This window comes from Microtus pennsylvanicus, chromosome 21 (genome assembly GCF_037038515.1).
Source record: "Microtus pennsylvanicus isolate mMicPen1 chromosome 21, mMicPen1.hap1, whole genome shotgun sequence".
In the NCBI taxonomy this organism is placed as follows: domain Eukaryota; kingdom Metazoa; phylum Chordata; class Mammalia; order Rodentia; family Cricetidae; genus Microtus; species Microtus pennsylvanicus.
In genome coordinates, this window is record NC_134599.1 from 9,192,744 (window position 1) to 9,264,832 (window position 72,089).

A 72,089-nucleotide genomic window follows, 5' to 3' on the forward strand; every position below is an offset into this window, starting at 1 on the left:
GGCAAAGTCATGGCCGAGGCTTTCAGAACCTGTGAGTGGCGAAGAGGAAAGTACAGCTTCGAACGGAATAGCGAAGTAAGAGACTCGCTAAACTTGGGTCACATGAACCCCACAGCCTGGTGGAGCTATTTTGGTTATTTTGTGGGTTTATTTTGGCCCAAGAATATTAAGGTTTTAAATTTGCTGATTACAGACATTTAATTATAACTATAAAAGGGAAATATCAAGTAAAGACGAACATAGACACAGTATATACACAGATTCAGTACATAGGTAGCTACAGTACACAAAGATACAGTACCGATAGATTTTTTTAAAAAATATTTATTTATTTATTAGGTATAGAATATCCTGTCTGTGTGTATGCCTGCAATCCAGAAGAGGGCACCAAACCCCATTACAGATGGTTGTGAACCACCATGTGGTTGGTGGGAGTTGAACTCAGGACCTTTGGAAGAGCAGGCAATGCTCTTAACCTCAGAGCCATCTCTCCAGCCCAGTACCAATAGATTTTAAGAGTAATGTCGATTGGTCAGTTTAATATACTAAAGCTTTAACAGACTTCACCTTTTCAAATAGGTCCTCACAAATAGGACAGAATCCTCCCAAAGTACGCGAAAACAATTTTTTTTCCTAGAAAGGGGAGTGGTAAGATATGACTAAGAGTTGTCTGTGCATAAATACTAGGAAGACATTAACTTCTTGGATTGGTAATCGCACGGCAGCTATGTAAATGGATTTAGGAAGTAAACAGAGAAGGTAGCACATCTACAACTTATTCTCAAACCACTCAGAAAAGAAAACACACACACACAGTGGCACAGATGATACATAGTGCCACATGCGCACATACAGAGTGATAAAGCAAATATCTAACATGTTGCTCTCTGAGGAACTTTGTAAAGGGTCCGCTACAATTTTTGCTACTCTTTCTGAAAATTTTATGTAAACCTGAAATTATCTCAAAACAAAACAATTGTTATTTTAAGACATCCAAAGTTATCCTTGCTTGCTTGCTTATTTATTTATTTAGTTTTATTTGTCTTTTTATTTATTTTGTGTTGCTCAGGATTTGACACAGAGCCTTGCAAATACAAGGCAAGTGTTCTATCACTGGGCTATACTCCCTGTCCTCGTCTTACTTTTTATTTTGAGACAGGGTCTCATTAAGGCCTAGGCAAGCCTTCAACTCGTGATCCCCCCACCCCCCTCAGCCTCTGAAGTAGCTGGGGTTACATTGTTGCTTATTCAGAATGAAACCCTAGCAGACTGTACTTGTAAGTTCCTTGCTTTGCTTGCCGACATTGATCTAAATACAAACTTAAAGGCGTAGGCTCCATTTAAGAGATCACTGAGTAAAATCTTTAGATACACGTGTTTTAACTGGAGTAACCACAGAAGACAGGAAACTAGTAAGGCGTGGGGCTGAGGGGCTGTCTAAGGGAAGGGACAGAGAACGCTGGCGGTCTACAGCGAGCGGGAAAAGAGACCGGCTCAGATAAAAGAGCCAGGGCCAAGTATAGGTTATAGACCCGGTATAGGTCATAGACCAAGTATAGGTTATAGACCAGGTATAGGCTATAGACCAGGTATAGGTTATTTACCTTTCTTGAGGTAATCAATGGCCTTGCCCAGCTGTAAACCCTGCAAATGACAACAAAAACTGTTCTGGAAAGCTATGCCAGGACATAGTGTACAAATATTACGGTTTTAAGCAACCACCTTCTGATTGGAAGACAGAACCCATGCCTGGTTCCACTGGCTGGGTTAAAATCCCATAGCTGGCTAGGTCAGGAGCCCAAGGACCTATTAACATTATTATGCAAAGAGAACTAGTAATAAGCTGTCCCCAAGTTCTTATCTTTCTAAAAAAGGTGTTTTTCAGTTTATTTATTTTATGTGTATGAGTATTTTACCTGTGCGAGGGCCCACAGTTTTGGTTCCAGCCCATCTTGACTAAAGGTCAAAGAGTTCAGACCTATTCTTGCCCCTCAAGGATGAACAACAGGACGTTTGACCGAAGGTGTGGCTACCGGATGCTTTGCTCCTCAAAGGCCAGAGAACTGGATGTTTGACTTAGGGCGTGGATACCAGGGGTTTTGAGTGGTAAGGAGGTAATTACGCTTGCTTGTTCTTTGTATGACAAAAGTCTTGTGCCCTCCCTTTTGATTGGCGTATATAAGAACTGTGAGTAATTAACTCCGGGCTTTTTTGTTACAATGTTCACTGGAGGTCCTCCTGACTCTCTCTTCTGTCTCCTGTCTATTTTTTTCCTCAATCCACACTCCCCATCTCAGAACATATGGACCAGTCGGGCCGGACCCAACAACCTGAATGCATACACATGTACACCATATATGTACCCGGAGCCTGTAGAGGTCAGAAGAGGGCATTAGATCCCCTAGAACTATAGTTATAGATATTTGTGAGCCACTCTCTTGACGATGGCATCTGAGCCAGGGTGCTCTATGAGAACAAGTGTTCCTGATCATTGAGTTATCTCTCTAGCCCTGTTCTTATCAGTATACCCATAGATTAGTGGTTCTCTCAACCCTCACCAAAGAAGCTCGTCTTTCCAGGACGTGATGACACAAAGAACCACAGCTGGTCAGTGTACAGAGAGTAAGAGACTGTGGGGTGATGGACACTAAGTGGGACATCTATCTCACATCCTCTCCATGGAAGGCTCAGGAATCTTCACCGAAGAAGGGGTGGACACTGTAAAAGCCACAGGTAGCCGACATCCACAGCAAAGGGGTACATGCCGGACAGGGGCTATTGCACACATAAACTCATGGTGGTTGTGACTCCAGGCAGAAGACAAGATCAAGGCAGCCGAAATCCCAGCCTGGAGAGGGACTCACGAAGCCACACCCCTGATTAGCGATTGGCAAATGATGGCCATTAGTGCAGGGAGAGTTTTCATCATAGATGTGGTCACCAGGAGGCTTTCTGCGTTCCAAGGATGGTCCTAAAATCCATGCACCGACAAGCAACACAAAGTCGATTCATTAGACTTTAAAAAAAACAAACATGGAGCTGTGAAGATGTAGCGGATGAATTGCAGCGAAGGAACGAGGGAGATTTGATCCAAATGCTTTATATGCATGTGAAAATGCATTATATGCATGTATGGACTCCTCAGACAATGAGACACAACATCTCAATGAGAACCTTCACTGTTGGGATGGGGGGAAGAGAAGAAGAGGAAAGGAACTGACCCTGGGAGTAGTTGTGAAAACCTTTGGAAAAGGCCCTTGGAGGGACCGTCTTTACCCCTTCAGTCAAGCCCTTCCCTTAACGGAAACATCCCAAACACGCCTTCCTGTGAACCACGTCGGTCTCATTTAGACTGAAAGCCCGCTGACATTCATTACCCTAAAACCGCATTTCAAGAGATTTCTACTCACCTGGAGCTAAACACGTGGGGCCCAGCCCTGCCCAAATACACACTATGCTTTCTTCTTTCTCTTTCGACCAGAAGAAACATCATTCTGCTGCTGGAAACCGACGTGTCTGTGTTCAAAGCGCCTGTTCCCTGAGACCTTCGAAGGAAATGGGGCCGGTTTGGGGACTTTCGTTCACGCGTGCAGACACACATGTGTAAGTGCATACAAACACACAGGCGCACAGTCCGTAAAGCTAAACACACCACGGACCAGCCAAAACCCACCACTCAGTAGACACTGTCTCCTTTCTGGAACTTCTGGGGCTGTGGACAATGTCCTGTCACTGAGCGTGTGTGTAGCTTGAACTGGCAATAAATTGAGGCACTAATCCTGAGGCTCGACAGCACATGCAGAATCAGGGAAGGATAGCTCCACAGACGACACGTGTGTAAATCACATTTATTTTCATAGCACATTTAAATAACGTTTCAGCCCTGGGGATTTTCGGTCAAGTAATGAAGCCTCAGCCAATGAGAGTGCGCGACGTCGCTGCGAGGGTCACAGCCCCTCCCAGCTCAGGAAGAAAGCCTGTGATTTATATGGATGTCATCCGCGGTATCAGGGCTCCCTTGCCTTTGCCCAAAACGTTGCTGTGCACTGAATTAGAGGTGAGATTTATCTGCAAAATAAACAAAGAAAAGCCCGCGTTTTCTCGCTTAATCACACCCATCCAGACATCATGCACCCACACGCATGCCCCGGCTCGTACACACTCCTCTCTAAATGCACACACACGGCACAGACCTGTTTGCTTGAGTCAGGATGGAGAACCAGCCCCGTAAAAGACTACCACGTGCGACCTGGTGAAGATCTGCCTTAAACAGTTCCCCCACCCCAGGTGGCAACCCCCTGGGGTGCCCAGGCCTTGGAGGTGTGGACATCAGCATGGGACCAGCCTCGGGTGCCTGAGGCCTGCCATACACATGGAGGAGACAAAGCAAATCCCTTCCACACCTGTCAAGATAGAGGTGTGATTCCGACCCATTTTCTGTCTTGCTTCAAGGGAAAATCTGAGTTCACCCTTCCCAGTATCCTTGGAACGGTGGCACAGTGGTCACACTCCTTGTTCAGGGGAACTGAAAAGCAAAGCCCTCTGCTGACAGCTTTATCTCTCTCTCAAGCCTATTTCTCTCTGCACCCTCTTTGGCTCCTTTTGCTCACCCCCTCCCTTGCCATTCTTCCTTTCTTCTTTCCTTCTTCTCTTCCTTCTTCCCTCCCTGTTTCCTTCCCTTGTTTCTCTCCCCTCCCTCCTGCTTCCTTTCCCTTCCTCCTCTCTCTTTTCTTTCCCACTTTCTTCCCTTCCTCTCCTGCTAGCTATTTACTCTCTCAAGTCTCTGTATATGTTTTGACTTGAAGCCACTTTGTTCCTATACACACGTGAAGGTTGCTATTGGCATCAGATACGCAAAAGCTACACCTTAGTGGGGCGACCCCAGCTAACATGTGACGGACTGTGCAAACATCTGGATAGGCAGCAAGTCAATCTATAACGGCCAGACCATTCAATGCATCCCATAAACACTGAGGCTCACACCTCTATGGGGTTCTACAGTTAGCAAAACTCATTGAGGTCCTGTGTGCGGTCACAGCTGGACTTCACACAGACCTATGTGACTGGAGACTACAGCAGTCCTTCTGTTGGGACAGTGGTTCCTGCATTGAGACCCTTACCACGTGCCTCAAGATCCCTGGAGCCATCAACATCAGGAAGCCTCATGGTTTGCTGCTGACAACCATGGCTTGGCTAGGCACCGCTGGATAATGGATAGCTGACGGCAAGGCTGCTCACTGATCAGTTCCCATGGAATCGGCCTGGAGTCCAGGTCAGGATTCCCCGACACTACCTGGTATTTCTAAATGAGGTCATTTTTCAGAAATGCATAGTCCATTCTGATGTCAAAGGACTGGCTTTTAATTTTATTTTTACTTTAGAAAAAGTCAAGGATGAGGCTGGCCACAAATGTATTCCCTAGGCAAAAACGACCTTGAACTTTTGGTCTTCCTCTCTCCATTCCCTGTGCTGGGATTGCAGGTGTGTGCCCCTGTGCCTGGTGTATACGGTGCTGGAGATCTGATCCGGGACCTCACGCATGTTAAGGAAGCCCTCTACCAACTGCATTTGGTCCCAGCCCCAAAGGTGGACCTTCCGTGACTTTGATGGAGTGGAAAGATGGTCTAGAGTCAACCACCAAATGTTTCCTGCGACTTATAGGGGAGTTGAGACCTTTTCCCATTTAGGTTCGGATCACAGATTTGGCTTGAAGAATTGTCAGCCCAGATTCTCCACTGACCTCTGGTCGGCACACCAAAGGACGCCGCTGACAATCTATGTCTGGCTATAAATATCCCTGTTTCTCACCAGTTTAATCTCTCAAGTGTGTCCTGAAGTTGCACAATATAGCCAGGTTTGTCACAAGGAGAAACTTTAAATTTACAAAAACAAAATGATTGCCCCAAATTAATAGTTTAAAAGTAAAAGGGGCATTTAAAGAAATTAAGAAAGCGGCATTGCTTGGCAGGACTGCAGGAGAGGGTCAGCTTGCCCCTAAAAATAGGGTTACCAGCTGTGGGGTTTGCAGCAGCCTGCTGGCGTATGCTACTGTCCTGACCTAATTATTAATAGCCCGCCTTTGCCCTCACGACTGTCCCAGTTTGGATGTTAAATTATGTAGTCACCCTACCTAGGAGCTATTAAAAAAAAAAGTCCAGTAGAAATGGGTTTTATTATTTTAAAGGATTCGGAAACAACCTAAAAATGGAGGAAAGAGGAAGAGGAGAACCGGAACCGTGCAGTCTGCTCGGTTGCTCGGACACAGAAGACTCGACGGGAAGATCGTATCAATTTTGCTCGTGTAGTTCTCATTATGAGCCAATAATGTGGATGAGAACTAATTTTATTATCACCACCAGTCTGCAATAAAGCTAATGCACGATGTAATTCGTTGAGCTGTAAGGCTTAGGTGCGGATTAGCTCCAGTGCCCTCTTGGCTGGAGAGGAAGGCCCATCACCGGCCATTTTGACTCCAGAGAGGTTGGTGGGGTGGGGGGGGGGTGCGGATCTAGGTAGAAGAGAATGCCACCCCAGATTCCCAATAGTGTGAGGGTCAAATCCACAGTGACAGGCAGCTGGAGACACATCGTCCTACATGGCGTGTGTGTCACACAGAGGACCAGATTGCTGCGCTCCCCCCCCCAGTGCTGGCCTTGGAGGGAAAATGATGTGTTTTCTCAGGGCTCAGTCTTACTCCGTGCATATCCACTACCCTCTTGAGGGCACAGGATTTTAACCGCCTTCATTGTAGCTATCTAAGTCACGCAGGCAGGGCCTACATTCCCAGCACAAAAGCAAAGAACCCAGAACCTGCCACCTGGGCTTTGACAGCTCCGCTGTGTCCCCGAAAACTTGACTCAGGTCCCAAACCCCACTGGGGCCTTCTCTGTCTCCTCCCTTGACCACAGAGGCACACAGGGTCAATTCCTCCCACCCAGCTGACCTCCATCCCTGCCACCCAGCTGACCTCCATCCCTGCCCCATGCTCAGTGTCCTCAATGACAACTGCAAACCCTAGCCCTCCTCCTACACGAGCTCCCAGGGCCAGCAGTGATGCCTTCCCTGTAAACCCTGGTCCCAGCACAGTGTGTCATACCCAGCACTCCTGAAAAACAAAATAAGGATGATAATAGATATTGCGTATTTATTAAACACTTAGTACATACACATGGATATGCATAAACATACATGCATATTGCAATATTTTATTTTAAATTATAATGAAAACACGTCATAAATTTATATTAAATTTTATGTGACATACATTCACTTTGTTGTGCAAATTGCTCTCTAGATGATTTTCATCTTGCACACCCTACAGCGAGGTATGCTTATACGCTAAGGAAGCATTTATCTCATCCCAATCTCATACTGTTGGTGGTAGAGACAATTATTCTCATCTAGAGACAAGATAATAGGTATCCATTTCAAGGTCACCTAGGAAACCGTCGGTAGCCATCTTTGAGACTCTTACATCCTTGCAATCTTCCAATAAGTAAAAGCGCATCAGCTTGCAGGTTTATAGAAATTACAGGTCCTTGTTTCACCTCCTGTCTGGCTTCCTTCTTTTAAAGGTGCTCGCGGAAGCTGGAGAGATGGTGCCTTGTGTGAAGTGCTTGTCACAGAAGCAGCATGAAAGCCATCCGTGAGGGCATGTGCCTGTAACCCCGTAGACAGGAGGATCCTGGGACTCGCTAAGCGTGGGGTTTTAGCAAAGAAAGGCACACCGTCTCAGGGGAGCGAGTCTTGCTGTTTTGTAGATGAGGAAAGTAAGGACAGGAGGAAGTTAGATCTGGGAGAGCAGGGCTTGCCTGACCGTGCCCCTGAAGCCCAACAGTCGTCTCTTTCCTTCCTGGTTCACTTGTGTGCCAACAACACTTCACATAAAGTTGGGTCGGTCCACTGGTGTCTCTGCTCTGTGGTTCTCGCGCCCGCAGGGCCCCATTCTATTCCAGCCCCCAGGGCCAAGCTTTCCTTTCCTTGACTCTCCTAGACACATACCCCCCAACATTCTACAAGGCTCTCTTGGTCTCTACCAAATGAAGCCCGGGGATAGTCGGCACCGACTCGGAACTTCAACTTTGGGAACAGAATCGCTGTGATGTAAAAAAAAAAAAAAAAAAAAAAAAAAAAAATGAAAATTTTGATTACCATGATGCCAGACTGCATTGAACTGGACCCCGGCGCGTGGCATCAGCGGGGACAGCCTCCATCTCGTGGAAGGGGACCCTCATCCTGACTCTGAACACCGTGAAGTACAACTTTCTTTTGCTTTCTCTCAGAGAAAATTTCAAAGTGACAACGGAAGCGAATGGAAACTGTTGGCCTTTCCTGATCAATTACAAAACGGCGCAGGCTCTTTACTCCTGGGTGGTGGTCCGCTGGGACAGTTGGCAGTCGAGCGGAAAGCAGGAGGCTCATCTGGAGGATTCCACAACGCTGGCCTCCGTGCACGGAGCATTTCCATTGCCCAGTCTGTTTCTCTGCCAGATTTTTAAACATATGCCATAGAGTTGATACCTGCACCCTCTAAGAGCCTCGCTCAGATCGCGGCTCCTTCAGAACACGGACTTCTCAGAGCTGCTGCACTGAGGAGGCCACCGCCTGCGTTGTGAGCCCTCAGCCCTGTCCGCCGAAGCAAGTGCATGGCTGAAGTCATTGTGAAAGAACTTAACTGTAGGGGACACCCCGTGTATTACTCAGTAGTCTGTCACTGTCACAAAATACGGAGGCAGCTGACTTATAAAGAGGAAAAGAAATTAATTACATTGCTCATAGCTTTGAAGTCTCCAGTCTTTGACTGGGTGGCCCCATTGTTTAATTAGTGTCTCATGACAGGGACATGTAGCGGCAAAGGGCTCACCTCAGGAGGGGGTGGTGGGGAGGAACACTGATCATTGGGCTCTCGTTTCCATACTTGTAGAAAGGTAAATCTTCATTCTGCATGTAAAGAGAATTCCATTCTCGTTTTATGAAAACACACGTACATCATAGACGCACATAGGAAGTACTGACTCATTACAGCGACTTGCAGCTTCTGTGCACTGAAAAACATTATGTGAATTTAATGAGGCGTTATGGGTTATTGGGAACTTGGGGTTTTGTTTTTAATCTTTAGAAAAAGATTTTATTTTATGGGTGTGTGTTGCCTGCATGCAAATCCATCAAGTGCATGCAATGCTCATGGAGGCCACAAGAGGGCATCAGATCCCATGGCGGCCAGAGGAGGGCATAGGATCCCCTGGAACTGGGATGAGAGACAGTTGGGAACCCCCTTGTGTGCGCTGGGAATCAAACCCAGGTCCTGTAGAAGAGCAGCCAATGTCCCTAACCACTGAGCCATCCTTGCTTTTGTATTTTGAGACAGTGTCTTGTGTAGCTCAGGCTGACCTCAAATTCCCCATGTGACCAAGGACGACCTTGAATTTCTGATGCCTCCAACCTCCTGAGCACTGGGATCCCAGGGGTGCGCTACCATGCCCAGTTTATTTAACGCTGGAGCTCAAGCTCGGGGATTTGTGTGTTGAGTCAGTCCGAGGGTTACACAAGACAGATGTTCCACGGTGCTTACCCCTGCCCAGGGTAGTTGCTATTATTGATTAATTGCATTTAAGATTTGAAAAGATTTAGAAGTGAAGAAGTGACTCACCGAGAAAGCACTGCACCACTCCCCGTCTTCCAGTCGGTGAAACTGGAGCTCCAATGCAGGGCTTTCCAACCCCGCGGCCTTTTCTGTCAACCACTTCTTTGTCTAACCTGCCTGACACCCCAATTCAAATGTGCTTTCCTGAGCGGTGATCACCCCTAAACAGGGGCCATAGAAAGGCCCCTCCTGCAGCTTTTGGCGACCGTCACTGAAGTGAGATTCAACGATGTAGCAGACATGCGCCCTTCACTTCACTATGGCTACTGCCCTGCGCCCAAAGTGATGGGGAACGGTGGCGACAAGGTGGGTGCCCTGCCCTTCAAGGCGCTTCCAGATAGGCAGCAGTTGTTGGGGCTATGATCACAGAAGAAAGCAGCCAAACAAGAGGGTGCTTTTGGAAGGAAATCCCATGCAAGGACCCGTTTTATGAAAACCAACTGCTATTCTCAGGGCGGCTGCCACCCAGCTCCTTTGCCACGCGCACCCACCATGCCTTCTCCAATCCCATACAGGAGAGATTATCGTGCCCACCTTACAGGAAGGAAGACTGAGGCCGAGAGAGGTCAAGAAGCCTGCCCAAGGTTAGCATCACCCAACCAGCGCATGACAGACTCCAAAGCTCTTTTCCACCCTGTGCCTTCCCCTGGATATCCAAGCTCTCCATCGGCCTCGATACCTGTTCTTGGAAAGCGAGGAGGGAATGTGAGACTCTCCTTCCCTTGATAACTCGTGTCAGCTACAGCTGGCACCCTGTGGGGTCAGGCACCACTGCCGGGCTGCCCATGCCTCTCTCCTGCCTAAGTCCTTGGAACCTTCCTGACTTTGCATTAACCTCCCAGGCTAAGTACAGCGCCCAGGGCCCCTTGAGAGGCTCACCCTTTCCGCTCCTGTGCTGCGCTGGCTCCTTGTTCTCTGTCGCTCTGTTTGTGTGATGTCCTGCTCCCCTTTCCCTCCTCTGTCGCTGCAGCCTCTGGGGACGTCTCCCCTCCTTCCTTGTGGTCAGGGTGCTTCCTCTTTACAGACACTGCTCCATACAGTGAGTACTGCCCATGCGCACCCCTCCTGGGCCTGGCGTTCCCCCGCCAATTGAACTAAATTGACTGTCATCATCATAGGAGGGTGTGGAAGAAGGAAATGCCCTCTTTTTTAAAGTAAGATTTTGCAATTAAATATTAAATTAGCAGCATTTAGAAATCAATCAGAGTACTCCTTTTTGATATTGTGGATTTATCTGATCAATTCATTCTCCATATCTTTATCCCCCCCCCCCCCCCCCCCCCCCCCCGGAGAGAGGATTTCTTTGTGTATCACTGGCTGTCCTTGAACTGGCTTTGTAGATTAAGCTGGCTTTGAACTCACGGAAATCCTCCTACCTCTGCTTCCCGAGTGCTGGGATTAAAGGTGTGAGCCGCCACCACCCAGCAGGATCGGTAATTATTTAAATGAACGGATCTCAGGGGAAAAAATAAAGAATGGCTTAATTATTACATGTGATAATAAATCTTTGAAATTAAAACAGCCCTCTGTCCAACCGATTTACAGAGAATATTTTTATGGACAAAAGAAACTGCTTAATAATGTGCCACCTGAAAAATAATTTTTCAAAGCCGTTCATTTTCTTGAAGGTGAAAGGACTTCTCTCCAATGTAATACTTGCTTTCAGTTTTTAAATCTTATGCTAGCGTTGATGTACTTTCACACTGCGGTAGCTCGCCGTTTGAAAAGGGGCCTGAGAGAAAGCAGTCAATGCAGGAAGCAAGGACTCTCCTCTCTCCTCCCTATGAACCTAGCGCCAGGTTCATAAATAAATCAAGATTATGCTAATGACTAGGGCGGAACACGAGTCTAACTTTGACGATTCCACGGAATGGACACCAGGGGGCACTACAGGACCACGTTTTGCAATTTCAGGCGCCATTTCTTCTCCCACCTCAAATTGGACAATCATTCCTTGAAAAAAAGAAAAACCATTAACCTTCTGAGCGCCAGACGTTATTTTGTTCGCTATAATCGTTATCCTACCACCACAAAGCTTAACTAGGAAGGCTTACCAAGTTATTTTAAAGAACAATGTGCTTTTAAAGAGACCATTTGGTTTCCTCTTCTTGCTGCTTTGTGTAGGACATCAAGGGATGTGTGTGTGTGTGTACGCGCGCACGTGTGCGTGCGTGTGTGTGTGTGTGTGTGTGTGTGTGTGTGTGTGTGTGTGTGTGTTATTTACAAGGGAAGAAACCATTTAGGGAATGTAGCATTTAAACTGCTGCGCTTACTCCGCATAGCCTCAGTGTTTAAGGCATTATCTTAGTTTGTACCCTGGTAACACAGCTTTCGTGCATCCCCTAATCCAATCAGTACATATCTGTGGAAACCCTTCATGCTGGGCCCCTATGCTAGGCTCTGGATGCACCATACTCCCGAGCCGCATTCCTTGCCGGGGCTCTCACCCAAACCAAGGAGCCAATTCTCTTTACCTAAGCACAAAATTCCGTAAGTAAAAAATGATTTAATTTTTTTTCTTTCTACTGTCCCTAGAAATACATGCTTAAAATGAAACAGGAAAATCGCAGTTTTCTGCACGTTACTGTCTCAGACTAAACAAAGCAGGGCAGCTGAGCTGCATGCCAAGTGACTGGATTTCTATTGATCACAGAAAATGGATGCTCGTGGATAGGAGGATTGTGCTTTTCTTTTCCAAATCCCACGTCCATCAAAATGAATGACTGAAATTTAGCAAGAGGCTGAGGAACTAATGTCATCTCACAGATGTTCTCTGGACCCAGCTGGCCAATGCTGGCACCCAGGGCTGAGAAAAAAAAAAACGGGACAAAGGAAGAGCTTCCCCTCCCCCTCATCCAGTCCCAGTGGTTTCCACAAATAAGCATGTATAGTCACGTGGAGACCCTAGTATATTCTTTCATTGCATGGTCACAGTGACCCCACGAGATATTCCCATTTCCCACAGGACAGCCTGAGGCTTGAGTCCTTGCCCATAGTCTCACAACAGTTCCCAAAACCAAGTCTTCTTGCCTCCAAAGATCAAAAAGTACTGAACCCTTCAGTATCACTCACTGAACAGCTACCAGCTGACAATTCCATGTTTGGATTGGCGATACACCTAGCCGATCCACTGATGATATGTGTGCCCAAGCCCATCCCAACTTCTTCCCGTGCCGTGGCTGGGTGGCATAGCCCAGCCTCCCTCCAGGTAAGGCTCAACAAAGGCTTCTAGCCAGCGGAATATGAGCAGGCTTGCCTATCTCCTGCAAGATCCTCTATCTGTGTCACCTGATGCAGACCCAGCAGCAAGCTTTGCAGCCCTTCGGCCAATGGGACCACAGCGTGAAAGCCACCAGGTCCTCGAGGTGCTGTGTGAGAGGTGCCCACCCAACACTGAAAATCCCGCAGGGAGGTCCACGAGCCAAGTATGATTTCTGGGTGTGTGCTAAGCCACTGAGGTTGACTGGGGCCTCTCTCAGCCAGCACTTACTAAGTGATAGACTAGGAAAGACTGTGGCTTCCATTTAAAACATGGAAATTTGGCCACTGGGCTCCTGGCGTCTCCTCCAGTTCTGTGTAGTAGCAATCTCTGTGTGCTGGGAAGGAACTGTCAAAGCCAGGAATGTCCTCCTCACCTGAACAAGCCCTGGGATCCTGTGATATTCTTCTAACCCACGGCAGCCCCAGCCCCTCACCGCTCACGTTTACAGATAAGAGCAAGCCGTCTCTGCTCCAAGGCTCTTTGCCCACAGTTTTATATACCCAAGCCTCCTTTGTTAGCACACGACACCCCTCCCCTGTGTTCTGGACAGCTACAAACAGACACACACTGCCTTCAACTTCAGCAGCTCTGTGACAAACGCAAATGGCAGGGTGGCTGCTGAGGGCTCTGCTTGGCTTGCCATAGCCTCTCCTGCCCCCTTTGTGCCCACATAGGGGTCTTCATGGGAATTTAGACCCATAAACTTCTTCCATCAAGAGGGGGTGCTGGGGATAGACCTGGATCTTAAGAAAATTCTTAAGAAGAAAATGGAGCCAGACCGTGGTAGCTCAAACCTTTAATCCCAGCACTCAGGACTCTGTGAGTTCAAGGCCAGCCTGGTCTATAGAGTTCCAGGACAGCCAGGGCTGTTACAGAAAAACCTTGTCTCAAGAAGGAAGGAGGAGAGGGAGGGAGGAATAGAGGGAGGGAGGGAGGAAGGGATAAAGAAAGGGAGGGAGGGAGGGAGGGAGGGAGGGAGGGAGGGAGGGAGGGAGGGAGGGAGGGAGGAAGAAGGCAAAGAGGATGAAGAAGAACAGGAAAGTACAGGCTTGGCTCTGTGAAAAGGTGAAAAGTCCCGTCTTTCTGGAGGACGCCACTCGACGTCTGGCGTCTGCACATCGCTATACTTGAAAGGCACATATGCTAACTCACCCCCGTGGTTCACGCGTGAACTCACCAAATGAGGAGGATGCTGGAGTAAAAGAAGCAGCGCTGAGACACAGACCCCAAACCACCAGAGAGGAGAGAACGTGTCGGTCATTTCCCTGACTCCAGCTGAGTACCCTTTGCCCTTCTGGCTTGCCAGGGCAGTTCAGGGAAAAACCGTATCTGCCAGCTCACAAGTGCGGTGCCCTGAGAACTGGGGTGGAGGTGGATGCCAGTCCCTCCCTGTCTATGGCCTCACGGTGCCCTGCCAGAGGTTTGTGAATCACATAAGCATTTCTAGAAAGAAAATAGAAAAAGTAGGAGTTGAAACTGGGTTTTGAGGAACCGGGACAAGGATGCAGATATAAAACCAAGGACTCGGTTATATACGGCAGAGGTATTGGGTTATGAGAGAGGAGGAGGGAGGGGAGGATGGGGATGGCTATGGAGTAGGGGCACACTATTCTTAACATTACGGTAAATGTGGTTAATGAATAGAGGGGAACTGTTTGGGACTAACCACTATTCCTCCCCTTCAATAAAAGATTCCTCTGACCTCAGGAAGAGCTGGAAAGTGGCTTGAAAGCCTGCCCTAGGTGAGGTTGTTCCAAATACCACATCTTCCATCTTCCTTCTAGAATTGAGAGTTGGGGGCAGATCCTTGCTCCCTTTCCCTATGGCCCTCCGACTTATATTTCCGAAGCCTATGACCTACAGAACTCTAAGCACTAAGGAACAGCTGGGAACCACAGTGAGCACCGTTCTAAGGGATTAACACCTGACTCGCGATACATCACCATCTCTTCCAAGGGCAAAAGCCTTGCAAGGTTAATGATGAAGCAAATGAATGCAAAGTTAACAAATAAAAGCGTTCTACCACTATCCAAGATGAAATAAGGTTAATTAAAGTAGTTTTTAAAATCTCAGCAGGGCCAGCGTTCCAGGGAATGGGTGAGTCAGGCCCCCACGTTCGCATCATTAGGGGACTTAACGGATCCAGGCAGACACAGAGGCGGCACTCGCGTTCGCGAAGGTCAAAAACTAGTTGGCTTTATTTTTGCAATCCTGTTTTGTTTTCCACACACAGCTGCACTGTTACACATAAAATTTAATGCCCCGAGTATTGTTTGCTGATTTCTATTTATGAAGGCTGAACTATCACGCTACAAGAACAGTAACTAAGTTTAGCCATTCACAGATGGACAATCCTTCACAGGTACTTAGGCATGGAGATCTATGGGGCCCGGCACTACGTCATTTTCTGTGGTTTGACGCACAGCCTATAAGCGCACAATTGAGTACAAAATGGCCGTGTCTCTGTGGCGCAGCTGCGGCTTTGATGGATCATGAGACGACACGGCGACCATTTCTAATTTTGAAAATGTAAGCTTTTCTGGAGTAAATTAACCTAATCACGCAGCACGAGTAAATTAATGTCAGTTCATTACCTAATTGCAAAAATAATATTAACCTGAAGAATCTAAATCTACTTGTGACATATACTCAATTTTTATAGTGTGCCATTGACAGTGTTTCTGGGTTACATGCGCCCTCCTCTGTGGCGGCGGTCTCTGCTACTTGGAAATCCTGAGGCCGAGAACACAAATGCACAGTGACCACGTGGCAGAAAGGTTGGCTGCGGCGGCCATCAGACTATGCTGTAATTTGGGCACCATTGGATAGAGAATTTCTGCAAATTTCCTCCCTAGGCCATAAGGGGGCTTTTTCCCAAAACAGGCCTGCAGCTTCCAGCCCTGGCTTCCCCAGCCTGCCGTGGGAGGATCAGACACTGTGGGCACTGTCCACTGCCTTGCGGCACCCTGGGCACTGGTCCCATGATTCCCTGAGATGGGAGGAGACTTTGAGATGGGGAAGGGAGGCCCTGAGCTCACAAAACTTCCCCTGGGCCTCGTTGCTTTCCAAGTTGGAAAACTGATGTAGCAACCTTGAGAAAGGCAAAGAGACCACAGAGCGCGCCAGCTGTTTGTTTTCCTGTTGACCAAGGAGTCTCCAAATTCAGACTGGAAGCCCTCCAAGGGATGAAGTCCACAGCCCTGAGGCCGCAACTGCCTCTGCCCGGGCCTCCTCCCCAGGTTGAGCTTCTGCTTGCTGAGTGCGGGGCCCTGTGATAAGTGGTTTTTACTGCATGGAACAAGCCAAGGCCCCAGACGGAAGAGCTCAAAGGACGGAAAGTCCAGGGACCTTACTGTGCTTCTTGCTGGTGACTTCCCAGAGCACCCAGCGGGGTTAGGGACTCTGGCTAAGGCCCTGGGAAGCTCTCAGCCAAATTTATCCTGTTTTAAACATTTACCACATGCTCTATCGCAATTGTGGTTTTATCTTTAAATCGTGAATCTTAATCTCCTTGGGTCTATGGCAGCTTCCCACTATATATGTCAAATAGATTTTTCTTAGCATACGGCTATACAGTTCGTATGCCAATCTAGGCGAAAATGACCATTTAAAATCCCTAATTACCACTTATCATGGTTTTCTGTGACTGGCTGCTTTTGCCACTAAAACATTTAAAATAGAATTATTTTTCTAATTATCAAATGTTCATATCTCTTTTATGAAAAAAGGGTATAATTTTTAAAATTTATACTCTCATCACTTTAAGTCTGGGTATATTTCTTTTTCTTCGTCAGTCACACGCGGTGGCAGCAGGCCCTTGTCATTTACTTTGAAGCAGGAATATTTTCCCATATTGAGTTACCATTAATTCAACTCTGGCAAAGAGTTGTAAACAGGACTTTGACGGCAGCCCACCCTCGACCCTGCTGTAACTAAGGATCTTGCTAAACATCTTGAGTACCGTTCCCGTAAACTTGTTTCTGTGTTAAGTCTTGGCCGTGTCGCTCTTTTCCTATGTGGGCTGGATTCCCCGGGGGTGGAATTACTAGGTCAAAGCATAGGAAGAACACTCGGGCTGCTGACTTCTTCTGCAGGATTGCTTTAGTCTAATAGATACTGATCAATGGATATTCCTGCCATCCATGGAGGGCGGGGCCTGCCATCAGTGGAGGGCGGGGCCTGGCTCTTAGTGTTCTCAGTCCTTCTACAGGCTTACAAGTTTGTTATCTTGCCCACACTATGGACGCCTCTGCTGGTAAAAAGAGTGCCACAGCCAGGGGTCGGAGGACTTTCGACTGCAAATCTGGAGACCTGAGCTTGAATTCAGTCTCTTATTACACAGTTCTGTGACTTCTCAGAAAAACCTTATTAGCAAGAAAACTGGGAACACTGACTACCCCCAGGGGATAAATAATGTAAAAAAAAAAACTTTTAATATGTCTTAATTGGGGTTTTATTGCTGCGATGAAACACCACAACCAAAGTGAGCTGGGGAGGAAAGGGTTTATTTGGCTCACTCTTTCACATCATCAAAGAAAGTCAGGAGAGGAACTCCAATAGGGCAGGAACCTAGAGGAGCTGATGCAGGAGTCACAGAGGAAACTCTGTCTACTGGTTTGCTCCCCATTGCTTGCTGAGCCTGCTTTCTTACAGAACCCAGGACCACCAGGCTAAGGGTGGCATCACCCACAATGGGCTGGGTCCTCCCCCGTCTGTCATTAATTAAGACCATGCCCTGCAGGCTGGCTTACAGCCCTATCTTCTGCAGACATTTTCCCAGTGGGGGTTCCCTCCTCTTTGATGACTCTAGATTGTGTCGAAGTGACATAAAACTAGTCAGCAAACGTGAGTGTGTCTTATCACCATGAGGCACCTACCACCCATTGCTGTCAGTGTGTATGAAACAGGAGAAACTGGGCATGTAAGTTGTAAACCAAAAAAAGGAAAAAAAATGGATCTTTGTGAAGGTTCTGATTTGAAGTCACCTTTTAAACACTAAGAGAAAGGCTATTTTCATATCCATATCTCTGAAGTCTCTAATTTCACACTAACAAACCATGCCATTATCCGGGCACCTGTTTTGATGCAGGAGAGCCTGCCTGACTTTAGCCTAGGGAATGGCTGTTTTCTTGAACTGCTCGGTCTCTGTCAAGACTCTGCACTGTTGTGAAGGGTGGGCTCTGGACAATTTGAATGAGAATGGCATCAAATGAAGACACTTTCCGCATTTAACTGCCACAACTCACTACGAAAATGTCCCTTGCCTGTCATACCAACAGTGCTTCCTGCCCCACCCACTGTGTTCATCCCCATCCCTTCCCTACCCTGCTCCCCCACCCACTGTGTCTGTTCCCATCCCTTCCCTACCCTGCTCCCCCATCACTGTGTCCATCCCCATCCCTTTCCTCCTCCTACCCACTGTGTCCGCCTCCATCTCCATCCCTGCCCTGTTCCCCCACCCACTGTGTCCGTCTCCTCCAAGGGCTTCCCAGCTTCTGTGTCTTCCCCAGTGACCCAGCTGAAGCTCCACTGAGTTCCGAGGCTTGCTCTGACCCACCCCCATCATCTCCAAGTGTAGGTGACCTTCCCCATCTAAGCTGTGAAACCTTCCAGAAGATTCTCCCTCTGCCTTGGAGCTCTGTGTATACTTTTGACCCCAAGCTTCTTGCCCCTGAGGTTGATGCATGTTGGTTTCTCAGAAACCCTCGCTGGGGAAATTTTCTCTGGACTTTGTCCCTCTTGGCAAGAGGGGGGGATGGAGGGTAGGTCAGTGCCTCCAGCCACATTTTCTGGGGACTATTTCCCCTCATTAATCCTGCTGTCAAGATTAAGAATAGCTCGCAACCCACCAGCACAGGCTAACTCGGACAGTTTCATTCTTTCTTTCTCCCCGCCTCACCCTGTTCCTCTGGAATCACCGTCCACCCTCCCTGCTAAATATACATCACCTTTCTGACCGCACGTCACACTTTAAAAACAAAACGCTTACAAGAGGCTGCCTTAGGCACAAGCATTAAAATCTCCAAGGAAAATTAAAAGTTAGGAAAGCAACAGCGTCAACTTCACATTTTGGACAGGGAACACTCAATTTTGCTTTAAATATATTGGAATTCTAGCAGTATCCAAAGGCCCAGAGGTTTAATGAGGGTGTGGTGTGTGCAGGAAACAGACACTCATCCGAATTATGCAAGTCAAAGACATAGGCTAGAAGTTAGGGGGTTGGCCATACCAGCCCTTCCAACCTGGTAGACACGAGCACTTAAAAAGAAGTTTATTTATAAAAGGTAACCCTGTTTTTAAGATTTCAGACTACAGAATCGCTACTTGAGGGTTAAATCCTCTGTTCCTCGCAATGCCTAATTCCAGCTCTCTGAAGGAATATAAAGATTATGACATATGTGTCTACAACTGGGGCATGAGGCCCTGGGCAATGACCCAAAACAACTTTCCTCAGACTTCCAGCACAGTTCCAGAGAGAGTTGTTGGCAACCAGCCTGAGAGAGGCTGAGAAGGCGCTCAGCAACGGGCCAAATATAACCTCCTTCCAGAATGAGGTCAAAGTTGTTTGCAGTAGCTGAGGATGTAAAGAGAAAGTCAGAGTTCTGACCAATCAGTAGGCAAAGGCAGGGTTGGCCCCTCCAAGCCAACCACAGGTTTATCTGCTCCGCTAGCAATTGGGTCTTAGGAATATGTAGGTGAGAGACCGCAACTCTACCCTTGTTCCCACCACCGCCTAAGGAAGTCATTCCACAGTCCAGAAGTTTCAATGACAAACTTCCTTTCCCGCCATTTTGCATCCACTTCCATCTTGCCTTCCTCGGGTTTTAGAATTGCCTCGCAGCTGCTAAAAAAACAAAATCCTAGGACCTAAGTTTAGGCTGTGAAGAGCTCCCAGCACCGTGCTCTCTGCATTTGAGGGGGGCAGGTGACACCCTGCACTCAGATTCAGGTCTGTGGTGGTTGCGTCTCACCCTGCTTCCTCCATCCCTCCATTCTGTCTTCTCAGCGTATACAAATCCAGATAGGATGAACAGACACACACACACACACACACACAGAGAGAGAGAGAGAGAGAGAGAGAGAGAGAGACAGAGACAGAGACAGAGACACAGAGACACAGAGACAGAGAGGAGGAGAGGAGGTAACAGTCCACCAAGACAGCCCCAGGGGTGAGATAAACCCTGCTTCAGACTCCAGTTCTTTGTGGTAAGCCAGATTTAGGGGCTGAGCTAGCAGGGTGCACCCTCCCTGGGCAGGAGACCTTGCGTCTGGCTTCCAAAGCCGTTGAGCCTAAACAAGTGAAAGGGGAAGACGTTGGTCTTCTTGACCACCAGGGATTCCTTTGCTGACAGAGCAAATGAGATAAACCATGAAAGGATTTTGGAAATAATAAATTGTAAGAAAATGTGAGATCACAGCATATTTAAGGGGTGATGTGCCGTCTCTTCTAAGCAAAAGTTGGGCAAAACTACCACTAGCATTTTAATTCAAAATTCAAAAGGAAGACTTAAAATCAAACTGAAGCCAGTCTACGGGATAGGTGACACTGTTCTGCAAATGACCCAGAGGCTCCTACAAGTCTGACTTAGGCCGTGGATTCCATGAGCAATGGCCACGGAGCGGAGTGGACTCCGTGGGGCGATGGCTGTGGAGAGGAGGGTTGAAGGACAGAATAGTAACTCGGTCCAGGACTCAGGCAGATAGTCAGGACCCTACATCCGCTTACCTCTCCCTCAGGGGTTCTGGAAATCACACACTGAGCAGAGGACTCCAGCGTGCCCACCTCCCTGAATGCCCTCAGTCCGTGGGCTGAGTTACAGCCATAGCACTTTGGCTCACAACACAGTAAGGCCCATCTTCTAAACTACAGTGGCTTAGCTTTTAAATTAAGCTTCACCAGGAATTTAGCACTCTTCGGAGGTTTTTTTTGTTTTTAATTACCTAATTATCCAATTCCCTCAGTCTTTTTTCTGCTGCTGATAGTGCAATACCAACAGACTGGGCAAATTATAAAGAAAAGAAGTTTAGTTCTTAGTTCTAGCCCGGGGTTGAGGGGCTGCATCTGGTGATGGCCTTCTTCCTGAGTCCTGAGATGCGGCAAGGTATTTCACAGGAGAGAGTGAGCAAGACCTGGCCAAACTGTTTGGTCAAAAGCATCACCCCAGACCCCTTTATACAAAGAGTCTGGAATATTATAGTTGGGGGGCCTCATCCCAGCCCCCTGGCAACCATCTTTAGAATACAGGAACTTCCATTTCAAGCCCCCTCCGCCTGGGAGTTGCGTTGGTTCAAACTCCACCTCTGAGAAACCACGCCAAACGGTGACCCCTCCCCAGGGAAGGTCAAGACCACTCCCACAGGCTACTTAAACTGCCCCCTACCCCAGAGAATGAACTCATGGTCTCCCTTTCTCTCTCTGTTTCCCTCACCATGCTTTCCTGGTGCCACCCAGGAGGATTGCATTAAACATGGGCATCTTTTATTTGGTTTAATCTGGTCTGATTGGAATTATTTGTGTCGGTGGAGAGGCTCGTTTTAAAAAAAACCTAACACAAACTTGCTCATAGGAGACACACGTTCAAGATAAGCATTTGCTGTCTTAATCATAGGATTGAGAGACGCTAACTCACGCAGGCAGAGCCTTCCTCATCCCTTACGGTTCCCAACCCCAGCCTCCCTTCTGAGGGCGCAAACCAGAGTCAGCCACGGCGGTGGCTCACAGACAAGGTCTAAGCCCACGTTAAGTAACATTTTATACCGTGAATAAACTTCTAGCATAATGGCTGAGTGGGTTAAAATGGCTGACGTTACAGCTAAGGTCTCACTCTGATCCAGTCATTTACTCTCCCTAAAACCTAAGTAATTTAATCTCCTCTTTCTGCTTTGGTTTAAGATGTAGGGAAGGGCCTCAGAGGGTTTCGCTGGGCAATAAAACTAACCGTGAAGCCCGTTTCCAGCCCGTAGTGCTGCGTAAATGCTTAACGATTTCCTATAATGACAGCAGGGCCTGGGACATTTTACTTTTAAGTAGAATATTTTCATTTGAGTTATAGCGTGTAGTACTCTAGATGTCAAATCTTGATGGGTGGCTGAAATAAGGATCCTTTTTTTTTCTAGACCTGATTATTTAATAATTTTTCCTTCATTTCCAAAAAATACATCCAATTAAATACATCCAAAACCCGCAGAAGAAGCCCATGATGGCCTCTCTAAAGAGAAGGATCTCCGTCAGACACAGTGACTAATCTTGTCATCAGTTTTGTTCATGCATTCTGCTTGGGAGGAAAAACATTCAGTTGAACTTCTGTTTTTCTAACTCGATTTAATTGAGAAAAATCATAGCTTTCCAGTATAGCAAGTCCTGACCAGAGTCTCGGGGGCAGGATGGGGCACTCACCTTCCAGAACAGGCAGGCGTTCTGCTCTCTGGAGCAGACGAGAGATTTGGTCACATGTGTTCATCCTCCATGAAGCTGGCCCATGCTTCCTAACAGCCATGACTAAAGAGAAGAAAGGCAGGGCAGCCTTTAGAAGGAATGTCTTCAACTTATTTTGTTGTTATGAAAATGTGGCCATGGTACCTTGAACAACTTTCCAAATGCCTCCTTGAACACGTCCGTGTGTTTGAGGGAACACGTCCGTGTGTTTGAGGTCCACCCTGCTGTCGGTTCCAGTCTCTCTACACTTTTCAGGTAGCTGGTCCTCCAAGGAGTTTTTCCTCCTCTCAAACACAGAGGACGGCCACTCCCTTCCCACTGGCCCTCATCCCACACGGCAGCTACATTGTGTGGGATGCCGGGGCTGCTCGTATTATCCAGGCACCACTGCTTGAGTCGGAATCACTTGCTCCACTTACCGGATGAGGAAATGGTGCTCGGTGGAGTTGTCACCCTAAGCCACACTGCAGGACCATCCACGTCCACACTCTCCAGGAAACAGATTGGGCAGCCAAGCAAAACGTTCCCACCTGCACATCCAGCACTCAGTGGGCCCAGGCTGGACCCAGCTGCCAGGATTTTCAGTTCTCAGGTGTATTCTGTCCTGGTCTTTAAGGATTGTTTTTTAAAACTGCCTGTATGCTGTGCACCACAGAGGCCCGAGGAGGGGGTCAGACCCCCTGGAATTAGAGTTACAGCTGTGAGTCGCGGAATAGGTGTTGAGAACTGAACCCTGGTTCATCTCTCCAGCTTTTCCCACACTCTCGGTCTTTTGTTTTGCTTTACTATTTTCTTTTATCACTTTTCTTTTCATTTTTGTTTTGTTTTATTCAATATTGCTGTTGTTGTTATTTTGAGACAAGGGCTCACTGTGTAGCCCTGGCTGTTCTAGAACTCATTATATCGACCAGGCTGGCCTCAAACTCACAGAGATTCCACTACCTCTGCCTCCTAAGTGCTGGGATTGAAGGCGTGCGCCATCACTCCCTATCAGGGGCCTTGAGTACCAGCCTCAGTACCCCCTCAGAGCTCAGAATTGTAGGAGAGAGATGCCGCTTGTTCATCCCGGCCACCCAGAACCAAAATAATCACACAGAAACTATTAATTAAAACACTGCTTGGCCCATTAGCTTTAGCTTCTTATTGGCTAACTCTTATATTAATTTAACCCACTTCCATTAATTTGTATCTCACCACATGGCAGTGGCTTACAGGCAAAGATTTGACACATCTGACTCAGGTCTGACTCCGGCAGCTCCATGGCGTCTCTCTGACTCTGCCTTCCTCCTCCCAGCATTCAGTCCAGTCCCCTCCACCCACCCCATCCTGCTCACCTAAGTTATGCCTTATCAACAGGCCAAGACAGTTTCTTTATTCATTAACCAATAAAAGCAACACATAGACAGAAGGACCTTCCACACCACAGAATAGAATGTCTATGGCATTCTGTGGTAAGATCTGAGGGTAAAAAATTTAACTCAAGTACATTGCTGCTACATGCTTTTTATTCCTTTGCAAGAAGAAGAGGAGGAGGAGGAGGAGGAAGAGGAGGAGGAGGAGGAGGAGGGAGAAGGAGGAGGAGGACAGGTGATCTCCGTGAGGTTTCTAGCTTTTACAGACAGAGTTAGAAAATTCCATAGACAAGGACAATGATAATATGCTTATCAAAGTAACAAAAAGAGCAGGTAGGACCTGATAAAGGAACAGGTGACACAACCCAGGAAAGAGCCAGCATCCAAGGGACAATTCCTGACATTCCAAACCATTAGATAAAGTTACTAGACATCCCTGAACCCTGGATTCACCCATTTTCCTCATCTCTTTTGTAATAACCAGCTTTGGGGACGCCCAGATTTGTTTGTTAGCAAAGGTGGGGCATGCTGCCTTTCTACCCCATGCCTGTCTTCTCTAGAGATTTCTATGTGGCCTGTTAGCAGGTAATTTTGTGGGGGACAACTCTATGTAAATTTAACTATTAGAACAATTTAACTGTTAGTTGCTCTAAGGCTTCCTGGTGTGGGGGAATGGAGCAAGGTCATCCCATTGCCCCTGCAGGAGAAGTTACACTGCTGAGGTGTTTCGGGAATGAATGCCATTTTGAAAGGAGAATCATGGTCTCACAAGGTTTCCACAGATATGAACGTGACTTTTCCAAAAGACAAATGTTCCTGCAGATTTGCAAAATGGGTAATTCCATGTGGACATGGACTATACACTTTCCATGACTCTGCCTATTGGTCTGTCAGCTGTGCATTCACTGTATAGTCTTGTGGGCTCCAGCAACATTCGGCTGATTTTTATTATTTTATGTGTATGAGTATTTTACCTGTATGTATATACGTATGATGGATGCATTGTATGTATCCCATGCATGCAGTGCCGCTGGCGGCCTCTAGAGGGAGATAGTTACAGACGGTTGTAAGCCACCCTGGGAATGGAACCTGGGACCTCTGGAAGAACAGCCAGTAGTACTCTTAAGTGCTAAGCTACCTACCTCTTCAGTTCCCCCACTCCCAGTCTTTAAAAATAGCCTACAATCGTCGATGTAGCTCTTGGTAATAAAATACCTACATCATTTAAAATGTGTCAGTGACCCAGAATGGCAGTGTATTCAGAAGGCAAGGCCAGCTCTTTAGTGTGTCACTGTGCACTCCAGCAAGGGTGCAGAATATCTGCATTTGCAAGACTGTGTGTCAGGGGTCAGAGACAGTGACAAACTGGTCTGACTGGTCCTGTGAACACCAAGTAGTTTCCTGCCTGATGAACCTAATAATCTCACAGATTTTTATTCTTCTATTTCACAGTATGGGTCAAGAAGAAGAAAAAAGTGAAGTTGATCAAAGACAATGATTCTTCTACTACTACCCTGTAGATGGATTTTAATTTGGGCCATCAGTTCACAAAAAAACAACACAGAGACTTGTTATTAATTATCAAAGCTCAGCCTATAGCTTAGGCTTCTTTCACTAGCTCTTGTAAATTAAGCTAACCCATTTCTCTTCATCTATGTGCTGCTACATGACTCATGGCTTTTACCTCTCCTCCTGCATATTCTCTCTCTCTCTCTCTCTCTCTCTCTCTCTCTCTCTCTCTCTCTCTCTCTCTCTCCATTCAGCTGGCAACTCCACTTTTTCTTCCTCCCAGAGTTCTCTCTGTCCAGAACTAGCTGTTGGCCATTGAGTTTTTAGTCAAACCAACCACAGTAATCTTCACACAGTGTGAAAGAATATTCCAGCACACTACCTCTTCTCTATGCAAAGTCTTCATCTGTTCCTATAGAAACATTCAACATTTTTAAATGCAGTGTAAGATGTTTTATTCATTCATCGAATCCATACACCAACTACGAACAGAATCATTTCCCACCCATGTGCATGTGGACTACATCCCTAAAGCAGACAGACAACCATGGCTACTCTCATAGAGTTTACATTCTAGTTGGGACAGAGAAACAAATAATAACCACAGTGGGTAAACAAATCACATATTGTTTTAGGAGTTAATGTGGGTGAGAGAAAAACAACAAAGGCAACAAAGGATTGAGTGTTTGGAGGGGATCAGGGACGAATGCTCATTTTAAAAGGGTACCTAGAGCTAGCCTCACTGTGACTATTTAAGTCTGTAGCAGGAGAGGGAGCTAGCCCACGATAAACACAAGTCAGAAGATCCCAGCACAGTGTGTGGCCTGCTCAGGGACCTTCAGGAGGAACACTGAGAGGGCCAGCATCACTGATGCAGAGGGAACAGGAGGGAGAATAGGAGTCAGTGGTGGCAGTGGAAGGAGATGCTCACATCATGTAGGACTTTGATATGGAGCCTTGGGCAACCTTGGACAGAGATAAGTGCTCTGACTTCGTTCCAAGTGAAACGGAGAGCCTTGAAATGGTTGTGGGTAGAGGGAGAATACGGGATTTAGGTTCTAAGTGGATCAGTCCAACTTTTAGGTTGTGAAGATGCCTCGGAGGTCTAGGGAGGAGGCCGAAGACCAACCAGGAAATGCTGAAGTCTCCATGGAAAGCGATCCAGGTATAAGGCACCAGGAACTCAGAACTCGGTGGCAGCAGAGATGGTCGTGAGAAACAGTTGCGTGTGTTTGGAGTTATGGGCACCACAGCTGTCTGGATGAGGGTGGTGGGGAATGCAGGGAGTAACAGGCGATGATAAGGCTCTAAGCTGGAACTGCCAGAATGGGATTGTTTCCTGAAAAGGGGGAATATAGGCGCAAGACAGGAAAGTCAGGAGTTTAGATGTGGCCAGGCTTAATGAACGCAGCCAGTCAATGGGACTGGAGAGACAGCTCAGAGCTCTTGCTGCTCTCAGAGGATGCTGGTTAGAGTCCCAATATTCATGTTTGTAGCTCCAGTTGCAGGGGGCCCAACCTTTTCTTCTGATGTCTGTGGGGACTGCATGCGTGTGATGCTCAAGGAGCCATCTAAGAGGAAGCACAGAGCAGGCGAATAGAGATGTGGGTTTGGAGTTCAAAGGCAGGTCATGATCAGAGGTGGGGATTGGGAGTTTGCCTTCTCTGGCGGCCACAAGACTAGGAGAAACCGTTCTAGGGCTCCACTGGCTGGCAAAAGTTGGGGAAAACAATCGACTTATGCAGAGAATCTCGTTTTCTCTAAGATGCTAAGAAAGGTGAAGTACAAGGGCTGTTGGGTAACTATTTTCCAAAGGCCTCACAAGTTTGTTTGTTTAACTCGGGGGATCAAATTACATGTTTAAATTTTACTTTTCACAACAATGAGATGAACTTTTGTTCAGGAGCCACAGGTCTCTGTGAGGAGAACTCCCAAAGGCCTAGGTGAGCAGCAACACAGAGTTTCTTGTGTGAGTGGGCATTCAAAACAAACCAAAATCCAAAACCAGATTTAAAAAAAAAGAAGAAGAAGAAGAAGAAGAAGAAGAAGAAGAAGAAGAAGAAGAAGAAGAAGAAGAAGAAGAAGAAGAAGAAGAAGAAAAGGAAAAGCCAGAAAGGCTGGCAGAGTCCTCTGGAAGCCAGGTTTCGGGTCCTCGGAGCTTGCCCAATAAGAGAAGGAAAGGAAGACACTTTGTGAGAGGAGCCCTAGTCAATCCTGTGCGCCTTGAGGGCACTAGCAGACCTTGGTGCTATAGGGTGTAGCCCTGACCTGCACTAACAGGAGCCTGAGGCCTTCCCACTGCTCCCACCTCACAGCCATGAAGGTGTTTGCACTGCGGGTGAGTGGGGTCAGTGGGCTGCATTCTTCCACTGAGCTGTGGAAGGTCAAGATGGCTCCGTCCATATTTAAGTAGGAAGGCAGCTATCCTGCAGGAGGGAGGAGGCCAGAAGCTTCTGGAAAACTCCCACATCTTTGCTCCACAGTGGAGCCTCCTTCCTCTGCCCTTTGCGACCCTAACCACTAGGAAGGTTTTGGCAAAGAATTCAACAGTATTCGGTTTGCCCTTAGAAAGTAAGTGTTCATAAAGGAACTCCCTCTGCCACTGCCTTTGGTCAGCAGCCCAGACACTGTACACACTTGCTGTATCACCTAGGCTCACCAGAGAGGTGACCTAAAGCTTCAGCCACCACTGTGGGCCTTGTGACTAGAAGCCTGCCATCTCCTGTTTGTACTGGGGTCCTTTGTTCTTCATGGGGAGGATATCTCTCTCTCTCTCTCTCTCTCTCTCTCTCTCTCTCTCTCTCTCTCTCTCACACACACACACACACACACACACACACACACACATACACACACACACACACACACACAAACACACACACACACACGCAGAGGTCTGTGAAGTGTGAAGTCACATACGTTGTATGCTGGTGAACCAATTGCTCCCTCCCTTCAAATTCTCTTACAAGTAAGAGGGGCGGTGGCAGTCCCGTGTGCCTACGGACCCATCTTTTTTAACAGTCCCCCAAGGAAGTTCTACCGCTGCTGGTATCTATGTGGCTGCTGCGCCCGCTCACACAGCCATCCACAGGACAGTGAAGCAGGTGCCTTCATGGAGTCCTGTGACTAATTCTTGGCAAGCCATAGATGGGCTTGTTCAGAGCCCTGTTAAATCAAAAGCAGGCTTCCTGCCGGCCTGCCCTGATGGAGCCCTGATAGCGTCGGCCAGATAATGAGCCAGACTCAAGGAAACCCTGGCAACCCTTCAATCCTCCAGCACTAGGACCCAGGGGCTCGCGAGGTACAAGTGGCATGTGTGGACCAACCCCAGTGCCTAGGCCACTGCTCCTGTGTGACAGGGAGACCCTGGACCATCTTTACCTCCTTATTGGTCAAGACTGCTTGGCTCCACATGACCTCTTTAACTCTTACGTTGCCTGGCCTGTTCTCATAAACACACTTCAGAAAGAAGTGTGAATGGGACCAGCCTATCATGAATCCAGGGCAGACCAGTCAAGTTGGTGTGTGAGCCAGTTCTGTATGTCCAAGTACACTTTGGATAATAACGGTCCCGAGTGACATTTGTTTTGGTGGGACTTGGCCACTTTGCACCTGCTCTCCCAAGAACTCTAACGTGTCATTTCCTTAAAGTGCAGATTTGCAGCTGGAGGGGGTCCCTTTGACACACATACCTATCCCCTAGATGTATTTTGCACACTCGGGAGACATTTTTAATTATCACCATCAGGAAGGAAGTGTGTGCTCCTGGCTTGCATCCAATGGGCAGAGGCCAAGGATTCAGCTGAACCCCCTATCGTACAACAAACTGCGTCTTGACTTAAAGAAAACCTTGTCCATCTCAAAGTGCGGGTTATGTGAGACTGAGAAACCTGGTCTCCGCATAGTCGAGGCCAACCAATAGACCATCCGCTGATTGACGTTTGTTTTAAAAATGTGAGCTTATAAAAGAAAATGGCTAATCTCGCAGGATATGATAGTAGATTGTACATTAGAGCAGGCAGAGATGTGTTTTGTATATCCCTGGATCCAGGCATGAGTCTAGTACCAGAATTAACACTGACACCTTGAATTGGGAGGCCCGAGAAAGCCTGGACTGTCCAGCTCAGTCAAATGCTTGGGTTAATCTGTGCTATAGTATGAACAGAAATCAGTCAGCACGGAAAGCTGGTTCCCCATCAGGTAGGGATATAGACACCCCCATAATTTCCCTGTTTGGAGTCTTGGCGCATACATGGCCCTACAGGAGCAGATGCTGAAGGTGATGCCGCCTCACATGGGTCCACATGAGGCTGCCACATGCTAAGAAACAGATCCTAGGGTCTAAATAAGCATCATAATTCAGATTCAAGGACCCGAGGCAAAGAAAGAATGTAGAGAGGACAGGCACAAGCACAGAAAAGCTGGGATCGGAAGGACCCTACTTGCCCTAATGGGGAGAACCAACAACAAAACCTGGAAAGGTTTGTGTATTTCCGAATCCAGACATGAGTCAGAGCATAAAATCAGAACATTTATTACGTACAGCACAGGAGGGGCTGGCTAGTACTGGTGGGTGAGCAGTCTCAGGCTGTGGTCATCCGGAGGAGGGAGACAGTTGCTAGCCTTGCCACACACTGGTCAATCTTTTGTAAACACTCACACTTAGAGGAGAGGAAGGCGTTGCCAGTTCCTGAGGCTGCTCTGAGGATGGCGTGGTAATTTCCATGGGTCTGAGGCACTGAGGTCCTTGACAAGGCCGTGACCAGCCAATAACACACGCACTCAGGACTTCCTTCACTCCCCACATAACCTATACACACACAGATATGTGAGTCCGCATAGAAATAATTTAGAGATGTTTATAGACATGCACACACATGCATGTTTTATTTTAGCACTGTTGCATGGATACCTACATGTATAGTATCCAGTACCAAATGAATAGAAAGCATATTCTCTCAAGGAAACTTTGAGCCTGTACCAAAGACAGAGGAAATTTCAAAGAATTGGTATCACACAGAATATGTTCTTTGTCCACAACATAAAAATTATCCTACAGTTAAACAAAATAAGAGCAATTAGAAATAAAAGAATATATGATAATTCACAGATTAGGGAACAGTTCATATTACATTAATTGCTTTTGACACTGTTATCATCAGCTTTTCTCCAATATCTTTTACTTAGTTATTTAAAGACAAAGTTTCTCTGTGTAGTCTGGCTGTCCTGGAACTTGTTCTTTTTGTTTTGTTTTGTTTTGGTTTGGTTTGGTTTTTGAGACAGGGTTTCTATGTAGCTTTGAGCCTGTCCTAAACTAGCTCTTGTAGACCAGGCTGGCCTCAAACTCACAGAGCTCCACCTGTCTCTGCCTCCCAAGTGCTGGGATTAAAGGCATGTGCCACCACTACCTGGCTCCTGGAACTTGTTCTACAGACCAGGTTGGCCTCAAACTCAGAAACTCACCTGCCTCTGCCTCCCGAGTGCTGGGTCCCCTAGTCTTTAAGCACGGTACTTTTCTTAATTTTCGAGAAACCTCCCACTGATTTCCATAGTAGCGGAACCAGTTACAGTCCCCCAATAGTAAATATGGCTCTTCTTTCCCAGAATCCTCACCAGGATTCATTAGCCATTGTCTTCTTGAGAGAGATGTGATGGGCTCTCAAAGTAATTTTAATTTGCATTTCCTTGAATCCACCTGGCTTGGGTCCTAGAACCCTGACAAGCAGTAACGAGAGACTGAAAAAGAACACACACACACACACACAAGCTGGTGTGGGGTGGACCGTGGGGACTCTGTGGGAGTCCAGCTATGGCAGTAACCTGGAAGCTCATCGTATTCGTTATATATAGTGAGGGGAGGCACTGGTCTTGGGAGTAGGTGTTCCTAGGCAAGCTTTCCCAGGTTGTGAACATCCAGGGGGAGGAAGTGACAACTGCTTGCTTTTGCACACACTGGGCAATCTTTGGCACTGACATGACAAAGGCTTCATCATCCCTCTGGCTTCACCTGGAGAAGGCTTTGCCATTCCCATGGCTGAGGCGTTGGGGTCCTTGGCACAGCTATGTCCGCATCGGCAATACACATTCACTTCAGATGCCACTCCCTCAGGACTGCAGTTGCTCAGGACATCACTGAATCCCTACAACTTCAAAAAGTATTAATTGACCATTTTATTTCTATTTTTGAGAACTATTTATTAAATTTATCGGCCAGTTTATTGATTGGCAGTTTTGTTTATTTCTTTGTTTTATGTATACATATATACATATCTTATTTATATATAATATGTTTTATTATATATAAAATTTTTTATTATATATAATAATTTTACATGCTCTCTTATGCTATTTATAACATATATTATATATATATATAATATATATGCTACTTTGTATGCATTTAAGCAGAGAATAAGTGTGGGCAGAGACCAGACGATTAGGAAGAGGCCATAGAGAGAGGGTAAGAGAGCTTTAAGGGGGAGAGCTGCAGAGGTCAATAGAACAGTGTAACGTGAGGGTAGAGAGGGGAACACTGGAGGTAGAAGGGTGGTACAGCAGGGACAGACAGGGAGATGGGGGAGGGAGAGCAACCAAAACTAAGCACATACAAGTACGGCATAAACCTGCTACTTTGTAAACAAATTAGAAATTAAATAAAATTACTTTAAAATGGAAGCAGTCATTTTTGGCACCCTTACATATTTCTGATATTTTTTATATACAAATGCTACAAAGGACATAGCCTTAACATTTCTAGTCCACTGCTAACAAATACAATAACTTATACAATAAGTCCTCCCTCCCTCCCTCCTCCCTTCCCTCCCTTCATTCCTTCCTTCTCTCCTCCCTTCCTACTGTTGCAGAACTGGGACTTGAGCCCAGGCAAACACTCCTCACTGACCTTCAGACACCTCTGTGTTGTGTGTAGCAGCGCTGGAACTTTTGTTTCTTAGTTAGACTGTTCCATGTTGGAATCCACCTGAACACACCATCTGAATACTCATTTAAAAAGGGAGTGGGGGAGATGCTGGATTTGGATCTTTCTAGAAATATCAGACTGCTCGAGGGAAAACTCAAGCCAGATGTCACAGGATACAGGTTTGCAGCACCCTCTCAAAAACAACAAAGGAGCCAGGTGGTGGTGACTCAGGCCTTCAATCCCAGCACTCGGGATGCAAAGACGTATGGATCTCTGTGAGTTGGAGGTCAGCCTGGTCTACAGAGTGAGTTCAAGGACAGCCAGAGCCACACAGAGAAACCCTGTGTGTGGGGGGAGGGTACAGCATCTGCAACCTCCATGCCGCATTATCAAACGCCACCACTGCCTTTCTAGATCTCACACAAGGACAGAAGAGCAGGTCATCTCTGGACACACACTGTATTCCAAGAACTGGGAAAGCCAGATCAACAAGGACAACAAGAATGACCAATCGCAACAACACAAGTTTCACTCAACACCGAGAAGGCAAATGTTGGCAGATGACTGCACATCCTGAAAGTTAACAGTGCTACAGTGAAGTTGCGGACAGGTGAAACAGAACCCAGAGGAAGAAAATGAGTGGGGTTTACCAGGACTAAAACACTAGCAGTCTCAGGCCAGGACATTAGCTGAGTCGTGAAGAGAGATGCTGTGGACATTAATACAGATCCGCCTGAGGACTGACCTCTGTGGAGCTGGCAGAGCTAGGAGCCTAGTCCACCTGTGTAACATGAGGGCCTTCTAGTTGGGGTTTCTGTCTGCCCAGTTCCCATAGCCGGCAAACCCCAAAGAAAATCACACAGAGGTCTCCATAAGATATAAAACTGATTGGCCCATTAGCTCAGGCTTCTTATTAGCTCTTCTCACTTATATTAACCCATTATTCTTATCTATGTTAGCCACATGGCTCAATACCTTTTTCAGTGAGACAGGTCACATCCTGCTTCTTTGGTGGTCTGGGCAGGAATAGGAGGAATAGGTTTCCTCCTTCCCAGCATTCTCCTGTTCTCATTGCCCCACCTATACTTCCTGCCTGGCCAATCAGCGTTTATTTAAAGCATGACTGACAGAATACAGACAATTCTCCCACACCACACCTGCCTTCACTAAAGCTAGGTGGTAGAGCTGAATGGTCTTAGCCAAATCCTCTTAGCCTTGGTTTGCATACCTTTAAGATGGGTATAGTATGACGGACTATTCTATACAATACCTTCTAGTATGCTTTATCCTGTTGTGATAAACACCATGCCCAGATGCAACTTTGGAAGGAAAGAGTGTTTTTCACCTTGCAGGTTACAGCCCATTACTGAGAGAAGCCAAGGCAAGAACTCAAGACTGGAGCTTGAAACAGAAACCATAGAGGGATCCTTCTTCCCAGGCTCATGTTCTGCTACCTTTTATATAGGGACCAGATCTACCTGCCTAGGGATGGTAAAGCCCACAGTGAACTTTGCCCCTTCTACATCAATAAACAACCAAGCAAACGCTCCCACAGGGCAGTTTAACAGAGGAAATTCTTCAACCAAGGTTCCCTCTTCCCAGGTGTGTCAAATTGACCTAAGGTTGGCCAATGCAAATATATATCCTAAATACATACACAATGGGTATATGTGATCTCAAAACACTTCTACCTCATTGGGGTGCTTTTAAAATAAGTGGAAAAACCAATATAAATAAAAGGTTTCATGTGGGCTGGCAATAAGTCTCAGTGACTGTGCTGGCTAGATTTTTGTCAACTTTGCAGAGGAACTTGAGAGAGAGGATCCTCAACTGAGACAATGCCTCCATAAGATGGAGCTGCAGGCAGGCCTGTAGAGCATTTTCTCAATGAGTGATCCACAGGAAAGGGACCAGTTCATTATGGGAGGTGCCATTCCTGGGCTGGTGGTCCTGGGTCCTAGAAGAAGGCAGGCTCAGCGTGTGTGAGTGTGTGGTTGCCACACAGCATTGCAGCCAGAGTCTGTTCCCAGACATTGCACCTGGAGCTGTTAGCTTGCGATTAAAGTGGGTTTTTTGAGGTTGTTTTCACAAGAAAGAGAGAGAGAGAGAGAGAGAGAGAGAGAGAGAGAGAGAGAGAGAGAGAGAGAGAGAAAGCAGGCTCTGGCTCAGTAGGCCACGAGGAGCAGGCCAGTAAACAGTAAGTGGAGATAAACTCTTTTCATTACCAAGTTGCTTTTGGTCATGGTGTTTATCATAGCAACAGAAACCCAACTCTGAAGTGGGTAGGGGTTCTTGCCACTAAACCTGCTGACAGGCAATATTTTTCAATGAAGAAGGATTCATCTTGACTCATGGTTTCAGAGGGTTCTTTCCCTCTGGAGAAGTGGAGACCTGCCCTGAACACTGTCAGGACATTCCAGGAAGTAAGGACTCGGAAAGAACAGAAGGCAAACAAGGAGAAGCCAACTCAGTTCCAGTACCCGCTTTCTCTGCATGAGGAGACTGGCTCTTCTCCTCTGAGCTCTGTCCATCATGAAGGACTGAACCCTCTAAAGCCATGAGCCAAAATGAATACTACCTGCTTGGAAGCTGGTCTGTCTGAGATTTTAATCAGAGCTACACAAAATTAACCAATACACAGTCCATGCTAAACTATTATTCCTTGAGTTTTTTAAAATAAGAAATTGGCTTTAAAATATAGAAATCCCCAAGATGATAGTCTACTTAACAAGAACTCAATAATTATCAACCCCTAACAACGATTCGCCCCTGTATCCATAAAACCCTTTCAATTAGCGATGGCTTCCACAGCCTTCCTGCCAGAATTCCATCTCTCAATGAAAGACCTTCACCATTTCTCCAGGCTGTATTATAAAGGGTCTTACCTATGAATGAAACCCACAGATTCATCGTTCCATGTTTGAAACCAAGCCTTTTGTCTCTTTGTTCTCAGATTCCAAATTCCTTCTATGCTTCTAGGAAACAATGCAGGCTGGAGTTATATTTATAGCTCTGGCTATTGTAAGCAAGTGGAAGTACCTGGTCCCCAATGCTGCTCCTGGTGCAAACATCTCCAGGGGAAGGAGACTCTTCCAAGGACAAATTGAGGTAGTGCCTCCGCAGTTTTTCCCATCACCCACTCCCTATGCTTAGGTCTGGTTTTGCATCTTTGATTAGATGCTTTGGCTCAGTGGAGAACAATACCTATCATCTACTTTAATGCTGACCTGTGATATTTCATTCACATTTTAAATATTTTATCATCTGTGACTCCTATGAGCTTTTCTCCTTCTGTCCCCACCCCTATAAGCACTGATTCTGTATTTTGCCGAAAGGTAAGGAAACCTCCCTCCCTGTTGGCACATTTGCTGAGAATCTGACTGCCATTTTCTCCCCACAAAAGAAGCATCCAAAGTCATTTAATTATGTAGCTTATTTTTAAAGGGACAACGAAAGAACTAGGGATCATCTTTTACTTAAATTCAGCTTAGCTTGCCCTTAGCGCATCTGCCTTTCTCATTCCTTCAGTTATCAAAATAGGTGGCCTCATCTCAGAGAAAATGAACGCACTTGGTTTCCCCCGCTATAATGTCACAGATTTTATGGTGCACTGTTTCCCTTTGTCAGACAGAAATAGAGTCCATAACCTCAAACGCTGTCAGAAGGAAATAAATACGCTCTGTGGGGAAAACAGCAACCCTCAGACAGTTCAGTTGCAGAATAAATTCTGTATCTTCCAGCAGACACAGCCTGCACATAGCAGGGCCCCCAGCATTGCCCACTGCCCTAACAGACGCCCCTCCTGCATGCATGTTCCGAAGACACGGAGGTTTTCTCTGCCAACTGAATTTCAATGCAATAGAAAAAAAAATGGTAAGATTTAAAAAACATTGGAAGGAATTTATGTAATAATTCATATTGTCAAAAGCCGAAGTCAATGTGTATATCCAGCGAAGGTAAGTGTCCAGAGGAGAAAGGAATGCTCTTGAAATCCTGTCAGGGTCATCCAGAGGTCCAGAGTCACACAGCCATCTTCACACACACACACACACACACACACACACACACACACACACACGCACACACGCACGCACGCATGCACGCACGCACGCGCGCGCACGCGCGCGCACACACACACACACACACACACACGCACGCACGCACACACCTGAGGACTCGATCTCCCAGGAGCCCCTGCTGTCTAGATACATGCCTAACGTTTTGACATACAGCTGCTGATTTAAGTGCCTTCTTCAACTGCAGCTGGAGGCTGAAGCCCATTGGAGTGGTGCTCCCCTTTCCCACAAAACGAAAGAATGGTGTCCGTCCAGCCTTTTCTTCTCCTCTGCCCCAAGGACATACCTGAATCTTAAATTCTTCAGAAATGCTGGAAATTTTACACTATGGCCAGTGGCTCATCAATCCTTCCAGGTCACCCCCACACCCCTACTTTCCATTTTATAAAGCCACAAAAGAGAAATGGAAGGTTGGTGCCTATGCTGACTGTGGGGCAGGGTGTTGCCTCAGATACCCACCCCACATCCCAGGACTGTCTAAGTGGCAGCAAATGCCAGGGCATTCCCAACCACTCTTCCAACTTGAAAAAGCTCCATCCACCACTTAAAGGGAAAAGAATGTGTGTGATTTAGAGACACCCAGAAAAGACAGAACTAGAAAAATGGTAAGACATCTGTCCCTATGACAACCAGGCAGAAGTGGTTCCAGACCCACAGACTCCGGCCTGGACGTGCTGGCACAAGGCTTAGTGAGGCTTTCCTGCTGGTTTGAAATTTTCTTGGTAATGATAGTAAGTCAATTACAGGTTAACACGCACCTGGAGTAGCCACCCTGCTGGGCTTACCTGTCTCATTGGAAGTTCTCATGCACTCCTGCCTCCAAGGCTATTTCTAGAAAGCCCCGGCAGTGTCACATTTACCAGATATAAGTCCTGTGGGAGCCTGGAGCCACTGAGAAACAGTGCACACCTTACTTGGGCTTCTGTGAGCTGGAGAGAGACAACTCTTTCTTTTGGGCACTGTGGGTAGCACAGCTACTCGCTACTCTTCACTTGCAGAGACAGATATTTCATTCCTCCCTTAGAACTTAACCTCACCAGGAGCCGCACGGACAGAGCTCTGCCTTTCATATCTGCCTGCCTGCACCATCTTCCTCTTCTTCTCGAGCAGAGTCTGAGTCCTTGAGCTTTTTCCAGAAGAAGAGTCAACTAAATCGCTTGTAAGAAAGCAGGTTCAGAGCCTGGCAGGGGTAGCATATATCTTTAATCCCAGCCGGCAGGCAGATCTCTGGGAGTCCAAGGCCAGCCTGATCTGCAGAGCTAGTTCAGGTTCAGGGACTGGGAAATGGTTCAGTGGGCAAAGTGCTTGCATAAAGACCCAAGTGCGATTCCCCAGAACCCATGCAGAAAAGTGAGGTGTGCCTGTCCATGTACCCCAGCACACACATACACAAGAGACATGCGAATCCCTAGGTCTGCCCCAGAGATACTGATTCAGTAGTTTTAATGAAAGGCCATGAAATCTGCTTTGAAACAAACTCCTGGAATGACTCTGAAACAGGTGGTTTAGATGCCATTTTGAAAAAAATGCAAGAGACCACACGGTGATGAGAAACACACAGTGGGTTTCATATGATGGAGAAGTTACAGCATGCTTGGGAAAATACATAGTGAAGAACATCATGTTGGTACATTGTAGGGATAAGACAATAAGGGGAAAAGAATTAAAGTTGCCACAGAAAGAACAAAAGTAATAAAGATTATAGAAAAGGAACAAAATCGTGACTAGAAAGCCCATAAAAATCAGTGGAACTAAAATGACATCAGCAAAACTGATGAAATTTCAGCTTGACTTGGAAACAAATGAAATTTGTTCAAACACTGGAATATACATGAAGGAATAGCATAACGGATCTGCTAGAGATAAGAAGGGTTCTCAGAGAGGGCGGTGAACAACTGTGCAGCAACAATGGCCCCTGCAGGACCATGCGACCTACCGAGGCTGAGCTGGGAAGACACGGCCTCACCAGACTTGTAGCTATGAAGGAGAGGAGCTGTGGAGGCCCCAAAAATATGAGCCTGTTTCCGCCTTGTCTGATGATCAGAGAGTTTGAAGTTGCTCGACTGTTAACAAGTGTAGCTACACGTCCTGGCTCAGGATGTGGTTACTTGGTTCTTTGGACATTAAGATGGTTTTACAAGTAGATCCACTCCATCCTGACAGATGGTCAGGACGTGCAAGCATACCTCTGCTCCTTCTTCTGTAATATGAGATTACCTGGGGAGTGGCTGCCTTCGAGACACTGCCTAACCACAGACTGCTAATGACTTGATGCCTCCAAGTGTTAAAGCAATTAACTGTTCGAGCTGTCCTTTGTATCATGTTAAAGATGTCTTTTGTTGCCTTCTTCACCCCCCTTTGTATTGGGGTATACAATAATCGGGTGATTTCAGTAGTCACTGCAGTGATCAAAAAGCCTCCCAATAAAGAAAAGCCCACAACCTTACAGCTTTACTGGTGAATTCTTTCAGGCATCAGGAAAAGAACTGGCACCAGTTTCTAAACTTCCAAACTTGGGTAAGAGACATGACTTCCATACCATTCCATGAGCCCAGAGCACCACAGCGCACGATCCAGACAAATCCATGGAAAAACCAACTAACCGCGAAAGTGGCAGAAGGACCAGAGTTCAAACCTCCAGCACCCACTAGAAAGGCAGACACGGTTGTGTTTACACCTGCAGTGCTGGGGAATGCAGAGACAGGGCTTACAGGGTTTGCTAGTTGAACCTAGCTCAGGGAGAGGCCCTTTCTCAAAAGAATAGAGTGGACAATGACAGCAGACGCATGAAGTCCTCCTCTGGCCTCCCTATGTGTAGGCACAGGCGCAAACATACACACATATCACACACACACTACACGCTACACACATACAAACACATACAACACAAGAGAAACAAACACTGCTGAAAGAGAATAAAGAAAACAAATGGAAAGCCTTCCATATTTACGGACTAAAATATTAATGCGCTAATGCATTCATATACTTACTCTAGTTAAGAGTTTGATACTATCCCGAACAGTCTATATAACGTTATAACATAAATAACATCTCACCCCTCCTATGGACTTAAAGACAAACTAAGGTGTGATTCCACCAAAGTTCGCTCTGAGAAACCAATGAATTTCTTAGATTTTTCTTACAGAACAACGGGTGACCTTTCTGCAGCCACACTAGAAGGTCTGAGTTCAGCATGGATGCTGGCCCCTCCCCCACTGTGTGGATGTAGTTCCCTCAATCCTTCCCCAAAGACCAATCAGGGCACACTTGAATACAGCGGTGGGAGGGGTGGCTGGCTACCCAGGGGAGGGGCCCATGACATCCCTCAGCCCCTCTTTCGGGAGTCGACAAGGGCAGCTGTGACGATCTTTGGTGAGCAGGCCCAGCCTGAAGATGTGGCAGTTCAGCTGGGAAAACAGCCCTGTACAACAGATGTGGCCAGCTGCGCCAAGGTCCCTCTGCCTTGACTTCCCTGCCACGACGGACTGTATCTTGAACTGTGAGCTGAAGCAACACCTTTCTCCCTTAAGTTGCTTTCATTAGAGTGGGAAAAGACCGTGACCTTATGACCCGGTCCCACAGGTGCGGATGAGGCTGCCATCTGTGAGAAAGTCCGCTCTGATGAGCACGGAGGTACCTTGCTATCGGGGTTCCCAACCCCTTAACTGAGAAAAAAAACTTGTGATTCTCTTAAACTACCAGTTTATGTTATAGTAGCCCTAATGGATTAAAATTAAACATATAGGGCAATGTAAACCCAAAATATATTAAGACATCAACTCCCACACCTGAAGGTGGCTACTTTTAAAAACAAACAGAAAGTAACAAGGCTTGACAAGGACACGAGAAACTGGAACCTTTGTGCCCTATTGCTGGGGCATACAATTATGCAGCCACTATGCAATATTTAGAGGTTCGTCAAAAATACAATAGAATTATTATGCAAGTCATGATTCCATTTCTGAGGATACACTTAGAAAAGAATGAAAAGCAATTATCAAGGAGATATTTACAGACTCACATTAACACCACGTGATTAAAAGAAACCGAGGGTTGTGTGTTATTTGCTTTTCCTGTTGCTGCACCAGAACCTGACAAAAGGAGTTTAAAGAGAGAAGGGTTTGTATTGACTCTCAGTCTGCGGGTGGAGAGGGCATGGCTGTGGGAGTGGCTCTGGGTATGTTGGCAGGGGTGTGGGGCAACTGCCACATTGTGTTTACAGTTCTGAACAGGACAGCGCTACAATCCATCAGCTTTCCTGCTCACGTCCCCTGCTTCTTGATTTGGACACACAGCCCCTGTACACCCTCTTAGTGAAACCTCCTTGGAGATACGCCCTGGAGATGTGCCCTGGAGACATCCAGAGGTGTGTCTCTCAGGTGATTCTAAAATCTAATCCAGTTGACAATGAAGATTGGCCTCACAGGGTGGAAGCAACTCACATCCATCAACAGATAAGCCAAATATGGTTAAAAAAAAAAAAGAACATAACAGATTTCAGTCTTAAAAAGAAAGGCTACAGCCAGGTGGTGGTGGCACACGCCTCTAATCCCAGCACTCAGGAGGCAGAGGCAGGTGGATCTCTGTGAGTTCGAGGCCAGCCTGGTCTACAAAAGTGAGTTCCAGAACTGGTTCCAAAGCAACACAGGGAAACCTTGTCTTGAAACCCCCCCCCCCAAAAAAAAAGCCTTTCTGACTTGCTTCCACTTGGATGAATTCAGCAAGTCACACACAGAAAAACAAACACAATGGAGTCCCATATGATGAGGTGTCCTGAGGATGCAAGTTCACAGGCAGAAAATAGAATGGAGTTGCCATGGGCAAAATGGAGTCAACTGGAGTTGATTGTCTTACTGAATTTGAGTTCCAGAGGTCAGCTGAGACATGCACAGCACTTGAATGTACTTAATGCCACTAAGTTACACACTTAGTGATAAAATGCTAATTTTACCACAATATTTTAGAGTACAAAACACAGTTCCACACTCGGTCATCATAATTCAAGGTATTCACTTCAAATCTTAAAATATTCTTGTTTTCACACTTAATTGGGGATGCATCTGTTTGAAACAAGGAGCTCAGACATGATGATTTTACCAACACAAGAGGTGAGGAATAGAGTTCTTGAACCAAGATTGTTTTCTTAGGAAAATTTACAAGCTGCGTTTTAACAGTTTCTCTCAATTGCATCCAAGAACTTTGGCTTGGGGCCTCTTTATATTAAGAATGTACACTTGACCTAGTCCTTGAAGGCCGAGTAGCATCTGCCAAGTGAGAAAAACGAGAGCTAGAATTCACAGAAGTAAACACAGCATCTGCCAAGGCCTGTGCTGGTGAAAGGGCAAGGTCTGTCCTAGGAAACAGGGGATATCTCAGTGAAGCTAAAGAGCTAAGTGAGTGGCGTGGAATGGCAGAGGCAGGAAGCCAGAAGAACAGGTTTCCAGTTCTCTGCCCTTCTTTATTCTCACTTAGTCATGTGTCCTTTCCAAATGACAATACCTCTGGAGAAGTTGCATGCAGCTCCATGGTAGAAGAATCCAGCATCTTCAAGTCTCTCTGCTGTTAAAGAGACAAAGAGAAGCATCTTAAACCAGGTAAGGAAAATGCTTACACACTTACCAGCACTAACATAGCCCAGTTCCACAGCAGGCATGACTAATGGATGCTTGCGTGCTTAACCCTGAAGACTAACTGTAGTCTTGTAGCCTCACCAACTCTGAGGCAGGTGGATCAGCAAATGAAGAGAGCGCAGGAGCTAAACTCTTTAACAGCATGTCCTAGTTAGGGTTACAACTGCTGCGGCAAAACACTATGACCAAAAGCAAGTTGGCGAGGAAAGTTTATCTGGCTCACACCTCCACATCATAGTCCATCACTGAAGGGAGCCAGGACAGGAACTCATGAAGGGCAAGAAGCTAGAGGCAAGATACGATGCAGAGACTATGAAGGCTGGCACTTACTGGCTTGTTCCGCATGGCTTGCTCAGCCTGAGTTCTTATACAATCCAAGTTCCCCTGCCCAGAGGCATCCCACTTACAGTGGGCTGTGCCCTCCTAATCAATCATTGATCAAGAAATACCCGGCACAGTTGCCTACAGGTCAACTGCTAGAGGCGTTTCCTCAATCAAGGTTTCCTCCTCTCAGAACACTATAGTTTGTGTCAAATTGACATAAATCTAGCCAGCCTACACTGCTACCCCATGAAACAGAAATTTGCAAGTTCTGGCCGAATCACAGTAAATAGGCGACAAATACGGCCGTTCCACCACTTGTCAGCTCTAAGACAAGAACACGTATTTAAGTCAAGGATGAACGGCTCATGTTGAAATTTCTAATGCTTGCACCGGCAGTGCCTTCTGTGTGCCAAGAACCCAGTCCACACGCACATATTTTACCTCATGAACTATTCAACAACCTGCACAGCAGGCGTGTTTAGTCCTGTTTAAGATGGGAGAATGGGCCTCAAATATCCAAGCAATTAACCTAAGATCACAAGGTGAGAGGAAGTGGGGAGAACTCAGCATGACCTCCCCACCACGTCACATCGCTGTAGCACACACCAGCAGTCACACGATAAGACATCATTTTTAGTACTTCATCTTGCACTTAGACTAGAGATGCTTGAGGAGCCAATAAATTGCTCCCCAAACCTAAGTATATTCATAATTCCTTTAAACAGTAGAGGCTGAAGGGAGATAGCCACAGATTCTGAAGTTATTAGGTGCAGAAACTCTGCACTAAGTTCACTCAGTAGGAAGGCCTCGGGAGACAAGTCACAGAGGATTCAGAAGGCATCTGACGGGGTTCCATCTGGTTCTAAGAATCCAGCGCTCACCATTTATGTCTGCATTTCTTTCCTGGGGACCTAGTCAGTAGGACACAGAACTCTTTTTAGTGTCAGGCACTTGACAGTAGGGCATCCCTTCTGGCCACCAAAGAAAAGCCACAGAAGGCTCTCCATACATTGGGTTTTGATCCTACTGCACGTACTGGCTTTGTAGGAGCCTAGGCTGTTTGGATGTTCACCTTACTAGACCTGGAAGGAGGTGGGAGGTCCTTGGACTTCCCACAGGGCAGGGAACCCTGACTGCTCTTGGGGCTGATGAGGGAGGGGGAGTTGACTGGGGGAGGGAGAGGGAAATGGGAGGCAGTGGTGGGGAGGAGGCAGAAATCTTTAATAATAAAGAAAGAAAGAAGGCTCTCCATAGCCATGGCTGATTGTTTCGACCTATTCTTGAATAAAATTGTCTTTGGTTCAGTCCATTCCTCAGGGGCAAATTCCCCTCTGGGTGAAGAATATTGTTTCATTCTAGAGAAAGTGGCCACCCTGAAGTGGGTATCCTAAGTGGACTGTTAGGAAATAACCATGCCTGCTGTGGTAGTTTGAAGGAGAATGACCCCCATACAGTCATAAACGTGAATGCTTCATCACCAGAGAGTGGGACTCTTTAAAAGGATTAGAAGGATTGGGAGGTGTGGTCTTGTTGGAGGAAGTGTGCATTGGGGGTAGGCTTTTGTAACATGAAGGGCCAGCTTGTTGGGCCCAGTATCCCACCCAGTATCCCACAGCCAGAATGCCCCCAAAGAAAATCACAGAGATCTCCATAAGTTATAAAACTGATTGGCCCATTAGCTTAGGCTACTTATTAGCTCTTGTAGCTTATATTAACCCATTGTTCTTAGCTATGTTAGCCACTTGGCTTGGCACCTTTCTCAGCCAGGCAGGTTACATCTTGCTTCTTGGTGGTCTGGGCAGGAATGGGAGGAATGGGCTTCTTCCTTCCCAGCATTCTCCTGTTCTCATAGCCCTGCCTCTACTTCCTGTCTGGTTGACACACCTATACTTCCTTCCTGGCCAATCAGAGTTTATTTAAAACATGATTGACAGAATACAGACAATTCTCCCACACCAGGCTTTGAGGTTTCAAAAGCCCATGCAAGGCCCAGATTCCCTATGTATGGATCAAGATGTAGCTCTCAGCTACTGCTCCAGCACCTGCCCACTTGCCACCATGCTCCCCTGCCATAATAGTGGATTAGCTCTCTGAAACTATAAGCAAGTCCCCCATCAAATGATATCTTTGTAAGAGTTGTCTTGGCTGTGAGTATCTTTTCATAGCAGCAGAACAGTAACTAAGACACCTGTCTTCTTCTTCTTCTTCTTCTTCTTCTTCTTCTTCTTCTTCTTCTTCTTCTTCTTCTTCTTCTTCTTTTTCTTCTTCTTTTTCTTCTTCTTTTTCTTCTTCTTGTTCTTCTTCTTCTCCTCCTCCTCCTCCTCCTCTTCCTCTTCTTCTTCTTCTTCTTCTTCTTCTTCTTCTTCTTCTTCTTCTTCTTCTTCTCCTTCTCCTCCTCCTCCTCCTCCTCCCCCTCCTCCTCCTCTCCTCCTCCTCCTCCTCCTCTTCCTCCTCCTCCTCCTCCTCCTCCTCCTCCTCCTCCTCCTCCTCTTCTTCTTCTTCTTGAGACAGGGTTTCTCAGTGTAACCTTGGCTATCCTGGAACTCACTCTATAGACCAGTCTAGCCTTGAACTCATAGAGATCCATATGCTTCTGCCTCCCAAGTGCTGGGATTAAAGGTGTGCACCACCACCACCTGGCTTAAACCTGTCTTCTTTTCATCTTTCTTTATAAAACATGTTTTATTATAGTCAGATTATTTTATGATTCTTTGTGCCTCTGTGTGTACATGCATGTGTGCATGCCTGGGTATGTGTGTTTGGAGTTGGGGCTGTACATGTGTGTATGCATGTGTACAAGCATGAAAGTGCATGTGACTGTGGAGGTCCGAGGACAACCTCAAATGCCCTCAGGTGCCTTTGACCTTTCTGTTTGAGACAGAATCAGTTATAGCTTGCCTTCCTGGAACTATGCAAAGTATACCACACTAGCTGGACAGCATGCTACAAGGATCCACCTGTCTCTACCTTCAATTTCAGACTAAGGGTGTGCCACCATGCCCAGTCTTTTTTAAAACATGCTCCCAAGATGGCTTTAATAACAAAGCTATCTCTCTAGCTCCTATTTATAATTCTCAAAACATTTGCCTTGTCCTGCTAAAGAGTACTTGATTTATATAAAACTTGGAGTTGTTTCCAAAGGGTCTTAAAATTCCCCTTCTACTTAAGTGTTTAACACCACAACATCTTTCCTACTTGTTATCAATGAGTTAATGCAGATCTGGCAAGACTGCGACACAATTCATATTATTTTTCCCTTAGGGCTTCAAGATTGAATATTTTCCACTACCAAGATCTGCAGTTACAAAGGAAACCCAGGAATCAGTGAATCCTCATTTCAAAGCTGATCACAGCACACCAACGAAGGAAGAAAAAATGATTTTGTTGCAGAGATGTGAATGTTATACAAAATATAGGAGCCAAAATGCTAAATGGGAGTTTGCAGATTCATGCTGAACCCAACTGTGTGGGTTATCTCAGGGTCATAGAAGGTACCAGAGACCGATACAAGAAGGCACAGTTCTTGTCTTTGGAATTTCCTGCTTCATGGAAATGTCTGCTGGATACTATGGGCCTGTAGGCTGAAGATTGATGACCCAATGGTACAAAAGAACTTTGGGTGACTGTCCAGACAGCAAGATGTCTCTGTCATTTCTAGAGTTTTGGAAGTTGTTTACTTAGGCAATATTATATCCTTCTGGAGTCTTTGATGGAGTTGAAGAATGGATAGTTTATAGTTTTCCTTAGTTATGATAAAAGATAAAATAGATATAAATATTGTAACAAATTCTTATTTGATAACTTTTGTTATATGTAATTTTACTATGTTAAAGTTAAAGCCTTTCTTTTTTGTTTAAACAGAAAAAGGGGAAATGACGGAGGTGGGTCTTGTATCTATCTGTTGCTTTCATTGGTTAACTAATAAAGAAAACTGCTTGGCCTTTGATAGAACAGAAAATTAGGTAGGCGGAGTAGACAGAACAGAATGCTGGGAGAAAGAAGCCGAGTCAGGCAGTCGCCATTATTCTCCCACTCCAGACAGACGCAGGTTAAGATCTTTCCTGGTAAGCCAGCTCGTGGTGCTACACAGAATATTAGAAATGGGTTAGATCAATATGTAAGAGCTAGCCAATAAGAGGCGGGAACTAATGGGCCAGGCAGTGTTTTAAAAAAAGAAGAAGAAGAAGAAGAAGAAGAAGAAGAAGAAGAAGAAGAAGAAGAAGAAGAAGAAGAAGAAGAAGAAGAAGAAGAAGAAGAAGAAGAAGAAGAAGGCGGCACAGTTCTGGGCCCAGATCAACTTCTTCCGGTCTGTGTGCCTTTGGATTCTGAGCAGTAAAACTGAGATGACAGCCTCCTTGCCTCCCATTTCACTGGATTGCTTTGAAGAGAGGATGAGATGTTGCATATTCCATGCCCAGAAAACAACACACCGCCCTGTCAAAGGCAGAGCTAGTTTTGCAGAGGCTGTTAGCATTTATTCTGCATCAAGGAATGCTAGAACTTTACTCTCTCAGTTAATCCTCTAGTAGCTTGCCGTCAGATCACCCTTTCTATCCACCAAGGCATTCTAAAAACTGTCTCAACTTAGTGGCTGAGAGACTATGGAAGTAAAGTCACAACTAAGCTGCAAACCAAACCTCCACATTCCATGGATTCGGGTCCTACCTCTTCCCCAAGCTGCCATGAAGTGTGTATTTTAAAACTCAAACCATATTTTATTTATTTATTTGTGTAAAGAGAGAGTGTGTGTGCGTGTATGCAAATGCATACCACAGAATGCGTGTAGGACAGAGGGCAACTCTCAGGACTCAGTTATCTCCTTCCGCCATGGATTCTAGGGCTTGAACTCAGGTCCAGGAAGTCAGGCTGTGGGGCGTTGAACAATCTCACCACCCCCAAACCATATTTTAAATACACAGAGTGTGTGGTAATTCACTTTTGTTGCTGTGCTAAGCCTCCACAGCCAGAGCTACTTACAGAAGAGTTTGTTTTGGCTCACAATTCTGAAGGGAGAGCCCAGAATGATGGGGACAAAGGGCAGCAGGTGGCTAGAGAAGGAAGCTGAGAGAATGAGTGTGGGGATGTCAGGTGATGCTTCCTCCTGCAAGGATCCACGCCCTAAAAGTTCTCTAATCCCCAAGAAACACCACCAGCTGGGGACCAAGAGTTCAGACACATGAGCTCGTGGGGGTGATTTCTCACTCAAGCCACCACATAGGGTAGGTCACTTTAAAGGGGCATACCGTGGTCAGTCCTGGGAATGAACCCGCATCCTTACCTTTTGTGCAATGCAGACCTCCGTCCCCTTTGTCTACCCGAACTCTAGACACACTTGAGCTGAGCAGGCCCCAGGAGTCATTTCTCTCTCCCCTTCAATTAGCACACTGTGGTTCTCAATAGACAACTGCTTCTCCAGCAGCAGCTGGTAACAAGGAAGGCAGGGGATCAGGTCCTATGCCTCAGGTGGTATGGGCACACAGGAGGAGGGGCTTCAGGGCTCAAACACTCATGAAGATGCTGTCTCCTTCAAGTAAAAGGCTCTTGGTTCTAGCCGCCCAGGTATTGCATAAATTCGAACAGTTTTCTTAACTGCAAGTGTATAGGGGCAGAAATTTTATCTCTTATTTAGCATATAATTTACCTGTGTAAAAGTACAATATGTGCATTATAAATGCTACACAAACATGAACTGCTAGAACAAATTTTCAGAGAAAGAAAGCAACACATGTGCCTTAAATTCCACTGTGATAAACACCATGACCAAAAGCTACCTGGGGAGGACAGGGTCTGTTTAGTCCTATGGCTCTAATATAATTAACACTCCATTATTGGGGGAGTCAGGAACTCAAGGCGGGACCCTGGAGGCGGGAAGGGAGGCAAAGAAGGAACGCTGCTTACTGGCTTGCTTTTCCTGACTCTCAGCCTGATTTTTATACATCTTAGGACTCCCCACCCACTCACATCAATCAAGGCTGTACCCACAGGCTTGCCTATAGACCATCTGTTTTTTCTGGTATTGACATTTTTTTTTTGTTTCGGACACTATATTCTGATTACAGTTTCCCTTCCCAGTTTCTCTCAGCCTCCCCTCCCATCTGGATCTACACCCTTCCTGTCTCATTAGAAAACAAGCAGGCATCTAAAGAATAATAATAAAATAAGATACAATAAGATAAAGCAAAAAACAAATTGGAATAGGACAAAATAACCAAACATAAAAAGGAGCCAAAGAAAAAACACAAGAAACTCATATAGATACAGAGACACATATGTTTGCATGAAGGGGAATCCCATAAAAACACAAAACTGGAAGTCATAGTATATGCCCACAGGACCTGTAAGGTTTTTGTTTTTTTTTTTAAAGGGGGGCATACTCTGACAACATTATGAGATAAATAACCTCCAAAGATGCATTGAGGAATGTATGTTGTGTTGGCCATCTACTGCTTGGCATAGGACCTACCCCTAAGGGGTTGTGCCATAGTCTCTGTGAGACTGTGTGTGCCAGTCCTGTTGTGTTGAGAGGGCCTTGATTCTCTGGAGTCCAATATCCCCTCTAAGTCTTATACTCTTTCTGTCTCCTCTTCCAGAGTTCCCCAAGCACCAATGGGAAGGATTTGATGGACACACTCCATTTAGGGCTGAGTGTTCCAAGGTCTCTCACTCTCTGCACACTGTCTGGCTGTGGTCTCTGTATTCATTCCCATCTGCTGCAGGAAGAGACTTTTCTGATGATGGCTGACCAAGGAACTGATCTATGAGTACAGTAGAATGCCATTAGAAGTTGTTTTATTGCTACGTTCCTTTAGCAGAAGAACAGTATTTGGCTTTCCTCTAGGTCTCTGGCCTATCTACTCTTAGGTTCTTGGCCACCTGAGCAGTGTTGGGGATGGTTCCATCTCATCGAGTGGGCCTTAATTCGAATCAGTTGTTGGTTGGTTACTCCTAGAAGCTTTGTGCCACTATGGCACCGGCACATCTTGTGGGCAGGCACCATTGCAGATCAAAGCTGGGTTGTTGGTTACCATCCTCTTTTGGTCGTGTGCAGAGTAGCTTCCAGAACCATGATACTAGTACATAGGATGAAGGCGCCAAGTAGGCACCAGCTCAGCTTCTAGGTGCTCAATGAGTTGTGTAGATGTTATTTTCAGCAATAGGGTCTTACTGTCAGTTTGTGGAGAGCCACCAATAGCCATGACTATAGCCTGGGTTGTTTGGGGTTTCTAATGGGACCCCTTCGGCCAATAACTCAAATGTAACCCATTCCTGGTATTGGATGCTTCATTTGGTGATGACAGATGTCCTGTTGGGATTCTATCTCCCCTGAAAATTTGATAATCTCATTTAGATTGTCTTCATCTTTGTATCTATTTTAGGAAGCTTCTACTGTATTAGATTCCCATATGACCTCTCAAATGGTTCTTAGCTTTAGCTGCTCCTCCCTCTGGTCCCTCCATTCCCTCCTCTTTTTCCTCCCCCTCCCTGTTTGATCCTCTCATCAGAGTCCACCCATAACTATCCATCTATTTCCCCTTCCTAAGGAGCATTGTTCCACCCCCTTGTCCCTTCCTCTCTACCTAACCTCTGTGGTTATGTGGGTTATAGCTTGCTTATCAGTGACTTCACAGCTAGCATCCACACGTAAGTGAATATGTACCATTTGTTGTCTTAGGGTTACTGCTGCTGAGATGAAACAGCATGACCAAATGCAAACTGGGGAGATAAGGGTTTATGTGGCTTATGCTTCCACATCATTGCTCATCATCAAAGGAAGCAGTCACAAGGAAGTCAGTCACCACAGGAACTCAAGCAGGGCAGGGACTCGGCAGAGAAGGAACCTGGAGGCAGGAGCTAAAGCAGAGGCCATGGAGCAGTGTGCTTACTGGCTTGCTCCCCGTGGCTTGTTCAACCTTTCTTATAGAACCCAGAGTTGGCACAGGCTACCATGGGCTGCGACCTTCCCCATCAATCACTAATTAAGAAAGTGCCCTACCAGGTGCTTATCTTCTGAAGGCATTTTCTCAACTGAGGTTTCTTCCTTTCTAATGACTCTAGCTTTGTCAAGTTGACATAAAACTAACTAGTACATTTGTCTACAGCTCAATCTGAGGGAGACGTTTTCTCAATTAGGATTCCTGCTTCCCTGACAGCTTTAAGCTGTGTCAAGTTGACAAGACCAACAAGCACAGAGCACTTAAATTCTGTTCCTATTCCAAGGATTTTGTAACATACCTTTATTAACAGCCAGTTGTGTGTTGATTCCATACAGTTAATGCTCAGAAGTGCTGAGTCATCTCTTCGGTAGATTAAATGCCACAAATATGAATCAATAACCACTCTATTGGACCTTCTCCCTTCTGCATCTTTTTCCATGCCAAATTTCTTTGCCATCATTCCTCTTCTTCTTCCTTCTCTTCAACAGTATCTAGTGTATTGTCCACGATATCTTCAAATTGACAACCTTCTTGCCTCATGCCCTGAGTTCTGGGATTACAGGTATAGGCCGCAATGTCCGATTATGATGATTCCTTCTAAAGAGTTATACAATGGCCTTTCAGCTAGGAAAATAGAGGCAGACACTGGCTTAAAAATCACCTGGGATTTGCTTCGGTCAAACACAATAATAACTGTGGATCTGACTGTCATAATAGAAGTCTTTTTTTAAAAAAATAAAGTATCTTACGTATTTTTAGAAATAGGAGGCATGGCACACCCTACAAGGCTGCTTGGAAAACCCAAGGGTTGGTTAGGAACCCGCAGGAGCAAAGGAAAACCATGAGCCTTTGTTGTGTTTTTCATAGGAAGAAGAGGGCAGAACAGAATGGTTCAAGATTGATCCGATGGAGTAATCCTGATGAGTTCTGGGGGGGCTAGAGCTGTCCCCAGCTGTCTGGTATTTAGGTGGTGACTGATTAGGACAGGGAACTGAGGGCCACAGTGCCAGGGTCAATAGAGGAGGTGTTTGGAGCTGAGGCTCCTGATTGGTTGGTTGCCTAAAAAGGTGCACTCGGGAGGAGTGGTTTGTGGGAGCATCCCCACTGGGCTACACCTGGTCTGGCTCTGGTGCTATCACCTAGCCCCAATCCATCTTTTGTTTAGCAGATACCCTTTATTTCTCCTGTCACCCTATGTGACTCTTACCTGAGGGCTTCCCAAGGACACAAAGCCTGTGCAAAACTTGGTGAGGGGAAAGCCAAATCCCCCCTTTTATTTTGAATTTGCACTTGGCATTGTCTTTTTGGAAGCTTAGGCAGGTTGTTTGGAGCATATGGAAATCAACTGGCTAAGGTGTAAATTGGAGAACAATACAAGAAATCCTGTGCCATAGTGGTATATTACTTGTGCTTTAATAAATAAAGCTTGCCTGAAGATCAGAAGGGCAAATCAGGCGTATTAGCCAGCTGTACAGGCCAGGGAGTGGTAGTACACACCTTTAGTCCCAGGACAAGAGGCAGACGGATCTCTGTGAGTTCAAGGACACCATAGGCTAGATTGAATCTGTGTAAAAGAGTAACAGAGCTCACACAAAGGTGATCCCAGTACTTGGAATCACATACATTTAATCCCAACACTCGGGAGGTGGATACAGGAACAGTATGGCTGGGCAGAGAGAGGACTATAACGGGGAAGAGACAGGAACTCAGTGGAGTGTGAAGTTTGAGGGTTCGTGGAGACAGGATCTTGCCCCTTCAGTCTGAATGAAGATTTGGTAGAGATAAAAGGTGTCTCTAGTGGTTGACTGCTTTGCTTTTCTGATCTTCAACTTGAACCCCAATATCTGTCTCTGGGTTTTTATTATTTGTGTAATACTGGCCAAAAGGATAGCAGTTCAGTCCTTAGAGGCTGGATTCATCGTGCATCCAAGAAAGGCTAAATTCACTCTTGAGGTGCTTCTGAGTTTTCTTTCTGTAAAGTTTTGTTTTATTTTGTTTTTGGCCCAACAAACCTCCCCGCCAATGCAATAATCCAAATCAAACCAAATTAGAAAAAGCCCAGGTTTAATGGATGCCAGCGCTCCCCCCCCCCCCCCCCGTGGCACTTCAGACTCCCCTCCCATCTCCCCCTCCCAAAGCTCCCAGGAAACCTGGGAGAGGGAGAACTGGAGGGCACTCTGTGGGAGTGGTCTTGATCCTCTCAGGGGAGGAGTCACCATTTGGAAGGCTTTCTCAGACCTGGAGTCTGGACTGTGGCAACTCCCAGGGGAGGGGGCTTAAAATGGAACTTTCCACCAACGTTCCAAAATGAATGCCGGGAGCTGGGGTGACTAAACACTTTTCACATACCCACAGGAACCTAATACCCACACCGTGACAGTTGTTTGTCGTGTGTAGAAATCCGTCAGTTCTTGGAAAGACAGTATGGTTAGCATTATGACTTGACTCTTAAATGTCCCCCACTGGCTCATGTGCATGGCCACCTGCTCTGCCAGCTGTTGGAGCTGTTCTGGGACATGTGGAGACTTTGAGAATGGAACCTAGTACAAATAAAAGCCACTAGGGGGGGGGCTTTGAAGGTTATACCCATCTCTGATGGGCCAGCACTCTGCTTCCTGAGCCACCATGATGTGAGTAAGAACCCTGTAAGCTCCAGCTGTCACGAACTGAGCCACTCCAAACAGCATGCTTTCCCCAGGGTAAGGAAGTGAACCCCCTGAAATGTGAACCAAAGGAAACCTCTGTCACATGGTCTGTCACAGGGGAAGAAGAGAAACTGCAGTCAACAAGAACCCACAATGTCAAAGCAGCAGGATTAAAAGGCACAATTAATCAACACGCCAACTGTAAGTCTCTCGAATTATACAGGATGTCGCTTCTTCACAGCCCTCACTCCACCTGTCCAAGAGTCTTCTCAGGAGTAGTCCTCCCAAGATCTTGTTGATAAGAACTGACATCGGGGAATTTACTAATGTTTTCAAGGAATAATTTAGAACCATTCATTTGAACGATAAGGCTGAGAAGTTCCCTAAATAAATTATGTACCAACCCCAAAGCGAAGTTGTCAATTAATGAGCACGAAGTTGAGCTACACGTCTGCAAACAATAGCTTGTCAACATAAATCTTTGCCCTTTTTGGCATAAAGCCTAGAAGTAGGCAGTTGAGAACAGGCTTGCCGCACAGCCCCGCTACACCTTGGGGCATCCGTGATCCTTTGAGTGCCGGCTGAAGAATCCTAGAACTTTCTTTTGTTCCTCGTGTTTCCCAATGCCAGGGTTGAGGAAGAGCAAACAATAAAAAGAAGTAGATGTACAGGTAGCTGCCCTTCAGAGACAGTGTCTTACCTAACTGGCCAGAACTCAGACACACTGGACAATCATGAAAAAAAAGTCGTTGTTACTGAGTTAAAATAAAAGGCTCTTAGGATTCGATTTTGGAGATAATTTATGGTCCCCATCAGACACTGTGCTTCTGTCACCCCTCTACATTCCCTTCTATACCACCAATTCCAAAAGTAGAAGGCCAGATACTTTCCAAGTCTGAAATCTGTCATTCTAAAACCTTTACTTCTCTTATTCTCTGATGTTGGGCCAAGATTTAAGTCTGGTTTGTTCTACTACACTAATCTCTCTTGAGCAATTTCAGACAGGGGTTCTGCCATCTGGTCTACCGTTCTCCTAACTTGGTGCCTCTCCCTCCATCTAATCCCCCACAAGCCCTTTCAGATCATGTCTTTGCTGAAACAGGAGCCTTTTCCTGAGTGTTTATCTGCCTATGTCTTTTGCTGCCTAGAACCCTGTGGGACTCCTCCTGGCTTTCAACATAAAGCCCAAGGGACAAACACAATGCAGCAGGCTCTTCCATGCTGTGTGGTCCCCGACGGTCCCTCTCCCATTATCCCCCTTGACCCTGTCCTGATATATACTAGTTCATATAACCAAAACTATATAAGATCTCAAATCTGCCACAGAACTCGGTGACTCCATGCATCTGTGCACACTCAGTTAGCCAGAATGCTTGTCTCTGACTCTAGAGAGCATTTGAGGATTTCTGTCATTATTCAAGACCCATGTCTGTAATGCTTTTCTCTTCTGACACAAGATGGGCACAGCTTCCTCGGTGTCACCCCAGCCACAGATGATGGGCACTGCTTCCTCAGTGCCACCCCAGCCATGGGCACTGCTTCCTCGGTGCCACCCCAGCCACGCTCCCATATGCTGCAATGATTCGTTTACACATTGATCCATCCTCCAAGGGTCTGAGTTGCTGCAGGACAGGAACCATGTCTTACTCATCTTTGAAGAATTAACACTAAAGGTATCTGCCAAGTAACAAGCCCTCAGTAACCATCCACACAGCAAAGAAAGCTCTGGCTGGGAGGAGGTGCCCTCTGATGAACCTATTACCCTGAAACACATAGGCGAGCCTGCACTTGCTGTCTCTCTGCCCTCGAATAGCAGTTGGCAGGTAGTTCTGGCTAGAATCTCAGCTGCAGACTGGGATATGCACTACTTGGCCCCAGTTTTGGCACCAGAGATGACTGTCAGGAGAGACAAACACGTACCTGTGAGTGCTGATACCTAAAACAACCAGGCCAAAAGCCACCGTTTCACAGCAAATGCTTCAAAGTCAAGTGATGGCCCAAAGAGATGAGAGACGGGGTCTTAGTTTTCAGGGTGGTTAGCTGGTGGCCCTATCTTAAATGATGATAACATCATCATGTCAGTTGGTATGACCTCTTGTTAGATCATCAAATAAGGATAAAACAAAAAGATTTTTAAAAAGATATGGACATAGATGTCTTAAGTTAATAGCTTTCTATATTATTTCAAACAGAAAAAGTAACTCTACTCAGCGGTAGAGGGTTTGCCTGGCCTGCGTGGGACCTAGGTTCCATCTTTAGCATAGAAGGAAAGGGGAGAAGATGGGAAGGATGAGGAGAGAAGAAAAGGGGAAGGGGAGAAGGAGAGGGAAAATACAAAGCATTATATATACAACTATAAATAAAATGTTGCTACAAGGCAATTGTCCACAGAGACTTCTAAGATGGCAGCATGAATCCTAAAGATATCCCAACTACACAGCGATGTGACCTAAGGGTCCAGCAGCATCACTGATGTATACAGGACCTTCCTTTCATACTTTGGCTTTAAGGCAAGATGCAAATAAAGTTAATAAAGGCAAATAAATAAATAAATAACTCAAGTTCTATGTGAATCTTTACGCCGTCCTCACCCCAATCCTTAAAACAGCTGCAGTGATGTTTTGGGCTATCCAATGATAACAGCACTCTGGGTTTTATTTACTTACTTTTGGTACTAGGCACTAAACCCAGTACCTCGTGTGTGCTAAGCACATACTCTACCACCAGCCCAGATGCCTTCTGGTAAAGGTGGTTTGAAGTTACTCACCTGTTATGCCGTGACAGGGGAAAGGGTGGCCCAGAAGGCCCCGAGCATGGATCCTGCTGCTGATGGCGGTAAAATGATCCGGTTCGGCCGCTCCCCTGGGCACGAGCTCTCTGGCCTTCTGCTGAGTGTTGCAAGCAGCTTTTCTGGGAATTAGATGGGAACCTGGCCTTGCCATTTGCCAGCTCTGAAATACTGGGAACATTACCTAACTGTTTTATTTTCTTTGAAAATTGGGGGTGAGCCTAGCATGACTTCGTTATGAAAATTAACTGAGATGATCCAGGTAAAGTGCCTACCATGAAGCCTGATGCAGATTAAGTGTTCCACCAACTTGATCAATGAATTATAATTAAGAATAGAGCCATTACCCTCATTAGCACAGGGTAATGTCACTCAGGAGATTGGGGTGCGATTCCCTGATGGGAAGGTGACACAGCCAGAGTTATCTGAGAAGAAGAAACCACAGTTGAGAAGATGCCTCCATAGGACAGCCTATGAGCAAACCTTCATTTTCTTGACTAGTAATAGATGCCGGAGGGCCTAGCCTATTGTGAGTGGTACCGTCCCTGGGCTGGTGGTCCTGAATTCTATAAGCAAGAAGGCTGAGTAAGCCAGTAAGCAGTACCTCTCCATGGCCTCTGCATCAGCTCCTGCCTCCAAGTTCCAGTCCTGTGTTTGGACTTCCCTTAGTGATGGACTATGATGTGGAAGTGTGAGCTGAAATAAACCCTTTCCTCCTCAAGTTGCCTTTGGTCTCGGTATTCAATCACACAGCAATAAAAACCCTAGGACAGGAGCCAAGACAGGTATGGTGGCACACACAAATTTCACTCGGGAGGCAGAGGTAAGTGAGTGCTTGGAAGCTCCAGACCAGCCAGTTAGACAATAAGACCTTGTCTCATGTGTGTATGTGTGTGTGTGTGTCTGTCTGTCTGTCTGGGATTGACTCCTGTCTTTATTGTTTGATAGTTATGCATAGTAGGACTTTCTCTTGAGGATCACCAGCCCCCAAATAATGACCTGGAGACTTATTATTAATCATAAAAGCTTGGCCTTAGCTTAGGCTTCTTTCCAACTAGCTCTTACAACGTAATTAACCTGCTTCAATTAATCTACATTTGCTTTGTACCTGTCCTCTATTCTGTATGTCCATCTCCCTCCATGTTGTGCTCGCATCTCCCTCATGCACTTAGACTCATCCCAAGTTCCTCTCTCTGCCCAGAAGTCCCACCTAATCTCTCCTGCCTAGCTATTGGCCATTCATCTCTTTATGAAACCAATCAGGTGCCTCAAGCAAGCAGGGTAAAACAGCGATGTATCTTTACACAGTTTGCTCAGCTACCCCACAACAGCTATGTGCCACTGCAAAAGCTGTTTAAGTTCACGGTGTCTCCATTACCTGCCCTATAAAATAAAAGTAATAGTAGATTATTGTGAGAGCAAATGAAATTAGGTATACGGCATGCTGAACATTTTCTTCTCATCTTCTGGAGTGTTACTCTTCTAATGGTTCCTGTGACTGGAGTACACGGGGTATGGGCAGTGACCACACCCCCAGCAGTGGACTGCCTGATCACAGAACACAGTCTTTTCCTAACTATTCAGAAGGATCTCTGGGAGTTCCCAGACAAATGCTGGTTCTAATGCGACAATACTGTCACAGATTTATCTGCCACTTCACCTGCCACCATCCTGTTAAATATTTGCACAGCTGCCCCCCTTCACAGAAACCTTGAGAAATTATTTCCCCAGCACACATTTAAGAAGATATGCAAGTATTTTCCTTAGATGCAAAGGCAGTAATTTCTGGTAACTGAAAATACCTAAATTTTAAAATAGTGACATTCATTAAAATATGTGCCAAACAAAATTTAAATATTGCAGTGATTGAATACCAACAATTAGCCATTTAAACATATACAAACAAGTTTTTATTTAATCCTTAGAATCTATAATTTTTCTTTTTTCTTGAAATTATTTGATGGTGTGACATTTATACTAATTGTCCTATTAGCCTTTTCTGCAGCCAAAATGCAACTGAATTGTGACTGAAATTTGTTTTCATTCCCATTATCGTGGTTCACTAAGTATTAAGCATTTTTCTCTAGATTTAGTCCTTATTAAATTTTTATAAGTGAACAGTTAAACAGACAGATTCAAATATAAGTTTTGGCAATATATATATTTTCAATAATTATTACAACATGCAAGAAAACTCTTTGTATTCCTCTCCTCTTTCCTTTTTTTTAATATTTATTTATTTATTTATTATGTATACAATATTCTGTCTGTATGCCTGCAGGCCAGAAGAGGGCATCAGACCCCATTACAGATGGTTGTGAGCCACCATGTGGTTGCTGGGAATTGAACTCAGGACCTTTGGAAGAACAGACAATGCTCTTAACCTCTAAGCCATCTCTCCAGCCCCCTCCTCTTTCCTTTGTATCCATACAAAGAACTCATAGAGTCCTGGGTCAAAAATCCCTGGTACCAACCTGAGCAGATGCCCAGATCATTACTCCAGCCCTTTCAGCTTGATGTAATGCCTGGGTTGAGACATGGTCCTCCACAAGGCCAAGCCACTGAGCTCCTGTGGAAACACTTGGATCTACACAAGCCAATTGGAATAGCTCAGCAAATGTTCAATAGCATCAGACAGGGAGGACCAACAGCTATGCCAAGACTCATCATGATCCCCAAATGAACCCTGCCATGGTCCAAAATTAAAATATATAGAGAAGTAAAAAATTAGCCAGACATTGTAATGCACGCCTATATTCTCAACACTCTGAAAGCTGAGTCAGGAGGAATGAAAGCTTGAAGCTAGCCTGGGCTAAACGATAAGAACCTATCAAGAAAGGAAGGAAGGAAAGAAGGAATCAAGGAAGGGAGGGAAGGAGGGAGGGAGGGAGGGAGGGAGGGAGGGAGGGAGGGAGGGAGGGAGGCAAGCAGAAAGAAACAGAGAGAGAGGGAGAGATTCCAAATGACATAAATGGAAAAATAATAGTGTTTTTGTCTCTCCTCCCAAGTGCAGGGATTAAAGGTGTGTACCACCATCATCAGGCAACTTAGAGGGTCTTAATTAAAAGAAGGATCTTGTCTAATACTTTTTTGCTATTTGCCATAAAGCAAGAGTTGCCTGAGTGGATGGAAGCCCAAGACTGTATGTCCTATCACCTAGAACTGTGCCTGGCACACATAGCCATTCAGTGTGTGTGGTCAGGTGAATTGTCCCTTGTCCCTATGACGTCCTCAAGGATTTTATCTCTGGGAAAAAGCAGTTTAGAAAACTCTAAGACAAAGCACTTTAGACTCCTCTGTAAGGCAAAGAGGAGGAATGTGTAAAGGATACAAAGCAGACAATTGAAAACCCAATGGCTCAGCGGTTAAGAGCACTGATTGCTCTTCAAGAGGACCTGGGTTCAACTCCCAGCACCCACATGGCAGCTCACAACTGTCTGTAACTCCAGTTCCGGAGATCAGACATACAAACAGACAAAACATCAATGCATAAAAAATAAAAATAAATCATTTAAAAAACAAACAACAACAACAAAAAAAAAACAAGTTCAGAAGATTCTGATCTTATCTGTTGCAGGAGTTTGTCTGCAGCAAAGCTGAGGAGAAACAGCCGACTCTTTAGAAAGACCTCCTTGCTCAAGACTCAGCTTCAGCACAGAGGCTGCCGAGACGGCAGTTGTTCTGGGGAGAAGCTGTTGGCTTCAGGAAGAGGAGATTCTTTCAGTGTCATCATTTCGGGTTGGATACTTTCCAAACCAGAATCAACCTAAAAAGAAATGCTGGGCGAGACACGCAGGCTTAACTCACTCCACAGAAGAGCTGGGAAGCAGACGCATCAAAGGGCGTGGTTATCCGAACTTCAAGCCAACAGCAGTGGCGATGGTTGAAATGACATTAACTCTCAAAGTCAAGATACAGAGAGAAACTGACACAGAGACAGAAGGACCCATGAACTCACTCAAGATATTCAAATATCTGTGGTCGTGGAATGACCACCCTGTGCCTGGGGCAGTGCTGGGTGTGGCGGAGTACGTCATCAGATCTTACAAAATAGATCTGCCAAGGGGGAGGCTTACATGGAAGTTGTGTGGCAAATGTTCTAGGCATTGTGTGATGGAGGAGGGTCATCTTTCTATCTGTTGTTTCATTGGTTAAGTAATAAAAAAAACTGCCTTGGCCCTGATAGGACAGAAAATTAAATAGGCGGAATAGACAGATCAGAATGCTGGGAGAAAGAAGCCGAGTCAGGCAGTCACCATGATTCTCCTCTCCGAGGCAGACGCAGGTTAAGAATCTCCCTGGTAAGCCACCTGCTCGTGATGTTACACAGATTATTAGAAATGGGTTAATCTAGAGGTGAGAGCTAGCCAGTAAGAGGCTAGAGCTAATGGGCCAAGCAGTGTTTAAAAGAATACAGTTTCCGTGTAATTATTTCGGGTCAAGCTAGCTGAGCGGTGGGAAGCGGCCCGCCACTCTTATTACAACAATTGTGAGCACTCTTTCTCTCTCTCTCTCTCTCTCTCTCTCTCTCTCTCTCTCTCTCTCTCTCTCTCTTACACACAAAGAGAGAGAGACAGACAGACAGAGACAGAGACTGAGAGCCAAGTACTATAACACTGAGTTCTATCTTCAGCCTCTTCCTTTCAATATATCCTATTTTAGGAAAGAAAGAAAATTTCACCACTAGGCTTGGGGCAAAAGAAACATGGCAGCAAGAAGCCTCCTACTGTGCTCCAAACTTCTCATCAAATATTCCTCTCTGAAGTAAGTCCAGAATCTATTGTATAGTCTGGTGCCTCCGATGATCATACCTGACTGAACTCAGCTTCCAGTTTCCAGCCGTCCACATAAATCCTTATCAGCTGTTCACCTGAGGAGGCTTAAGGCAGAGTGTGGGGCTAGCTTCTCTCTGATCCTGGCCACAGCAGTACAGCACCCTAACAAACCAGTTCTCAGTGGCCTTTGAAAGGCCATATCAGTTGTCCTTCCTTCCCACCCCACCTCCCAGAGACCCAGAGGAAGGGAGAGGGGAGGGAGGGGGAAGACCGACTTGGGTAGACTGGAAAGAGCTCCATTTTTTCCACAGCATCTCAGCTCCTGAAAATGGTATAGAGGCTAACTCCCAGCAGCCACCTGGAAGTGGGGTTCAGAGAGATGCACAAAGCAAGGCCTCCAGCAGATGTAGGCCTTTCCCTGCTGCTGTGGGAGTCGCCCCTTGCCTGGAGGACTGAGCACATCTGCCTGATAGCCTGTGACACAGTCGGGGAAGGAGTCTGCAGACCTCCTAAATAGGGCCATTTCCAGGTCCCCTTGGAAGTCTATGACATACACCAGCGCCTCCCAACCTGAGAGTAAACAACCCCTCACCTCTTCTCCTGAGCTCCCCAGCTCTCCATGCCCCCAGGTTCCTCAGGCTTTCTTATAAGGCCTCCCATACCCAAGCACCCAGCCTGTGTAACCCAGCCTTCCAGGGAGACTTTTAACTTTGATTAGAAGCTTCTCAACATAACCACCTCTTCCTGTTTGGTCCTCTGGCTCCCTCGCTCCCTTCCTTAACTGGGTCACAAGTGGCTTCCTGCAGAAGTACTATTCGAGAAAGTCCACAAGTAGAAACCAGGAGAATGCAAACACCACAGAAAATGTGGTCCATGGCTGTTAGTAAATTCCACTGTTGTCTTCTCTTCAGGTCCCTTGCCACAAAAAGAGGCGTGGGCAAAGAGGCGGGTGCAGGAAAGAAGAGACTGTGGGAATGGATGAGAACATAAATTTGAAAGCTTACAGGCCTTTGTGAAGCAATAGCTCTGTTTAAAAGCAGAGAAGGACCAGCCAGGGCACCAAGGAAGGTCACCAACAGACTAGACACCAAGGAACCAGAAGCCCTGGAAGCAGAACTGGCCGTGACTCTCTGCTCTTCTCCTGTGACAGGGAAACTCTCCCGTCCTTCTGCTGTAGCCACAGAATGATGGCCTAAGGTCTGCATCCTGCATTTAGCAAGTGCTGGATCAATCAAATAAAAAAGTTTCTGCGTTAGCCCACTTCTCCCCATTATTATAGCAAAACACCGAAGACTGGATAAGTCACAGATAAAAGAAGAAAGTTCAAGAACATGGTACCAGCACCTGCTCAGCCTCTGGTGACAAGATAACGTGGCAGAATGGGAAGGACACGGGCCTGTCGCAGGAGTGTGTGTGCGAGAGAAGACAGGGGTCAGCCTGCTTCCCTCCCTCCAAATGGACTTCACTTTGGAGGAAACTAACTCCGGGTCTTGACAAAGACATTCACCCACTCTGAGGCAGTGCCACGTGACCCAATCATCTTCTTTAGCCCCCATCTCTTACTTCCTGCCACCATCAGAGGTCAGGCTTCCAGTTCACAAGCCTCTGAAGGAGAAACCGTATGCAGACTACAGCAGTTCCTAGTAGCAATGCCAGGATACGCAAAAGCAAGGTAGTAATAAGTAACTTCAGTGGTAATTCACCGAGTGCAGTTCAGTCTGAGGGACAATTCTGTGAGCTACACATCACCATTCTAACTGCTGTACTGACTGGAAAGCGAAGTACAAAGAGGTCAAATACCTGCACAGGTCAAAGAGATATGAAAAGACCAAGCCTGTGCTTGGACACAAGACAGTGACCTGCCGCAAGCTGTTTTTTGTTTGTGGTTTTTGTTTGTTTGTTTGTTTTTTTACAGGAGATCTTTCTGTGTAACCTGGGATGACTTCAAACTCTGTCACTCAAGTGATTCCCCTGCCTCAGCCTCTGGAGGAGCTGGGATTACAGGTGTTTGACACTGCACCAGATTTGCTGAGTACTACAGTGTGACTAAGGAACTCACTTGTAAATCATATTTAATTTTTTTATTAACCCATTCAAATATTCTTAGTTACAACAAGACAAATATTCTAGTAAGATAGTAGGAAAATGTCTTTTTTTTTAATTTATTTTTTGTTGGCAAAATGGGGCACTGAACTGAACAGAGAATTCTCAACAGAAGAAGTTCAAATGGCCAAAAGACACTTAAGGTCATGCTCAACCTCCTTAGCGATCAGGGAAATGCAAATCAAAACAACTTTGAGATATCATCTTACACCTTTCAGAATGGCTAAAATCAAAAACACCAATGATAGCCTTTGCTGGAGAGGTTGTGGAGTAAGGGGTACACTCATCCATTGCTGGTGGGAATGCAAACTTGTCCAACCACTTTGGAGAGCAGTGTGGCGGTTTCTCAGGAAATTCGGGATCAACCTACCCCTCGATCCAGCAATACCACTCTTGGGAATATACCCAAGAGATGCCCTATCATGTTACAAAAGCATTTGTTCAACTATGTTCGTAGCAGCATTATTTGTAATAGCCAGAACCTGGAAACAACCTAGATGTCCTTCAATGGAAGAATGGATGAAGAAAGTGTGGAATATATACACATTAGAGTACTACCCAGCGGTAAAAAACAATGACTTCTTGAATTTTGCATGCAAATGGATGGAAATAGAAAACACTATCCTGAGTGAGGTGTCCCAGACCCAAAAAGAGGAACATGGGATGTACTCACTCATAATTGGTTTCTAGCCATAAATAAATGACATTGACTCTATAATTTGTGATCCTAAAGAAGCTAAATAAGAAGGTGAACCCAAAGAAAAACATATAGTTATCATATTTAATTTTTAATAAACTTAAGTTTACATACAACATGTAGCTAGCTATCACTTCAGGGAGCTCAGCTCAAGAGGCCAAACTACTAACACTAAAGACGTGCCTGATGTGGGTAACAATAATAAAGTTGGGATAAGCTTCTTTATACACATAACACAAGAGATGTGAGCCAGTGAGCTATTGCTGGTATAAGGTCACTGTGTTATTTTCTATTTGACAGTTACCCTTGTGGCAACCTTATTTTCTAATCAAAAGAGTGATTTTTTTAAGTCTTTTTAAGTATTTTATTTTAAGTGTTTTTTAAGAGTAAAAACAAGTGTGTGTGTGTGTGTGTGTGTGTGTGTGTGTGTGACATGTGCCAATGCTGTGGAGGCAGAAGAAGGCATCAGCTCTCTAGAGCTGGAGTTGCAGGAGGTTGAGCTGCTCTAGGGTCCTCTGAAAGAATAAGAAGCCCTCTTAACCACACAACCATCTCTCCAGTTCCCAAGAGTAATATATCAGTTTTTAAAGCTCAATTAAAAAAACATACAACACTTTAAGCTGTCTTGTTTACTTTTCTATCGGTGTGATAAAAACAGCATAACCAGGCAATGTATAAAAGAAAGTGTTTAATTTGGCTGCTGGCTTCAGCGGGTTGGAATCCATGGAGCAGGAGGAGAGACAGACACTAGGAATGTTCTAAATCTTTTGACATCTAACACACCTCCTGCAACAAGGCCACATGTCCCAACCCTTCCCAAATAGTTCCACCAACTGGGGATCAAGTCATCAAATTATCAAAGCTATTCTACAACCCCCGACTTTAATCCCCCTCAGCTAGAAAAGTCTGTGTCTGTTGTAAGCACACATGTACCTGACTGCATCCGGCGATGCAAATGGATCAGACCTGATATTCTTCTGTAGCATTCTCTGGTGTTGGAAACAACACTTCCTTCAGCCTCCATGCTGATTGTACGTGTATCCCTTTTAAATGTCACTGAGTGGCTGAGTCAGATTTAACTCTTTCCCTATCTATGTACATCTTTTTATTTGTTTGTTTGTTTTGTTTTGTTTTTTGAGACAGGGTTTCTTTGTGTAACAGTCCTGGCTGTCCTGTAACTTGCTTTGTAGACCATGATGGCCTCAAACTCACTGAGATCCGCCTGCTTTTGCCTCCCAAGTGCTAGGAATAAAGGCGTGCGCCACCATCACCTGGTGATCGACGTACATCTTTAAAGATGGCATAGCCAAGCGTGTCAGTCACCACGGAGCTGCACTTTTGTGAGCCTGCTCCCTTAGTGGAAATTCAGCGGAGTCTACTCTTAACCTCCCAAGAAACATCTCTCCGACTCTTATTTACCAGTACTAACAATGCAAACTCAGTGTTTGTTCACCCAAAGCCCTAGGCCTCAGACTCGAGTCTTGATTGGTTTAAGTCAACCATATGATAACATTCCGAGATGATTGGCTGGTTAATGTCTGGGCATTCAGTGCAATTCTACTCCTTGGGAAATAACAGAAAGTGACGGATGGTCTTAGGAAAAAAAAAACAAACCAGGGACATCCTGCAAGGCCATCATCACACAGGGTGGTAATTCAGCCACCGGGGAACCTAGTAAAAGAGTGAGACAAAGAAGCTGAGAGCAGGAGAGGGGATGACAGACAACTCAAAACTGCAGAGCATTACCAAGCCACCTCTGTAATGAATCCCGGAGCCTTGCTACCTCTGAACCTCTTAGAAGTGGCTTTCTAAATTAGGCTTCTATTAGAGCCAAGAGCACCCTAACAAACACAGGCTGAATTGCTGATTCAAAGGCAGCATACAGACTTTCTTGGGCAAGGAACCTGAAACTAGCTTCTGTTTCTTCTTCTACATGATGCAGAGGAGTTTCAAAGTCCTGGCTCTGCCTTCCATGCTCTGGAATGGGAGCTTTCCTGACACGGAAGGTGAGGTTTATTGGTGCAGCTCTCCATCAGTTAGGTACCCCTGCCTACTGCTGCACACAGATGATACCAAATTAAACATATGTTGTAACAGGAGCAGCGGGCTGCGTCCCCAGCACCCGGCCGCCCACATGGCTAGCTCTAGCTTATGCCCCGAAATAATTACAAGGAAACTGTATTCTTTTAAACACCGCTTGGCCTATTCCAGCCTTTTCTCAGCTAACTCTCTCACCTGGACTAGCCCATTTCTAATAATCTGTGTAGCCCACGAGCTGGCTTACCAGGAATGATCTTAACCTGCGTCTGCCTGGAGTGGGAGAATCATGGCGACTCCTTGACTCAGCTTCTTTCTCCCAGCCTTCTGTTCTGTTTACTCCACCCACCTATGTTTTAACCTATGAGGGCCAAGCAGTTTCTTTATTGCTTAACCAATGAAACCAACAGATAGAAAGATGACCCTCCTCCATCAAACATAAGCCCAAAAGTCCAACCATGCGAAAGACAGAGATCTTTCAGAGTGCTGCTTAGCCTTTCTCATATCACACTGCAGGCAGGAAATGATCACACTTTAGGGCGCACGGGAAAGAGGGCAGTGTTACTCAGAGTCAGTCACTTTCAGCCTGAGGATGGATTCCAGTTGCCTTAGGTTCTGTGTGGTCTCCCTGAGAATGGAAGACAGCGAGTTTGTTACCCATCAGAAACTCATTCATGGACCACTGGCTTTGAGTGCTTCTTTGAAATGGTTCCCATTCGAACATCTCTGAAACTCAGATGCCTCTAACAACCATCTGATAAGTGGTGTCATCCGTGATGTAGGTACCACTTCTTACCCTCACAAGAGTTCATTCTGTTGGCCCCTCCTGGAGAGGGCAAGGAAACCTCATTGTCTTTGGAGGTTATTGTTAAACACGGGCAGACCTGAAGTTTGATGTAATAATGTGTTTCTGGAAGTGGGTTATAGTGCTAATTGCTCAGTCAACCATGTGAAGGTACTCATGCAACTGAACCCTTCCCAGAAATTGGCATGTTCTGTGTAGTGTAAATTTACCATAAGAAAAGGGAGAAAAACATCTTAGCCTCAAACCTGTGCAGGTGTCAGTGACTTGACCACAGAGACAAGAGTGGACTGCACCTGGGGCTGGAGAGATGGCTCAGCAGCTAAGAGCACTTGCTGCTCTTGCAAAGGACTGAGATTTCATTCCCAGTACTCCTATTATGACTCACAAACATCTGTAACTCCAGTTACAGGGGAATTGAACCATCTTCTTAATTTCAAAAGCACCAGGCATGTATGTGGTACACATACATACATGTACACAAAAGATCAATACACATAAATCTAAAAATCTTCAAATTCTGCACCTGTAATCTATGTCTCTGATGACAGACATGATGATGAAGCTATGTGACAAAACAAAACAAAATAAAACTAGATACAAACACCTGAGTGGTGTGGGAAACCCTTCTGTATATGTGTTGTTGTTATTGGTTAATAAAGAAACTGTTTTCAGCCAATGGCTTAACAGAATATAGCCAGGCTGGAATATATATATATATATATATATATATATATATATATATATATATGGAGACAGAGAGAGAGAGTAGGCAGAGTCATTAAGAAACCATGTAGCCACCAGAGACAGATGTGCCGGAACCTTGCCAGTAAGCTACAGCCACGTGGCAATACACAGATTAACAGAAATGAGTTAACCAAAGATATAAAAACTAGCTAGCAATACACTTAAGTAATTGGTCAAGCAGTGATTTAAATAATATAGTTTCTGTGTGATTATTTTGAGTCTGAGCAGCCTCCACCATCAACACCAACTAAATTGCGCGAACATGGTCACCTAAGTCTACTTAGAAACAACTTGAAAAGGAATTCTAGACACACACACACAAACACACACACACACACACACAAACAGAGTTTAACACAGCAGAACCGTCCTTGAAATTTCCTGCTTCTTGGAAAAATCTTCCAGATACTATGGACCAGGAGGCTGAATATGGGTGCTCACAACATTAGAGAAAAACTTTGGGTAACTGTCTAGGTAGTGAGATGTCTCTTGTCAATTCTAGAGTCTTAGAAGTTGCTTACAATGCACTTCCTGTTTGCTTAGGTAATATTATATCCTTCTGGAGTCTTTGATGGAATTGAAGAATAGTTATAGTTTTCCTTGGTTATGATAAAAGATAGATATAAATATTGTAACTGTAATTCTTGCTTAATACCTGTTTTGTTATATGTAATTTTACTATGTTAAAGTTAAAAACCTTCCTTTTTATTTAAACTAAAAAAGGGGAAATGGTGTGCGAAGTCCTTCTGTATATGTGTTGATTTTATTGGTTAATAAAGAAGCTGCTTTCAGCCAATGGCTTAACAGGATATAGCCAGGCTGGAAAAGATACATAGAGGGAGAGTAGGCAGAGTCAGTGAGAAGCCATGTAGCTTCCATCAGAGACAGACACGCTGGAACTTTGCCAGTAAGCCACAACCACATGACGATACACAGATTATTAGAAATGGGTTAACCAAAGATATAAGAGCTAGCTAGCAATACGCTTAAGTGATTGGCCAGGCAGTGATTTAAATAATAGAGTTTCTGTGTGATTAGTTTGAGTCTCAGCAGCGTTTGCCAACACCTGAGCTTTTAACAATACTCTGAATAGTTGATTCATCTTGTAATTCTCTATGTTTCACTTGATAGATAGAACATCAAGACAATAAAACTGGCCTGGCAATTCCCCCTCCAGCCCTCAGATCACTGTTCACACTGGCCATGATGGGCTGTTCAGGTGAGCTAAATGCCCCTAGTCCCCAGCTGTGCTGAAGGAGGCAGTGGGAGGAGCCTGAGGAAGCACAGATAAGCACTCCCCAGCTCCCTCCCTTCCTCCCTGTCACCTAGCTGTGATTGTATTCTCATCAAAGGCCATCACTTCACCTGTAGGAGGTAGACAGCTATCTCCTAAAGCCTCCATGCCCATGGGACCTCTTCTCCCCACTGAAGAGCTGAGAGGTAACAACTGCCCATGCTTCCTCCTTAACTGAACCTTACCCTGGTCTGTGAGGCAGCTCTCAACATGGAGGTCCAGTGACCTTTTCACATGGGACACCTAAGACCATCTGAAAACACAGCTATGTACATTATAATTCATAACAGTAGCAAAATTACAGCTATTACATAGCAACAAAAATAATTTTATGGTTGGGGGACACCACAACATAAGGAACTGAACTAAAGGGTTGAGAACCACAGCTTTAGATGATTCCTTACAAAATCCCTCCCCAGCGTCCACCTGCTCCAGCCTCCACCTACCCCAGCCTCCACCTACCCCAGCCTCCACCTACCCCAGACTCCACCTACCCCAGCCTCCACCTACCCCAGCCTCCACCTACCCCAGACTCCACCTACCCCAGCCTCCACCTACCCCAGCCTCCACTTGCCACTCTTGTATCTTCAGTATGCTTTGGCCATAGGCAATTCTTTCGATTTCATCAACTAAGTAATGTTGTGGAATATTATTTTAAGGTGTGTGACTTTTGTTTATGCTGCTTTTGTTTAAGTCCGTGAAGTTGTGATTCTTGGCCTGTCTCAAGCACTTGATAGTCTAATAAAGAGCTGAACGGTCAATAGCAAGGCAGGAGCAAGGATAGGCGGGGCTAGCAGGGAGAGAGAATAAACAAATAGGAGAAATCTGGGAGGAAAAAGGAAAGAAGAGCCACAACAGAACAAGGAGAGGAGGACATCAAGGGCCAGCCACCCAGCCACCCAGTTAGCCACGGAGTAAGAAGGGAAGTAAGGTATACAGAAGTAAGAAAGATAAAAGCCCAGAGGGAAAAGGTAGGTGGAATAATTTAAGTTAAGAAGAGCTGGCAAGAAACAAGCCATGCTATAGGCCGGGCATTCATAACTAAAAATAAGCCTCTGTGTGTGACCTAATGGAGCTTGGTGGTGGGCCCCTTAAAAAGACAAAAGAGATGGCTCAGCGGTTAAGGGCACTGACTGCTCTTCCAGAGGACTTGGGTTCAATTCGCAGCACCCACATGGCAGCTCACAACCATCTCTAATGCCAAGATCTGACACCCTCACACAGACACACATGGAAGCAAAATATGAATGCAAATGAAATACAAGTAAATAAATTATTTTAAAAAAAGACAAAAGAGTAAAACATCCCATAATAGAGTACTATGTCCAATATGCCACCAAGAGGTAAAGAAATATGTCTAATATCACACTTTCAGAATTAACTGACAATTACAGCCAAACAATTTGCACATCTTATCCATGGTGTGCTCAAGTGCCGGTGTCTCTTTTGGGCTAGTATTGCCAGGCACACGTATGGAAGGCACACAAGCAAGTTGCCTTGGGTGTTTGTCTATGTGGCTATGTCAGGCAGGTCTTCCTGCTCTCCTCCTAGGCACACTCATACCCCTCTTGTGCACACCTCTGGCTTCCACCGTGTCTGCCCTAAGCTTCTCTAACAGCTTCATAACTGGGATTCTGCTTCCAAACATTGCTCTCTCTCTCTTGACGCCAGAATGTTTCCTACAAAAGCAGGGCCAAGGGGACACTTTCTGGTTTAAGATCTTTCATTGTTCTCCATGGCTTTTAGGACCAGTTCGCACTTTTAAATGTGACACACAAGGCATTCATGGTTTTCCCCTACCAATCTCCTGAGCTTTGCTTCCTGTTGCTCATACATGCCTCGTATGCCTGCCGCATGCAAGGGCTTGCTAATTCCTGAGCACAGCACACTGGTGCACAACTCCATGCGTCTGCACTTGCTTTTCCAGTAACTAGAATGTCCTTCCTCTCCTCTTCCTAGGTATTTAGTATTCAGCTCCATGATCATCTCCTTTGGGAAGCCTCTCTGGACATTTTGAATAGATGGAGCAGTGTTCTGTGTATGTACCTCCCCTGATATGACTCACATCCAGGGTTTTTGGTGCCTGTTAAGAGCTCAAGGGCTGTTGAATGAACACAGTAATGTGGTTTATTTCCTATTCCCACTTCTTTTTCATATTGTTTAACCAGGACACCTGTTGGAGAAACTGTTATTCTTTTCCTCAGCATTCAGTTCTGCCCAGTGGCAATGTGGGCAGTACAACCGAAATAGTAGAGCAATCTCCAAAGCAGTGCATCACTTGGAAAAGGAGCTCTCACACCAAAGACAGACTAACATTTGTATGAAACAAGTACTTGGGACTGAGCAATGTTAACTTTGAATCTGGATTGCCAGGCTTTACAGCACTATAGTTAGACGTGGAATGGTACCCACTACACACAGTGGTTCTCAACCTTTCTAATGCTGCAACGCTTTAATACACTTCCTCATGTTGTGGTGACCCCCCAACCATAAAATTATTTTCATTGGTACTTCAGAACTATAATTTTGCTGTTATGAAAAAGAAATATCTGGCATGCCACCCCTGTGAAGGGGTCATTCCATCCCCAGGTTGAGGACCACACCACTGAGGCACAGCTATTCAGAACAGACTAGGACCCTGGATGCTGGGTGTGACGGCTGACCTTGGTGGTCAGTTTGACATACCTGGGAAGAAGGACCCTCAGCTGAGGAACTGCCTCCATCAGATTGCTCTGGCGGCATGGCAGGGGTGGGGAAGTGTTTTCATGATTACTGGTTGGTGTAGGAGGGTTTGTACCTAAACAGCCAGACTAGCTTGGAGCCAAAATCAAATGATTTAATCTACTTATGCCTTAGTTTCCCCACCAGTCGCATGGGAAGGAACAACTACAAGGATTTAACATATGAATGCTTCTAATGGTGCTCACCACAAATGAAGTTCTGTACAACTACACTGGGCTCAGATCAAGTGCTGATTATATGTAACTACAATGGTTTGTTTTCCTATGAACAAGAAGAGAATATCTAAGGAGGCAGTCAAGAGGCCATCTTGGCATTGGCTTTTCCCTCAGGCAAAGGTTCTGCTAATTTCCCTAGCATCCAGTTAATGAACTTGTGGCTCATAATCATGAGAATCTGCCCCAGTCTTTCCGGGGATCTGCTGAAGGGACACCGTCTTCCCTGCATCAAGCTACCATATGGCTTTTTTGTCCTTACCTGTCACCTACAGCAGCATGACCAATGTACAGCCTTTGCATTTTTAAGACTTCAACCTGTATCTGTAGTGATTACCCCAAGGAAGCCCCTGTATGTGCTCTCCCTACTGTCCTTAAGGACACCGTAAGTCGCTGAACGAGCAGCTAAGCAGAAGCTTCCTGAACTTCACCCTTGGACTTGATAGCAGCACACCTGTGGCTCCTGGAAAGTCCCAGAGTGTCCACCCTGCTCCGGGGATTCGAAGATTTCCTGAGGGCCTGGAGAGATGGTTCAAGGCTAAAGCATATGCTGTATTTGCAGAGGCCCCAAGTTCAGTCCCCACCACTATGCTGGCCAGTTCAGAGCTGCTTGTAACCCCAGCTCCAGGGGAGGGCATGCCTAAGACTATCGCCTCTCAGAGCACTGATAACCATGTGCTTATACCCACAGACATGTGATTAAAATAAGTTTAAAAGTCCCTAAGGAGTAGCTGAGACAAGAGGAGCTTGTTTTATTTTATTCTGAAATTCAAGAAAAATCCTAGAATTAATCAACCAAGAATCAGTGCCCAGTGCCATAGTGCCCTAGTTCCTCACGCTAAGTATCTTCTAGAATCATGCCCAGTTCTCAACCTTTGCATTTAAGGATAAAAATGTTTTTTACATAGAGACCACTGATGTTAGTGACACGACCCAGCTCTACCTTTCCTTCGGTTCATTTTCTGGAAACCGGCAGCCTGATCTATGTAAACTGGATTGTTGATGGCAGTGCCCTTTGGTTCAGCTAGCGGGGTTAAAACAACAATGTCCTTCCAGCACTGCCTGTGGACCCTTCCTTGCCATGCTTGCCGACCTTCCGGATGCTGCTGGCATTGTCCACCTCTAACATAAGAAGGAACTCCAGAATGGGGGTTTGAGCTGC

General features: G+C 45.8%; 1 long non-coding RNA gene across 1 annotated transcript; it reads right to left on the bottom strand.

Annotated features, from left to right (window-relative positions):
- Nucleotides 1-3,977: 3,977 nt before the first annotated feature.
- LOC142839500 (uncharacterized) lies at nt 3,978-47,478 on the bottom strand. Its single transcript, XR_012908769.1, has 3 exons — nt 47,430-47,478; nt 22,303-22,404; nt 3,978-4,068 (listed from the first exon to the last, which is right to left on the bottom strand). It is a non-coding gene; the product is annotated as an uncharacterized LOC142839500 (long non-coding RNA).
- Between the last annotated feature and the right edge of the window lie 24,611 nt (nt 47,479-72,089).